The 72,089-nt window shown below is 39.8% G+C and overlaps 1 protein-coding gene across 1 annotated transcript; it reads left to right on the top strand.

Moving 5' to 3' along the window:
- Positions 1-37,118: 37,118 nt before the first annotated feature.
- Positions 37,119-70,158, top strand: LOC124555394 (protein anon-73B1). Its single transcript, XM_047129290.1, has 2 exons — positions 37,119-37,434; positions 69,512-70,158. Exons 1-2 carry the CDS (start codon positions 37,306-37,308, stop codon positions 69,623-69,625), a joined length of 243 nt encoding a protein of 80 aa, XP_046985246.1. The 5' UTR covers positions 37,119-37,305; the 3' UTR covers positions 69,626-70,158.
- The last annotated feature ends 1,931 nt before the right edge of the window (positions 70,159-72,089 follow it).

Here is a 72,089-nt window from a genome sequence, read left to right as displayed (position 1 = left end):
GAAGCTGTGCAGCAAACTGGCGTATATATCGAGGGAGCCGGCCGCTGTGACCGAGCAGGTCTAGGCGCTTCAGTCTGGAACCGCGCGACCGCTACCGTCGCAGGTTCGAGTCCTGCCTCGGGCATGAATGTGTGTGATGTCCTTAGGTTAGTTAGATTTCAGTAGTTCTAAGTTCTAGGGGACTGATGACCTCTGATGTTAAGTCCCATAGTGCTCAGAGCCATTTGAACCATATCGAGGGACAGTTGACAGCCTAAGTGCGACACATTCTGTTTCGGCATTCCTGTCTGCGACAGCAGCAGTGTTAGTGACGCAATTACTCACTGTGCTTGGTATTGCTGCGTTAAAAGTAACGACTCGAGAGGTATGACACGACGTATTTCTAAAGCAACAAAGTGCAGTGAAGGCACGTCGTCTGCAGGAGTGGTACACACAGCAGTGGAGCGAGAGTAGACCTGTGATATTGTTTTGCTTAAGATAGTGGGAGCAATGCGTTACAGATGTGCTGTTCTTGATTTCGGTTACACAATCATTCTAAGATCAACGAAAGTCAGTTGCAAGTTGTTGCATGCTATACATGCGGAATTCAAAGCACACAAAGAAAGTTATTACCGATATACTGTTGGATAGTTTACAAACGTCAGTCAGTGCTATTTAAGTCTGTTGATGCTATGTGTGGTATTCCCTCCAACCAGTAACAAATGTTCCGTTAAAACTAGTCTTCCATGCCATATAAGTGCATACTGGCTCCATGCTGATTTCGAAATGTAATCTGCTTACGATGAAAATACAGCCCATCCAGTGAAGCAATGGAATCATATGACTGTAACATAGTTACCAAACGTCTGCCAGGGCTATTTAAGTAAAATGATGCTGTGTGTGATATTCCCTCCCATCATTAACAAATGCACCATTGTAACTACAGTCCTCCATGCCATACACATGCACAGGAAATGTAATTTGCTTAGGAAGAAGAAAGGTATCCAGTAACCCAGGGCTGCACTGGAATGAGATGCTTGTAACTTAATCTCCAAACGTCTCTTAGAGCTGTTTAAGTACAGTGATGATATGTGTGGTACTCCCTTCCGCCATTAACAAATGTTCCTTTAAAACTAGAGTCTTCCACGTCATATACATGCATACCGACTCCATTCTAATTTCGAAATGTAATTTGCCTACAAAGAAAAAGTACCCAGTAATCCTATGGTACTTGTGAATCAGTTGCGTGTAACATAGGTAACAAACAACTGTGAGGGCTATTTAAGTAATGTGACGCTGTATATTGTACGCCCCTCCATAATTAATAAATGTTTCATTAAAGCTACAGTCTTTCACACCATATATACCCTATATTGCTTTCTGAAATGTGCATTTAGACAGAATCAGACTTGAACAATCCATTTCCATAGTATTAAATCAGATTCTTTTTAACGAAGAGATCTTCCTATCACATTCCTACAGAAACAGGAAGAAATCGCGACACAGTCATTGCCAGGTAGGTAGATTTCCGATGAGATAATGACTAGATGTTTGAAATTCTAGGAAAATAAGAATAAGCTATAGAAAAAAGAATTGCAAGAACTGGTAGCTACTGTAGTATTCCAGGCAGCTGTTCCATCAGAATAGCAATTTTAAAGTCAGCCATTTCCAACCCGTATGGTTTTGATCACGGGGCTTTAGATGCTTTCCTGCTATCACATTTTACATGAAATGGAATTTAACAATTTAGCTATTATTACTGCAGAAAGAGATATAATTTTTTCTAGCATTCTATTCGCATGCGACATTCCAACCACTTAGAGGAAGCCTGCTATTTCTTATCTACATCCACCCCTACACCGCCACCCCTGGTAGGTCTAAGAGTTATACTTTCTGATACAGCTCCTCACAGCTTCTTCTAAGATACGGCCATTCTCTACGAGCTTCCTATCGTATTGCTACAAAGTGGGAAAAGTCTGTGATACAGTCACTCCAATTCCGTCAATTTTTTCGAAAGCGTTATTGTGAACATCTCTCGTGTGATGTTAAATCCAATGATCGCCAGACCATAAAAGCTTCCAGCAGAGACAGGTATGAAGGTATCACCAGTGAGACTGTGATCAGCGACAACACCCTTCTCTGTCAGGGCTGTAGTGAGACAGCCTGTTATAAGTTCTCACTCTCCATCTGGCAGGTTGGCGACTTCCAGAAGACTCTTGCACGACTGTGAGGTATACTACTATTCTACACATTTTTCGACTTCATTTGGTTGACGGAATATCGATTGTGATGTTTCGTTTGCATCGAGATGGTGAAACATCGGTGTAAGAGACATTTGCTGGTTCTCCAGACATCAGAAACACGTATGATTATGAGTATTAAAACCTGTGTTGACTTTGTAAAGTACAAATATTATCTGGAACATGTTATATCATTGACATCGATATTCGTCAAAAATGCGAGTGGAACTACCAGTTTCTTCTATTTTCCAGTATTCATGCAGAAGTCTTCGCAGATGAGATAAGTTTCTAGCTACTCAATGATTTGTAACTCATCACACGCTAAAGTTTCGGAATTACACTGTACAGGAGATCGGTAGCATATAGCTATGCGGTTGATATCAACAACAGTCGTGTAAATAGTATGATATTCCGGCAAACCATGTGGAAATACAAGAAATTCTGGAAATCTTCATACGCACAAAAGCGTCGCAAATGTCATCGTTTCTTGGCGTGTAAAATCGGACACTGCAGCTGATATCGGATTCAAGATCGGTGACTTAATTCATGACTGATGAAGCATTCCTCATCGACAGAGCTCAAAAAGTAAATATTCTTATAATCCAAGAGACTGGAGATGGTCGCAACTCGTTGCAGAAACCATGGCAGCGAGCAGGCGTGGAAGGAAACATTAGTGTCAGTGGACACCTTTGTGCTGGAGGAACCAGCCCAGCCTTTGTACACCAGTCCGCAGAGGGTGCCCCAATCACGCATCGTGCCAGTGCGTGCGGTGGCAATTGCCTCCTGACCGTAGGAAGCATGGATGGCAGACAAACCTCGCGGGGAATATCTATCACTGCGACCATATACGCCACATGTGTTTCTATTTTTGGGATCTGTGTGTCTTCGTGGTATTTGTGGGAACGCTGGCGGTCGATAGCTTTGTGCATGTTGTGGAAGTGATGAATCTGTATGGTGCAGAATATGAGCTGTGTTTGCTACAGCGACGTAGCGATATGGCATGGTAGTATAATCGTTTTTAGTGACATAGCCTAGTTAGTGATCGTCTTCACGCTGAAAAATTCAAGTGTTCTTCGACAGTAGCAGAGCAGTGTAATTGACTACGTATCTTTCGCAATAGTTTCCATATTTCATGATATGTAGACCACTGTTGCAGGCTTTAATGTCGGTGCAATATGACTGCTACATGTTTTTTTTTCGGTCTGTACAAAACTAATTTTCCGCCGATATTCTCGTGATTTGTCCATCTGTAGAAAGTGGCGAACAGTGCTCCCACACCAGCTGCAACATTTTGACAGGTAAATACATTAAGAACCAATCAAATAAGAACCAATGAGAACGGGAAGCACCATGACGTGAAGAGTCAAAAGATGTCCTTTTTGCGGGGCATAGGAGTCTCTAAGGATTAGTTCGAACAAGACATGGGCAGAACAAAGCATCTATGGAAAGTTATGTAACACCAGAGAATCACATAATGTCTTATTTGTACTAGTTTTCAGAGACAAGTCCAAGCAGACCTGCCTCCTTTGGTTTGGACAGGTGGGATGCTGCCCACAGTCGCCATTATGGCTTTAGAGGGTCTCTAGACCAGCAGTTGTAGGACGTCGAAAATTCACCAAATATTCCAGCCATTTTTCTCGTCTGTAGGACAGTGCTTCGAATTCTAGGGGAATCTATTAGACATCTAATCTGCTGTGTGTCTGTGTGTGTGTGTGTGTGTGTGTGTGTTTTTTTCATCATCTCTTGGTTGGTTGATTTGTGGGAGGGGACCAAACAGCTAGGTCAATCGGATTAGGGAAGGATGGGGAAGGAAATCAGGCATGCCCTTTCAAAAGAACCACCCCGGCATTTGACTGAAGCGACTTAGGGAAACCAAGGGAAACCTAAATCATGATGGCTGGATATGGGTTTGAACCATCCTCCTCCCGAATGTAAGTCCAGTGTGCTAACCACTGCACCACCTCATTCGGTCTACGATTGTTGTGGGGTTCGAAATGTGTCATGAACTTTTAGATACGTAATTGTTCTGACTTTCCCGTGTGTGCTCAGACACCAGTGTGGGATTCTCATTGTAGAACTTTGCGTCGAAAAGTGAGGAACATAAAAAATGAGTGCCTTAACATCACTGACTCCAGCAGCAAATATACACTAAGCCCACTCAGCGTTTCAGAAAAGTGATGATCGCCACAGTATCACGTATGCATGTAATCCGATATTTTTGTAACATTACTGCAGTTCTCGTTTTCTAACACTCCATAATTTAAATGCATATATCAGTTTACTGGGTTGTTTCAGTTATCGTTTTAGACTGAGGCTTTTTCCCATCAATTCACAAGTGGAGCAGAGAGATTTATTTCGACTTGTAGCTGAAGCAAGCGTCAAATATGTTGAGTTACTACTTATTTTGAGTCTGCCTAATGTGATATTTTATTAAAACTGTGTAAACGTAAACACGAGAAAGTTGTGTAATAGGGGAATTTATGACGTATGTCCGAGTGAGCTTGATTTTGTAAAAGGCAGCCAGATGGGGCTTTGCATATTAAGTTCATTAGTAATTTATTTTATGGGAAGGAATTGTATTTTGTTTTCATTAAATTTTATTTAATTTCGGAATTACGAAATTTGTAGTCTTAATTACTTGTGGTAATCTGACTGAATGACATTAGAAATTTCGCGAGTATAGAAGTTCTCGAGGTGATATAATTGGCTGCTTAACATGCAAGTCAATAGGAATTCAGTACTTCCCGCGCGTCTGAGAGGGCTTTGCACCTTAGATTCGTGAGTCTAGAAAGTCGCTAATATCTATGTTAACTCTCACTGATCAAATTTGCACCTAAACGAACAAATCGGCGCGTTTGACAGGTTCTCGTATAGTTGATGACAAGCGAATACAGTGTTGAATATTTTGAGAAAGTTTGAGCTTTGTGAGTGATTTATTTCAGGAGATTTCGCGTGTAAACATTTCAAGCCGTGAATAAACTCCACGTGGTTTGTTTCGTTAAATAACGAGACATTATGGCGAGCACTTCTGCACAAGAAGACTACTAAACGACCGACTGTGTTAACTCGCTAATAGTTAAGGGTCAGTGACTGTTCAGGACGTTTAAAATCCCGGGTCCGACTAAATATCTTCTGGCCGCTTTTAGGTGTGAACTTGTTTCAGAGACAGTCAGTAACATTGCATAATTAGTGTAGGGATATTAAATAAGGACTTCATAGCCATTTTCTGTGTTTTAGAGACAATAAACCAGCTTACAGGAAATTTTAGACGTTTTTCAAACGAGTCATGCAAGAATACCGAACGCCCGATAGTTTAATTTTCAGATGCTGCCCAGGGATGGAGTTACGTGGCCTTTGCGTAGTAGATATTTAGCTGACTTTCCGTCAATGCTGCTTTTATCGGTTAAACCAGTATCTACCATCGCATAGTGAAGGGGCAGACAATCTGAAGCCTATCCAGGTGTGTGGACAGATTGTTTAAAGGATAGTGAGGACTGTTGGTCAAAGCATGATCGCTTGTATCCTTTAAAAGCTGCTACTTCACGTGCTCTATCCAGGTGTAGAAAGAGACTACTTGGTAAATTGTCGAATGCCGAGAACTATTTTACCATTTAATGCCAGTCAGTCTGTAACCATGGTATGTAAACAATTCTTAGAAAACCATGACATAAAGCGCTGTAGAATATCGAAATTTAACCTGAAAGAGAACCCTTCGGCAAGAGTGATGAAACAGCTTAGGCGACTTTGTAGATGTTAGTGTGAGAACTGTCATAATGCATGGATCGAAAACTTAAGAGAATTTTAAATAATACTGAATGAATTGCCACATTTGAGTATGGGGTCAATTTCCGTGCAAGTAATAGGGAAAACATTTGTGGTGGAGCCACAGTTGTCTGTGTCGAAGTGGCCACCTACCTGTGCTGAGGGAGAAATCCCAACTACGAAACTAGTGAGGGAAAAGTTAAAAGCTAGTGCTCAAAAAAGGTTACATAAGCATAATCGCAGAACACAAAAACCCCAGTTAAACACTAGAGTGAACACATCATCAGTGCCCAAAATTAAATAAAAAGTTAGATTAGTTCTATTATTTCTATTATAAGAACGAGGAACCATGGGAGGTTCTGGAAATACTTCACCCCAAAGATATGGTATTAAGGGACTCAAATATGGGAAAAATCAAAGACCTGTATAGCTTTTACCACATGTAACCTGACAGAGTAATGATCACCAAAAAGGTAGACAAAAGGGCGACATGGGTTCGAATATTCCATGTAAGCTTGATTTAAATACATATTATTAAACCAGCAAAACTTGATTGGAATCTCCAACTTAGACATTAAGTATTTAGACATTAAGTACTAACTAAGACTAATGAATACAAGAAGTGACAGTAAAAAAAAATTTAGGTAGGCTCAGTCAATAGCTGGCGTGGTTGCTATACCTGGAGATAAAATTGTCACACCAGACAAAATAACACTCGTTGGTACAGGGGTGGGCTCTTAGCTTTATTCCTGGAATGGCCAATATGATATTACACTATTTAAAATATTATATCACTTTATCATAACTTTAACAAGATGAAATAGTTAACTTTGTTACAATCTATGTCCACAAGAATGTCATGAGTATTTGTAATGTCACTGTACGTTAACGTATCAATTGGCACAGAACAAGATACCAGTCTCTTCTCATAGAGTGCAGTTTATCATAAACTTTTATGCAGGGTTCTGTCTAATACAATTGTCATAGGTAGAGACATGATGCTGTCGTCTATGGTGATGATTGCTGGCTCGCTCAGTGGCACTCTGCTCTAATGTAAGCAAGCAAGCTGAAAAGGTGGCGTATGGAAACTCTTCTGAGCATGTTTACGCCACCGTTTCTCACTCGTCATTGCTTCTGGCAGTGACTATGTCTACTCGTCGTTCCATCACGTGGTACCAACCTTGTCTTGTCACCTGAGAAAACGCCACATTCCTCTCCCACAAACCACTTGTCGTCTTGTAGTGCTGTGTCACGCGGCGACGGCAAGGGTGAGGTATGAACGTCGAAGGAATTTCCCTGTCTGCACCCCAGTAGCTATCTCGTGGCTGAACGTGAAAATTGGCCGAAATAGTGTCCACGGTTTGCAAGCCTGCATCCAGTGACGCAGACGCTACAGTCAGGCAGGGTGACGTGATGCCAGTCCAGGGGTGGTGCCTCCACTAAAGTTGGCGCTGGCTGTAGAACAGGAGCCGACATCAGCAATGGTAGTGGTGGCAGCAGTGGTAGCGCCAAGTCGACTTCCATTGGCTCCGGTCTGGATAGTGCTCTCCGTGGCTGGCGGAAGAGAGAGGAGAAAACTGCTGCCGTGCACCTCAGTAGCGCGCTGGGTCTGTGGCCAAATATTTCATAGCAGAATGGCTGACTTACTTGTAAGAGCGCTGCAATTGGTTCTGGCGATGGCTGATGTACAATGTAAGAAGAAGCTCCTAAGGCTTTCGATATAATACCATGCTCGCAATACTGTTTCTTGCCAAACACGTTAAAGAAGACTTCATCCTGTGGCTGAAATTTTGTCCATCCTAGCGGACAGAATTGTTTTCTTGGCAGCTGCAGAAGATGCAACATGGTACAGTAGTGACAAAAGTAAAATAATTCTGCTAGTGACTTCCCATCATGTGACGAGGAGTGGTAGGAAGAAAGAAAAATCTTTAATTGATTGGCGACTCCATAGTGTCCTGTGCACTACGACCAGATAATGGGTATACTTGGAAGGAGAGACAGCATTGGTCGTATATTTTTGTTTATTATCGCAAAATCGATTTTCGGTCACTTAGTGACCATCTTCAGTGCTGTAATTATAACTTAAATTAGCAAGCACTGGTGTCAATAAGCTTACGGCGATCACATAGAGTCTATGTGATCGCCGTAAGCTTATTGACACCAGTGCTTAATAATTTAAGTTAAGAATGAATTTTTCCCATGTGACTTTTGAAATTTTGAACGAAACGTTCAGCTTCACCATTGGAGTGAGGATGAAAAGGAGCAGTAGTCACGTGGTGTATGCTATTCGTGGCACAAAATTTTTGAAAACTGGCTGGCATGAATTGCAGTCCATTGTTCGAGACAGGGGACTCAGGAAAAACATCGAGACAAAAAAAGGCAAAGCCGATACCGTACTTACTTGGGATCACACAAAGGGAACACCTCTTAGGCGCAGCCTGTTTAGCAGAACAGCAATTTGCACAGCATTCACAATAAACTTAACGTAATATGTTGATTTCCCCAGGACGGCTTCTATCTCCTTGATGTTAATGGAGCACTGTCAAATTTTTAATCGCAGACAAGCTCATGGGGGCGACAAAAGTAAATTTACTGTATCCATCTACCACCAACAACCATTGCATGTTCCAGAATGGAACCACGAAATCAATATGGATGCATTACCATGACCTGGACGGATGTGGCCACTCAAAAAAGCGTTGCAGCGACGCTGATTGATGTTACACACAAACATTGCAAAGAGAGGTCATTCGCTCTAGCTGTGCATCAACAGAAGGACATGTGAGCGCATGAAGAGCACGCGACATTGTGAGAGGAATTTCTTTCAAACTACATGGCCAACCTTGGCTCACATACTGCAAAACAACCTGCAAAGTTAGGTCAGAAGCAGTTGCTGCGGCATATACCAAAAACTGAGAGTAAAATTTTGAACACTTTCCAAATCCTGATTATCGACTTGATAACATGTTACTTCAGATAAATCAAACAATGTGTTGGAACAGACCAGTGCCCAAGGCAGTAAGTCAGCATTCAAATGTTGGGCAGTGGGCCTATACAACAATTCATATGGGTAATTAGACAATATCAGAGCCCGATGTTGCAATTTTAGTGGCGTCCGTGGAGCAACAAGCTTGGAAGCATTGAAAAAGGCCGTTAAAGAGCGATTATCTCTAAGAAAATTGAACTTACTATCATACATGTATTGGTGGAGCTTGGTAACATCAGAGATAACGGCCAGCGCCTCATTTCAAACTGACTATAATTGCACTGCATTTTGTTGGGAGTTTTTAAGGCAAAAGCAATAGGTCTATCAGGAGAATCAATTATATGGGAGAGCACAGCTTCAGTCCCATAACGAAATGCATTCACAGCTAATACAACAGGCTAACAAGGACCAAAATGAATTACACGACGACGACTTAACAATGAGTCCGTTAACTGCTGAAATGCGTTGACACTCTTGGGATCACACAGAGGAAACACCTCTTAGGCGCAGCCTGTTCAGCAGAACAGCAATTTGCACAGCATTCACAATAAACTTAACGTAATATATTGATTTCCCCATGACGGCCTCTATCTCCTTGATGTTAATGGAGCACTGTCAAATTTTTTATCGCAGACAAGCTAAATTAATAATAATAATAATAAATGTGCATTTATGGTATGTCTAAATATTCACGTAATTCATGGAAGAAGAAGTATTTTTTCCCTGTTACATTTTAAGCCAACCTCAGCGAGCACTTTAAATAAACACTCTACATTTGCCAAACGTTCAGCAAGTGTGTGACCCATGATGACGATATCATGTAGATTGTTTGTATAGGAAGGGACATTGGTTGTCAACTATTCTAGGAAACGTCGAAAAATAGCAGCAGTTGAAGCAATTCCGAATGGTAGCCTTTGAAACTGGAACAATACCAGGTGAGTATTTATCATAAAATATTGCCTTAACTGCTCATCCAGTGGCAGCTGTAAGTATGCTGCATGTAAGGCAATCTTGAAAAAGAATCTCCCCTGTTCCAGTCTGTCCATCTCTTCCTCTCGTTGTAAGAGAGAAAATGTATCCACAACAGATTGTGGGTTTACTGTTGCTTTAAAATCAGTACACAGACGTAAACTTCCTGATGGCTTTTGAGAATGGCCGAATGAGATACACACTGACTTGTAGAAATGGGTTGCACAACCCCTCTGTCTTGCCGTCACTGCATTTCCTGAGCAACTTTCTTGTACTGCACAGACGCTTCAAAATCATTGTCTCTTCCTGAACCTGGCTCAGACAGTTAATGATACTTATTACAAAAGTTAGAAACATTAATGTGAGGCTCTGAAACACTGATTTGTAATATAATGCCTTGAATGCACAGGTTAAACAAATCAGACAAGTCTAAACCAAAACTGTTTCCACTGTTCCTAGAACTAAGTACATGAAACCAAACACATGTGACTTCACGAAAAGTTACTGGCAAATTACGAACGCCAAGTATTGATATTTCATGCCTGTTACAGGCAGGCAAAAAAGAAGTAGGCTTCTGCAGCTCGAGACTACCGATCTTTTCATATGTGCCTTTATTCATAAGGGAAACAGAAGCACCTGTGTTTAACGGAAATTGAATTGTCTTTTTAGCCAATCTTAATTCGACAACAAGTTTGTTCTGCTGCCTGTGTACTACAGCAGTAGATTTCTGCAGCATGCAAATATGAGCCTCCACTTCATCCCTCTCTAGTGGTAATGCTGACATAACATGCACTTGTTGATTGTTTCGTTGAAGCCAAGTGTCAGATTGGCACTGGACCTAGCCCAAGCCTCGGTTGCGTTACAAACACATTGTTTAAATATGACCTTATCTGCCACCCTCCAAACACTCTGCGACATGGAAAAGCTTCTCTGTCGTGATCTGAAAAGCACTGACAAGATTTCCTCACCGTATTCTGCAGCACACTGCGTGAACCACGAGACTGAAAGTTTTTACCTCTACATTTATTTTTAGTAGGAGTCCTGTTTTTATTCTCTTTAATATTAGCATGGCCTTTAGACTGAGTGTCCTTTGCATTTTTAATAACACAAATCCACAGTCTCAAAATCAATTTCAGTTGGGTCCACAACAGTTTGTGGTGTCACACTACACAAAACTTTTTTCACATCTGGGTTTGGAAATTTGAAAATAGCTGAGTGAATACGTGCGTCTCACACGTATTAAGTGATTGCATCACATAACTTGACATAACTATAACTAAGACCACAAGAAAACTTGAACCCGCTAAGTCTTGTTAGCCCCGTAAGTTCAGCAAACCACTGTTTTAAAGTCTGCTCAGGCTTCTTCTTCATATGCAAAATTTTAAACTTTGCTGCGGTGACGTGCAGCTGAGTGTCAAAATGTTCACTGAGCAGCCTAACAAGTTATTCGTAGGCCACAGTTTCTGGACGAGAACTGGGTCACAGTTTTAAACATAGACGGTTCCCTTCGGCTCCTATGGTTGAAGGAAAAAAAACGTCAGACCCGTAATGAAGTAGCTCGTATGCTGCAAAATGGGCCCCCACCTGTGCCCGATATTCTCACCAATACTCTTCGTTACTACTGAACGGACGAAACTTGTGTGCACCAATCGGTAGTGCTGCTGCTTGCTGAGTCATCTGTTGAACACTGAGCAGCAGTCGTTCAATTTCCCGCCCCTGAAACTGAACAGGTTTGCTTAGACACATTTCCTGTGGCGGCTCAGACAGGGTTTAAACATTTTAAATGACAGAGAGAAAAATTAAATTACACTGGGCAAACGCAAGGCTGACCACACACCATCGCCGACTATGTACTGAAACGAGTAAAGTCTATATAATCACCACACTCGTCGTCATTTGTTGCAATGGATGAAATAATGCTCGTCAGTACAGTGGTGGGTTCTTAGCTTTAATTCTGGAGGGGCCAAGATAATATAACAACACTTAAAATATTAAATCACTTTATTACAACTTGAATAAGATGAAATGCTTAACTTTTTTACAATCCATGTCCACAGGAACGACATGAGTATTTGTACTGTCACTGAACTTAAATGTATAACTTGATACAGAATAAGATACTAGTCTCTTCTCACAGAGTACAATCTACTATAGACTTTTACGCAGAGTTCCGCCTAATACTGTTGTCGTACAGCTGGGTCGATAGAGAGACGATGCTGGCTTCGTCGGCGCTGATTGCTGACTGGCTGAGTGACACTCCGCGCAGGCGTGAGCTGATGCGGTTGCGTATGGAAACTCCCTACAGCGACAGCCCCCCTTTGGCAACCTTGCACCTATTTATCGTTGGCAACGGGTACATGACATTTGGCTCCTTGGCCCATAATGCTTAAGGAATCGCATCGTAACGCCTGGCATCAAGTATTGCCGAATCTACAACGCCACATCGTTTTTTAGTTCCCTTTTCGCCTATTTTTTTATCGCTTTCTGTTCATTTTTGTTTCCGCTTTTACCATTCGTGCTTGTAGATCTTTCTGTTTCAGATGTCGGGTGGATGAAGAAGAATAGTAGAAAGAAGTTTTGTGAGCTCCTCTCAGATGCACAGGCTTGTGTGAGGCCCTGCATCCAGTTGAGGAGCGAGATGTTTGATTGTGATCCGTCGAAAGTGTCCGCACTTTCCAAAATTGCGGGAGTCACAGCTGTGTGCGTTCGGTCGGCACGCGGGCGATTAGACAGATTTGTGCGACCTAGTCGTGATAATGACAGATGCAGCTCAATAACTCACGTTTCTTTTGTTCACTGTCAGGTCTCCGTAGACATTCTGCAGTGACTGTGAGTATCTGTGATGCTCTGGTTTCCCCCCAAAAGAAACTCAATGAAAGGTCTCTGCTTGGAACGCACCTCTGTTGCAGACACCATTTTGATGGTTATGTATAATGCCGACACCTCTCAGAACTTCACGAAACCGTAGGGGCTGAAGCGGTAATATTCGTCTATGTCCCATAACAAATTCCGCATTTTTTCAACCGAAACTGGCCAAGAAAAAACTATGTGTTGCATTTATTGTTCGCCCCAATATACTTTTATCCCAGATTACTGCAATGAAGTATTTAACAAACAAATACGCTGTTACAGAGACTTTGACAGTCAACAAATACCACGGAGCAGTTTATAAACAAATTACATAATATTTAACAAGTCGTTCCTGAAAAGACTCTGAATGTTTAACAAATAAAACAGCGCAATATACACTTTTGCAGCAACATCCCTGCATTACATGTGTGTGTATGCGATAAAACGAGCTTGTTCTCCAGTTGGTAAAAATAATGACTTCCCTGGTTTACCAGTTTCCAAGTACATAAAAATGCTGCACATATAACATATACTACTGTGCTACGAAGACACACTTAGATTACGAGGAACTCGCTGGATGAATGAAGGTTGAATATGACTAGCGTGCTGCCAGTAGGGTAGGCAACACTTGGAGCGCAGACGCGTTGAGGCTGGTGGTGAATCCACTGTGCCAGCCTACCTCCTCCAAAAATTTGCAATATTTTAACAATGTACGCATGATCGTCCCCGTCACGACCGATCTGGCTGCTGGAGGCAAAGACACTGGTACAACAGCAGATACCCAAGCAGAGCCGTCCCACCCAAGTAAATATCGACAAAGAGGCACTGACATGCTGGTGGAAATACGTGGGTGGCTTCGCAGACAAGCATCATCCCCTCCCCCCTTTCTCTTTGGACCAATAAAAAACAAGCTCCCCGAACCATCCTGCTGTTAATAATACATTAACTGTGTGGGCGACATCGGTCTTGGAGAGATAGCGTTCCTATGTGGAATAAAAGGCAGTGAGAAGATGATTAACCTAAAGTAACACAATATTTTAAACAAATATGAGGGTTATCCCAAAAGTGAGGTCTCCTATTTTTTATAAGTACATAGACCTGTTTATTTCTACAATGGTTTACATCAGTTTACAGCTTGAACACTTAGCTATTTTTCGACATAATCACCATTTCTGTCGATGCATTTTTGTAGACGCTGTGGCAGTTTTTGTACGCCCATGCTGTACTACCTAGCCGCCACGCTGTTCAAAAAGTTATGAACGTCTTCTTTCACCTCGTCGTCGGAGCTGAATCGCTTTCCGGCCAAATGTTCTTTAACCTAGGGAACAGGTGATAATTACTGGGCGCCAAGTCAGGACTATAGGGTGGGTGGGTGATTATGTTCCACTAAAACTGTTGCAGGAGAGCAACGGTTTGCCGAGTGATGGGTGGGCGAGCGTTGTCATGGAGAATGTGTACGCCCTTGCTCAACAATCCTCTTCTCCGGTTCTGAATTGCCCGTTTGAGATTTTTCAGAGTCTCACAGTGTCTGTCAGCGTTAATTGTGGTCCTAGCGATTCAGCTCCGCGACGAGGTGAAAGAAGAGGTTCATAACTTTCTGAACAGCATGGCGGCGAGCTGGTAAGACATGGGCATACAAAAACTGCTTCAGCGTCTACAAAAATGCATCGACAGAAATGGTGATTACGTCGAAAAATACCTAAATGTTCAAGCTGTAAACTGATGTAAACCATCGCAGAAAAAACAGGTCTATGTACTTATAAAAAAATAGGAGACCTTACTTTTGGGATTACCCTCATATTTGTTTAAAATATTGTGTTACTTTACACTAATAAAATCGACAAATTGCAGGGACGGATTCCTGATTGGAAATGGAAGGAAAAAAGTCCTAGTAACTTGCGCCTGGAAACACATCGTTGCCACGGTAGATAACTCTGACGAATGAAAGTTCTTCTAACAACATGCCGTGCGTTCCTTGTGTGTTGCAGGCTGTGATTGACGCAGCGTACTGTAAGCTGCAGAATGGTCTGGTACCCATGTCGGAAACAAGCCGAGATGGTGTTTGTGCATAGCCAAGCAGGTGGAAATGACAGAGGCTATACCAAAACAAGTAATCGTACAGACACCAAGCACATCACACAAAATTTCAAGTCCTTTTTGGGCATTTTTGCAATAATGGGTCCTTCCAGACATGAACATGCAGGGAGGCGGCGAACTGTGCGTACACCAGGTTTGGAGGACCGGGTTGTAGAGGATATTGCGACGAACACTAGTACAATATCCAGGCAAGTAATCTGCCAACACTGTGTAAGTCAAAGTGCGATTATATATATCCGGCATCGCAGCCCCTACTATCCCTATCACCTGCAATCTCATGGAGGCCAGTTTGAACATGTGTTGGGACGTGGATGCGATGCAGCTCTGTACTGTCTTCCCGGGCGATCTGTTGCACTCACAACGTCCATTTCCGGACATATAATCACAGGACTTTTTTTCCTCCAATTCCAGTCAAAAATCAATCTCTGCAGTTTGTCGGTTTCATTAATGATCAACCTTATACACGTACCAACCATCCAAATGAGACTGAGTAATGGCCATAGTGCAGCATAAATAAACTGTTTCTACATGTTAATGTTGGAGATAACATCTTGGACCTACTGATAACAAACAGACCCGAACTTTTCGACTCTGTAAGGGAATCAGTGGCCATAACCTTGTTGCAGCATCCCTGAATATGTAAGTAAATAGGAATATTAAAAAAAGGGAGGAAGGTTTATCTGTTTAGCAAGAGTAATAGGAGGCAGATTTCAGACTACCTAACAGATCAAAACGAAAATTTCTGTTCCGACACTGACAATGTTGAGTGGTTATGGAAAAAGTTCAAGGCAATCGTAAAATACGTTTTAGACAGGTACGTGCCGAGTAAAACTGTGAGGGACGGGAAAAACCCACCGTGGTTTAACAACAAAGTTAGGAAACAACTGCGAAAGCAAAGAGAGCTTCACTGCAAATTTAAACGCAGCCAAAACCTCTCAGACAAGCAGAAGCTAAACGACGTCAAAGTTAGCGTAAGGAGGCCTATGCGTGAAGCGTTCAGTGAATTCGGAAGTAAAATTCTATGTACCGACTTTACAGAAAATCCTAGGAAGTTCTGGTCTTACGTTAAATCAGTAAGTGGATCGAAACAGCATATCTAGACGCTCTGGGATGATAATGGCATTGAAACAGAGGATGACACGCGTAGGGTGACCATACGTCCCGATTAATCGGGATTGTCCCGTTTTTTGAGACTAAAAAATTTGTCCCGACTTTTTTTTAAAAACAAGCAATAGTCCCGATTTTCAAGGATTATTTTCAGACATTTACAAAGTGGTTAAAATATTTTCTGAGTGTCAATTTTATAAACTATTAATTGAAACTGACATTTCGTACGTTGGTACCCCCTGATAATGTACAGCTTAAGCACTAATATTGTTGCGTACTCTTACTTTTCTTTGCTTTTGCTTGCCATTGTTGTCAGAACTCAGTATAAGAGATGGGCAAACTGAAACACGTAAATGTTTCGAAACAAATGAAACAGTACAATGCAATGTTTCGATACGCTGTTTCGAAACAGTGAAACAGTTTGTGTTTTGTAATCTAATATCCCTACACATTTTATCATCTTGAATGTCTACTGTATAGCTATGTCCATATAAACACAAATGAGGTGCGAGAGCGCTAATCATATCGCAGAAAGTATGAAACTATCACTTACGTGTCTAGGCAGTTTCGTATTTCCTGCAGCAAATGCGCTGCTTTCGTGGCGTGTGACTTTCATACTTTTCAATTGGCTGAGGACAGCCGTAGCTGAAGATAGAAGAACCACCACGAACGTAACTGGAGGTGGGAGCAAACTGCAGAAACAATGGATATGCTACTGGGATTCCCACATTCCGTTAGTATGGATAATATACCCATCCTGCTAATTTCCACGCACACAAAGGGAATCATTGTGGATAATAGGCACAGTGACTATAGACTCACAAGTAACGCCAAATAATTAGAATAAATAACAAAATATACAGAAAAAAATTTTGTCTTTCAACGTGTTTCGAACCGTTACTATAAATTCACGATGCTTCCCAGCCGTTCCTGTTCACCATTACACTATCAGTGATATGTCAAACAAATTGCTTGCAAGTATATCTACATCAAATTTATGTATGTGTCTAATAACTGTCAATCTACGCCTTTTTTTATTCAAAATGTTGTAGGCTTACTTGCGTTTCTTAATATGATTATTGCAGATGAACAGAGAAGCGTATGTTATAAAAAAAGTGTAATTTAACTAAATGATTTTCACATATTTATTATTTTGCATGTGAATACTATGAGTTGTTTTACTGTTTTGTTAGTGTTTAAAAAGTAGATGTTAGGCCATTTCGGAATAGGACAGTCAGCTAGAAACGAAGCTTTATTTTCGGATATCTTAAGCACCATGCTATTTCCTGTCAAAAAGATTTCGACACTCTTGAAAGTGTTTCATGAAGTGGTATGTTGTGTTTCAGTACCTGTGCCGAGCCCTAATCTCGTCCGACTGTGACACAGAGCGGAATGAAACCTCCCTGTTTCGATACAATTAGTCCGTTCCAAGCACAGGTGGACTGAAACAGCCTTATTTTGAAACAACGATACAGTTTCTGTGTCTGGCTCGAGATCGAATCTGGTCCGGTTATCCGAGACAGGGGCGAAATGAAACACCACTGTTCCGAAACAGTGAACCACAGCCGTTCCGAAATACTGAAACAGTTCCACGTATCGATACACTGTATCGAAACATAGAAACAGTGGCAAAGTCTACTCAGTATCATTTTCGTGAAGTGCTACCACGTAGTGGCGATGCCGAAACGAAAATCAAAGTTTTCGGAAGAGCTTCAGAGGAAATTTCCTTGCTTCACTGCTGCAGACAATGACTGTTCAGCAAAATGTAACGTATGTAACTGTGCTGTATCCGTGTCTCATGGTGGTGCTGCAGATCTTAAGCATCATATGGAATCAGAGAAACACAGGAAGAATCTTCGATTGGCAGGTTCCTCGCAAAAATGACGAGATATTTTGCAACTTCAAATACACATGAACAGAAAAACGCAGCAGAAGGAACCCTGTCATTCCATGTTGTTAAACACCACCAAAGCTATCGTTCTAATGGCTGCAGTGTTCAACTAAACAAAAAAAATTTTCCTGATTCTAAGATTGCAGAAAATGTTTTGTGTGGAAGAACAAAGTGTGAAGCAATTATCAACAATGTTATAGCTCCGATTCCCAGAAACAGGTAATAGCTGCTGTAAACAGTGCAAAATACTTTTCAATAGCAACTGAAAGAAAAATTAAAAAACTCTAACATTGTTGGCATAGGTTGTCCAGCACATGTTGCTCATAACACACTTCAAAGTGCTTGTGATGTTTTACCTGTTGACATTGACTGCATTGTCATGAAGCTGTACAACAATTTTCATATTTTTTCTATTCGTGTTGCAGAACTCACTGAATTCTGTGAATTTGTTGGTGTCACAAAAATTTACTTTCCTTTTCCAAAACAAGGTGACTTTCATTGTTGCCAGCCATAGAAAGGATCTTGAAAATGTATGAACCTTTGAAATCTTGCTTTTTGTCACAGTCTAACTCAAAGTGCCCTGCAATCTTAGAGTTTTTTCAGTGGTCCTGTAAAGGAATGTTATTTACTTTTTGTACATTCACACACGAGTGTTTTCCAACAATCCATTCTGAGCATTGAGAAACAGAATAATTCTATATGTGAAGTATTAGCAGTCTTAAATAAAGCTTTGACAAGTCTAAATTCAAGGAAACATGAACATTTTGTACCACTAAGTGTAAAAAAACTGCTGAACGATTGTGATGACCAGTCTGCTAAGAAATTTGACATAGCAGTATCAACGTTGTATGATGCTTCAGTAGACCATTTATCCTCATGGTTACAGGGAATAGCTGAGTTTACTGTATTCTCATGGATGATGCTCACAGAACCACCAGAATGGTCAGTTGTTGAAAATACTTTAATGTGGCTAAATGAAAAGGGCATTCTAGTGAATGACAGCCTCTTATTTGATGAAATAGTTCATATACAGTCATTTGTAAAACAACAAGTGGAAACAGACAGTGAACAATGGAATCAGTTGATGGCACATGAAAAATGATGTAGGTTTTTCAGATCTTGCCAGTGTAATTAACAGTTCAGAGAATCGCTTAATATAGCGCAGTACTTCTTTTCACTCCCTGCTCACAATGCAAATGTTGAAAGAGTTTTCAGCTTACTATCGTCACGGTGGACAGATGAAAGGAATCGATTTACGGTGAGGAGCGTTAAGTGTATTTTACTGACCTGTTTAAACTTCAGTAAATACAGTTGCACTGACTTCTATTCATACCTTTTAGGCATACCTGAGTTGCTGAATGAAATTTCATCTTCGAAGAAATATGATCGCAGTGTGGAATCCACAAAACCATGAATTCCTTGTGTTCACTAAGAACTTTTTTTTGTAGTGATTGTTACTGTATGTCTTTCTACATTCTGTGCTATAAATGTTACATTTTTTAATAAGTAAATTTCTGAAAACTTGAAATGTACTCCTTTCCAGTCTTTGTTTGGTTTTGTACACACACATACACACACACACACACACACACACACACACACACACACACACACACACACACACACACACACACAAAAATCAGTGAAGGCTATATTTGCAGAGGAAGAAGAAATGTTAGCATTAAAAGTGATATTTAACGAGAAATAAAAATTGTCCCACTTTTTGGCCAAGAAAATGTATGAAAGTCCCACTTTTGTCTGATGAAAATATGGTCACCCGAGGTAAGTGACACCAACCAAAGTGTATTGCAGCAGTACATTATTAAAGACACTCTAATATTCTATAAGACATATCTCTCAGATAACTACGCAAAGGAGGCTGGAATCGCTTATCTCCCCGTTACTTATTTCCTTAGCTGTAAACTTTGTTTTACATTGCTTGTTTCTAAGATTTCTGGCTGCACTTTGGTAGCAGTAAAAATTTTTTGCTGCCTGTGGAAATCTGTGACACACTCCTTACTAACGTTGTACAAGGCTTTCTCTAAATCACTTACATAGTACTAGATTTGTTACTGATATTATGGAGGTGCTTCATAATTTCATTTCGCAAAAAATTATGGAACTGACAATCACAGCTGACTACATACATTTCTCATAAGATAATAGGAATCAGGGCTCGTACAGAGGCATATAGACAGGGGTTTTGATCCATCGTTATATTTTTGTGAGTGACATCATCCTTACTAACGTTTGGTTTGCGAAATATGTGTGTTCTAAAAATTTAGAGATAGACTTCATAATCACATGACCAACTTATATGCATTACATGTATTAACAGAGACATTTAAAAACACGAAAAAATTTGCGACATGTTAGTAGAATGAACGGGTGTTTCAGGTTGATACTTGTTTGGATGCATATAAATAACGCTGAAATTTGGGATACAAGAAGAAAGAAAGGTATCCAGTGTAACTTAGATGTGCAGAAGAAACAGAGAATTAAAGGGAAGGCATACAAAACATCTACGAACGAGCAAAGCCACCAGTTCCACAAGTGAGATACATAACCTGGAATCAGAATGCATTTATTGCTCTTGCATAATGTTTCACTTAAATTCATGGTGTGAAGCAGTTATTATTTTTACATTATGTTATGCTTTTAAAGATCTGTGTAACCTCTGTTCTTCTCTCCGTATGGTTGCATGTACTTGTCGATACAAATGCAGTACTTTGTTATCTACAATGTTCGAACAACACAGGCACTGCATTATCGTACTTATCCGCCAACACCATGCAAGCGTGTAGCGTCGCAAGTTGTTCCGAGCGAACTTTCGTTTTAGGATAGCTTGCTGTATGCAACTTCGGGGGCTGACATCTAACTGCCTACCCGGGAGGCACAGGTGCATCTGTCACTGCCTGCCGTTGGAAAACTATTCAATCTCTCTTACTGAACACGTACATTCACCACTTATAAGAATCCAAATGAAGGATAGTAGTTTGTGTGTAATCGATTTCAAAATTTGTATACTGCACTTTGATATTAATAGAAAGGTAGTGTGAAAATTTCAGCTTTTTAGCGTGCACACTTTCGGAAAAAAAATTTACTTTAAAGTTAGAAAAACTACACTTGAGAAAGGAAATACACCTGGGAACATTCATGACTTGTTTTTGGTTGTCGATTGAAATACTCACCTGAAGTATCAGGGTATAGAATTATTTAATTGAAATTTAATTTAAAAATTTCAAATACGTTACAATTTTTGTAGTATAAAATCTAGAATAACTTCAAAAAGAACTACTAAAATCAATATTTATTTTATTATGTGTTATGTGAGCCTGTGAGTAGATGAGAGTGTGTATGTGGGACATTCGTCAAATTTCAATATTGCATTATATACCGTCTTGAGTAACGTGCAAGAGTTATACAAGTCTGTCGTGGGAAAATGATCCCAGGTGATTTACTCACTATGCTGATGATGTACATCTAGGTGTGATTGATATTGTAACAGAGCAGCCAGAAAATCAACTGGAGTAAAATCTGTATCTAAAGAATATTTCCAGAATTATTGTGTTTGCTTTTTCGTTTATTAAACATTACTATAATATTTTTATGTCAGATTGAGGCACATGCTTCTGTGTATAAGGATTGGTGCAAACCAGTTTTGACACGAGTATGATCACGAGCGAGTATTCTGATTGGCAGTCAGTATGGTCAGCTAATAAGAATTGAGATGGTTCCCGCTCGTTATCTAATAGTTATACTGGGAGTGAGGCTGGAAGAAGGAAGTCGCTCGCTAGCTTTGAACGTAGACGGTCATGTTACTAGTGCCAGTAAAAATAATGTGTAAGATGAAGAACTGCTTATGTTTGAGTTATTGGTGAGATAAGTCGATAGCAGTTGTTGTTTAGGACTGCTTGGCGAAATTTCAGAGGTTTTGACTAAATCTGTTGGACAGATATTCACGTGTGAAATATTGACTTTCACATCCAAGTGGCATGCTTCAGTATTCAACTACCGAGCATTTTTGGCGGGCAGTTTCTTTTTCAGAAATCCACAAGAAGGATCGAATGTAATAGCTCATATTACTGGTGAAATCAATGACTGTGAAAACATTGTTTAATTTGGGTCAGGTTTGGACAGATTTCTGGGTGCTGTGCATGTGAAATGTGTGTATGAATCGTGAACTGAAGGGAAATAGCCAATAGTTTAAATGTGGACTGAATAGTACCTTTTCTTTGGTTATCAAGGACAAAATAAATATTATTGTGTGGAAATTTCGGACATTATTTTTCAGAAGCCAATCCATTTTCTTACTGCCCAATAAAATTGGCTGACAGTGTTTCTACAGAACTTTCTTTCATAACTAGAGTTGCGCGGGACTCAGCAATTGTAGATATTAGGTGGTATTTTTTATCAACGCTGCTTTTACATCATCTTTTAAGTATCTACGTTGCCGAGTGAAAGGTCATAGAGCAGACGCCGTTCTGAGGTAGGTGAATTTTAATTTGCAGTCTGCACAGTGGTTCAAATGGTTCAAATGGCTCTGAGCACTATGGGACTTAACATCTATGGTCATCAGTCCCCTAGAACTTAGAACTACTTAAACCTAACTAACCTAAGGACATCACAAAACACCCCAGTCATCACGAGGCAGAGATAATCCCTGACCCCGCCGGGAATCGAACCCGGGAACCCGGGCGCGGGAAGCTAGAACGCTACCGCACGACAACGAGCTGCGGACCCTGCACAGTGACAACGACGAATAGACACGAGAAATTAAACCCCGACACGCCGCAAGCGACTTCCAATTATAACGCCTTCTCTGTGCAGGAGTATACGTAACAGACATACGAGTGCAGGTTATAGACACCTGGTTGAGGACGAATGGGAGTTTGGGTCTCATCTTGAAATGCGCTCAGATAATCTAATAATTACGCGACTGCCCTAGATAAGACGATATCCGGGTTCGAGTCCCAGTCCAGCACAAATTTTCATTGTTGTCATTCCATTATATAGATAATGGTTGGCCATATTCGCAACTGCAAATACATTTCACGTATATCGAAAAGCCATCACAAGTTTTACACAGTATGTCAAAAGGACATGCCATGAACGTCATAGAAGAATTAGAAATTTATACCCACACAAAAATCATCCGGACAATATACAGTACTTAATTAACAAATCGATTTCAACCACAAATATTAGCTAGAAAATTTTATTGACATGTTGGAAAACGAGAACACACAAAAAACAGAGTGAACAGAAAATAAAAGATAACAATAAATACAACAGCAATGAAACCCATCTAACATCACTGACTAGCAGAAATTATTCTCCAAACATAAAGTGTCAATGAGAATAAACTGTCAATCCTGTCAAAAGTATTACACGAAAATATTTTATACCAACAGAACTTATATATTATGTAACTGGGTAACCTCTTTTGATGCTAGTCAATTGTTAGGATGAGCATTACTGCAAAGGGAATTTGACTCTAAAGCATTATGTCAAAGTGAAAAACACTAAATAAATTACTTTTTCTCTCTTAACAATATGTGGGCAGGGTGGGTTCTTCCTTGGCTCGGGTATGAGGTAGAATGAAACAGCATTTTTAGATAAGATAACTTTTATTGAAAGATTTGTACAATGGTTTCCTTACTGGATTGTTCTGGCTGGGAGAGCGGCAGCTGTGTCGTTTGCGAAGTCTTCTGCTGCGTGAGCGGCGGCGTCTGATTACGCCTGGCGGTGTATATCTCGTGTCGCTGTTTCGCGCACTTGATTGGAGACGTGCATCGTGAGGTGGCCCATTTAATTATTGAGAACGAAGTCGTGAATCGGATGGTGATACCTTGGATGTGGCGTCCTAGTGTTTCTCTTCTCTATGCGGCCACGTGTGTCAGTGATGTGCGTCGGCCAGCGGAGCTGCGCGGCGGGAGAAGGCCAGTGTCCCGGACTCGAACAACGGACTCCAGCTTCCCAGTCTTTGGCTGTCAGATCTTCATCACCAGCTCACATTTGAGTGCTGATGTGAGGCCTCACGAGTCACCCGGGTACATAAAAATCAGTCTTCAAATACCTTCTAACTTCTGTCTTCTGGCGGCAAGGCTGCTCCTTGCTATTCCATTACAGCGGCGGACTTGGTGCTTCTGTGTACGATGTAGTCTCTTCCTGCATGACGGTCTTGAGCACCGACTGAACTGTATTGGAACTGAACTCGAACCGAAACTGAACTAAAAACTAATTTCGAGCACACTGCGTCTCACGTATTTATTTACTTCAGTTCACTGGAGGTGAACGACTTCACGGTCATTGCCTCTTCTGTCACATTGAAAAGCTTCTCGAGGAATCTTCTTAACGTCGGTCTCTGGCTCTTGGAATGTAGGCGAGGGTCTTTGATCACAAGTGACAATTGAGAAACACGTGAACCGGTTGGGCGATGCCCTGACGGCTGAATCGACAGCTTCCGCTTATGTGGGGAGGGCGATGGCTTCTCCTAAACGTGCTGACTTGCAAGCACCAGTCGTTGCCACTGCTGCTCTGCTCGCTGTTTTACTTAGTAGAAATTAGAAAATAAATGAGAAACTTAGTTTAGTTTAGAAGAGTTTTATTTACTTCAGTTCGCTGGAGGTGAACGACTTCACGATCATTGCCTCTTCTGTCACATTGAAAAACTTCTCGAGGAACTCTTCTAAACTAAACTAAGTTTCTCATCTATTTTCTAATTTCTACTTCACATTGATTTCACTAATTTATTTACCTGTCTTAAGTACCACTCAACAATTATAACGATCTAGCAAGTAATAGAAAGTCGACAGTTTACTCCCTGATGCAATATGGGCATCTATTCCAAATAGATGTAAGTATGTACGCAAATTGACCTCCTTGTACAACTTTTATAAACTGAAGTAGCCTCACCAAATACAACATCTACAGGTTTACTTGAGAATGGCACTGCAGCTGGAACAAGCTTGTAGTAAAGAAGAAGCATTACTAATTGAACTATTTGCAGCTTACCTGGAATTATTCATTACAAAATGTCATATTATGATTATTCTGTCATGCAGGCCTGGCGGAAAAAAAGATAGTGACTAACATCGTATGAAGCTATGGGAAACATTCTATGTTACATTTGAAAATTAAATTGACTAACATAATAGAAAGTGTGTGCTGCAACATACAATGAAGTAAGTACGAAATTATACCCTCATATATATGTATCAAAATAAGAGTAACATCCAATTTAGTGACACACATCAGAAATATCAGAGCTAAAATATGGATGAAACAAGAAATCAACAACAAATTGCATCATAAAGTAGAATTGAATGAAGAGCTGCATGTTGCACACTTACACCAACAATAATACAACACCACTAATACACAGTTATGTTGGTGCATCTGTAGACAGATATTGTACAACACAGGAAAAGAAATTTAATAAGCTAATGCAAAGATGACATCACAAAGAGGACCAACCTCAAGAAATTATGTCACCTTTCCAGTTTTATACATATATAAAAATCTATCAAATATCGGATTTACAGATGAAGAAATAAACCCGCTTAACAAAGTTCTTAAGTACAACAAGGAACCAAAACTTCACATCACAACCACTAAACAACTTAGAGCTACGAGGTTGCTTTGGATATGTCAAAACTTCCATCAAGAAAACAAAATGAACTGACATTAATAGATGCAGAAATTACTGAAATGAAATTACAAAACAGAAAAACATAAAATAAACACAAGAAGAATGCAATACACTTAACAGCATTAATCATAAATTACGAACACAAAATGCAATAGCAGTAAAATCTGATGAAGGTAGCAGTGTAATTACTATAAATCAAAATGAATATATTAATGAGGAAACAACTTTTTTTTTCAAATTACATAACAGTAGTGCCACAAAACCCCAGAAATAAGTATACCATACAAATAAGGAAATGCATTAAAATTGTAATGTAGTGCTAAAAGACCAAGAAAAGAAAGCTTGCATCATCATAAACACATGTACACCAGCTTTACATGTCCAACTAAAGACACGTAAATAATTACTTCCAGTTCCTCTGATTATATACTGTACTGACTGACCACCATATCTTACAAGTAAAAAATTTAAAACATTTCTATGCAAGCTATATACCTGCAACCAGAGATACACAATAAAGAACTCATGAACGTTAGCAGCAGCCATCAAAGATACACAAATACCAGAAAATAGCAAGTTTATCTCCTTTGAGATTACAAATTGTACACAAGCATACCAGCACAGGAATCAAACAAAATTATAAAACAGCTTCTAAAACATAGAAACATTCATGTCACAGGAACCTATGAAGTCATAGATCTCCTAAAACTAACTCTAAATCAAAAGTATTTTGAGTTCAACAAAAAAATTTACACACATGCCAATGGAATGGCGATGGGACCTTCTTTCTGGCACAGTTCCATATATATACACACTGGAAGAGAAAAGTTTCAGCTCCAGATGGCCACTATGTAAAAAAAATTATATGTGCATATTACCATAAATATGCAGAAAATGAGAAAGATGAAGACATCCAGACAAGTCAACAAGAACTCAACAATTTGCATGAAAAGAATTGCAATGGAAACAGAAACAAACAAACCCATAAGCTTGTTTGACCTTAAAATCAGCAACAATAACAATCATTATGCATTTGAAATTTACAGAAAACCAACTACTACAGACAGCATAATCAGTGGAGGCTCCAGTCGCCCAACATCACAAAAATATGGCTATTTCAACTCAGTGATCAACAGAATAATCAATTTATCACTCAGACGCAAAGAAATACAAAATGAACTTACAATACTCCAGTACATAGGATAACAAAATAAATTCAACCCAAATACAGTTCACAAATTGTATGAAAAACACACAAAATACAAAAAACAAATCATACACAAAGAAATAAAATTAATAAGCTAAAACACAAACAAACAAGAAGCAACATACATAGTGATGGAGTACTTGGGAAAACTATCGAATAAAAGAAACCAAATCTTAAACGAAACACTATAAAACTAGCTTTCCAAATAAACAACAGTCTAAAACCGGAAATTCTATATGTATAAACCAAAATCCCTATTTTAACCAACACAAGCATATCCAAAATTTCGTGTAAGAACTGCACAAAATTGAATATTGGTCAAACAGGGCGAGCCGGCCGCTGTGGCCGAGTGGTTCTAGGCCCTTCAGTCCGGAACCGCACTGCTGCTATGGTCGCTGGTTCGAATCCGGCCTCGGGCATGGATGTGTGTGATGTCCTTAGCTTCGTTAGGTTTAAGTACTTCTAAGTCTAGGGAACTGATGACCTCAGGTGTTAAGTCCTATAGTGCTTAGAGCCATTAGAACCATCAAACAGGGCGAAATATTGGAATTAGTGTCAAAGAACACACAAGAAATTGCGACAGTAATCAATCAATCAATCTACATGTGTCTCAAATACCAAAATCACAAAGCAGAACATATCGAAAATGCATTACAGCTTCTACACAGAATATCAAAAGGACATACCATGAAAGTCTTGGAAAAATGAGAAATATATACACATAAAAAATCGTCCAAACAATATGCTTATGGGAAAAAATAGATCTCAAACATAAAAATGACACTAGACTTGCATTTGGGAGAATGACGGATCAAACCCACATCCAGCCATCCCAATGTAGGTTTTCCGTGATTTCCCTAAATCACTTCAGGCAAATGCTGGGATGGTTTCTTTGAAAGGGCACAGCCAATTTCCTCCCCCATCCTTTCCTAATCTGATGGGACAAATGACCTCACTGTTTGTACCAACTAACATGAAATTATCCAGAAAATGTTACTGACATTTTGAAAAGAAGAAGAGATAAAAAAGCTGAATAAACAGAAAACAAAAGATAACCATCGACTCAAATCATAACAAAATTATAATAGCAATGAAACACAACTAATATCACTAACTAGCAAAGTTTATTGTAAACATAAAGCATCACTGAGGCTAAACAAGGAATCCAGCTGTCAAAAGTATTTTGCAGAAATGTTTTATACACACAGAACTTGCATGATAATAACGATCTAGCATGAAATGGACAGTCCATTGTTTACTCACTGATGCAATATAGGTAACCATTATAACAAGATGTAAGTATGTGCACAAATTGCCTTTATGTACAATTTTTACAAACTTAAGTAGACTCACAATATTAATGTCTACAGGTTTGCTTGGTAACAGTGCTTTTGCTGAAACAAGCTTGTAGTAAAGAAGAAGTTTACCTGGAGGTATTCATTACAAAACGTCATATTAAGACATAGTCTATGCAGTGGGCCTGGGCCGAACAGAAGAAATGCTGACATCTTATATTATCTACTTGTGTCCAGATTTTTCCATACTTTCTGTTTAAAGTAATATGTAAGCTATACCAGTTCATCTGAAGTGTATTCTACTTTTTCCAGTAAAAGTTTATATTCCTCCTTTTTTCAAAATTTTTCGCTCTATGCTCCAGATATTTTTGTTGCAACTTCTTCCATTTCCAGTATTCTTTCCCGTACACATAGCACATTATTGTATTTACAGGAGTAGTTTCTATAATGGGCAATGGTTTAAGTCTGTTAGATAAATTGCTTCATTTCTTACGACTTGTGGAATAACATTATTTGGGGGAATCTGGCCCAGTTCAGAAATATCTATACATAACATTATTGTGGTGAATGATATCCTGGATTGCGAGAAATATGTTTCACCTTTTTCAATGTAGCACTTCTGTATAATACTTATATCATCTTTGTTGGAGTCTTTGTTAAGATGCTCTGCATATTTAAGGACAGATAATTAAAACTCTATACAGACAGAACATAGTTCTTGATCATGATTGTCTTGAAGGTTTAACTGCTCACCATCCAATTTTCAGGTACTTTTTGTTGCCCCAGGAGACAAACTACAAAACACCGCACAACACCACACAGCAAATGGTCTGTATGTTATCGGTTAATCTACACCACACAGACGCGATTGGTATGAAGTACAGGGGAGCACACTGAAAATACTGTTCCTTAGCATAAACAGTACTGCACAGGATCAATCACACAATTCATTCTTTAGTTGTATATTGTAGTCTCCAAATTGGTAATATCATGTTCTTTAGCCAAGGAGGATGTAAAATCTTTAGGGTGGTTATCAATAACTTTGTTCACTCCTTGACTTGTGGTTTGCCATATAACTTTGATATATATCTTTACAATTGGAGGTCATCCACATTAAGCAGTCTATTCCAAGGATCTTGTCGTTGTTTACAGTTACATTGATTTTTTTCCCTAGCAGTCTCCTTCCATACATAGGGTGAGGTTTGATATTAGGTAGTCGCACACCTCCTAAATATTCCAACAAGATCTTGCGTTATATCCTGATCCAAAAGATAATAGCCACCTACACGAAGATGCTGGAATATGCCAAGCAGCTCTTCCATTAGCACATTCATTTCAGCGTAAGCCAATTTCACTTTGTACAGTATAGACACGTGATTTTTGAATTTCATCGAAATGGTTTCCATTGCTACCTTACCATACGGATTTTTCGAGTATTCCTCTTGCTGTAATCTGCCATTCCCACATAGGATAAATGGTAACCTCAATTTGAGACTGTATCTCACAGAGATGAATTTGGGAAATTTACTATGTTGATAATAGTTAAATGACCTACACAACTCCTTCTTTAACATTACAGACTGTACCTTGTCTATCTGCTCCTGGCAGTCCACTTGATCGTAGATTTTATGCACCATAATGTTGTCACAAAATGGTTCTGAGATCATTGCGAGCTAACATCCACAGATGTTCAGGCTCACATGCGGTTCCCCTTCATCGAAATGTTTTGGCTCAAACTCGTCTAGGGGTTGAACCACACGCGTCGCATTACATGCCCTAAATTAGACACTTGTGACGCTATGGTTAAATTTTCTGGCTGATGGCAAGTTTGTGAAATACAAAGTTAAAATAACATATAAAAACAGTAATAATAATATCGGGAACTAAATTAATGACCCATAAATGATGTAGGCCATACAGTTGCGATTTGGTTAGAATAATGTTTATTCAGAGAGCAAACGAATAGTGAAAGTGGTCGTATTTCGATTTGCTGTTACTCTCGAGCGCATATCCATTTGGCACAGTTCGATCATTCACAATCTCATCACGCAATACAAGTTATCTACGCAAGAAGTTAGAGTTTACGCCAGGTGCGCGGCTGCTCACTGCTCATAGACTAAGGTGCTCAATACCACACAACGCGAAATTTTCTAAGTCGTTTCACTTCCTAGCTGCCTAAAGACCGACCGTCTGCTTTGGTGTCTCCAGCCGAACTGTCCGCTTTCGCATCTCCACCAGCACTGTCTCTCTGCCCGTCACCGGCCGCGTTTCCCGTGTGCCGAACATACTTGCTCAACTGACTAGTGCAGTTCCCTTTCCTGAAGCCGTCCATCTGATTGGCTACAGCTTATTCTACATTATTTTACATTTCAACACATTTAAATAATCAAAGCTTGACCACTTTCACGTTCTAAATTAAGTAACAATAATATCCATTACATAATAAACGTTAAATTCTTCTAATTAAACCAATACAATTTCCTTCTTAGCTTTGGACGTCACGGTCTGTAGCCTTGCACCAACGTGCTTTCTAATAAATAAAGAACAAAAATAACTACTATTCACTAAACTTTACAACAAATATTCTATTACCTCATGCTGTCATCGTTCAATGTGTTTTGTGTGGAGGAAATGATGATCTGATGCTTAACTGAAAATACTGATAATTTAAATTTACTATATTTGTAAACAAATAAAGTTAGAGTTGATATTTACAACATTGGTCATTTTAATGATGTGCTTCTAAATGAAATGTCGATCATTAAGATCGACCAAATCGTTCAGATTTAAGCATTAGGTCTTTGTTACAAAACTTGTTAACTTTAACAGTAAATCCTAAACTATTATAGATGCGATAAATATTCAAGTTTTATTGGGGTCACCATGAAATTTTATGAAGGATGGTAGATTAAAATTACTGTGGCTTCATTCCCTGCACTACTACAGAATTAAATAGTTTTCATAAGTGTTTCCCTTTATGGCCGATCTTAGGTCCGCCATATTTAACACTGCTACGCCTCCCTCGCCAACAAACGCCTTCTACTGGGTTTCCCTATGACGTAGGTTCTCGTCTGTCTCACTCGCACACTGCAGCACTTAGGCCTCAATAGACAATAGACGCCTGTGAGTTTCCCCATCGTGTGGTGAATCTGCACTCTTTGTGGCACCTGGTCCTGGAAGACAGGGTTCGTTTCACAATTCCTGAAGGCTGACTCTTCGGCCATACTTAAATGAGATCGAAATGCTGGTTAACTCACAATGTGAGCACTTTTAAATTCTTCTTGATAAGGAGCATAATCTATGTTACCAATATGAGTAGCAACATTGTCCAGGTTCTCATATAATAACAGCAAACGAAAGCGTTCGTCGGTTGGTCTTAGCTTCCTCCCTAATGGCTCAGGGATGTCAAGTGTTTTGAACGAATCCATGCTGACATTTTCCACTACCACAAAAGACTGATTGATATGTTTCGGTTATCAGACCTCATTTTACACTCTACAGTTCCATGATGGCAGCACTACTAGTCACCTGATCTTCTGTTCATGGCTTCTAAATCTGGTTGTACTTACAGTCCATGGATTGCAGTTACGCTGATTTTTGTCTCAATTTCTTGTAGCGGTTGTCACTGTATGGAGCAGGTTCAGATTATGATTCAGAAGTTGTCCGAAAGTAGATCTACCAGTATCATGCCCAGAATATTGTTCTGGGTGTATCCATCCTTGTTAAGTCCGGGTTAACGTCCAAAAGTGAATACACCCCAAACAATATTGCAAGCATTATAGTGATGGACCCACTATCGAACATCTTCTGAACCCTATCCGAAACTACTCCTGACAGTAGCCCCCCCCCCCCCACCCCAATGAGAAACTGTAACACAAAATGGTGTAACTGCAATCCGTAACTACAATTACAATTAAATTTAGAAGACCTGTCCAGAATATCACATAACTGGAAGTTCAGTCTTGGATCTTTGAACTATAACAAGAGGCCTGATTGTCGCAAGTGATCGGTCTCCTGCAGTAGTGCAAGGCCTCAACATGGATTCCTCGAAAGTGCCAAACGTCCTTCAGCTGTTAGGGGGGAAGGCAAGACCGCCAACGAATGCTTTGGTTTGTTATTACTATGGGAGACCCTGGACAATGTTGCTACAGAAATGGTAAGAGCATATGGTATATTTTCGCTGGGAGTCCTCTTTCAGGGCTTTTGGCTCCCTGGTGCAAGTCTTTTTATTTGCAGTCACTTTGGTGACTTGCTTGTCAATGACAATGAAATGATGATACCAACAACAGCCATCTCTGTCTTTAACATTGAATGACATGGTGGCATGTGTGTATGATGGACAGTGGTGGCTTGCAGAGCTTGAAAGAATAAGTTAGGAAAACAATGATGTTTCTGTGCATTTTTACCACCCTGCTAGCCCGAGAACATCATTCAAGAAATCTACTACTGACAAAGTTTGGATACCAATGAAAAATGTTTTAAGGAAACTTTCAGTGCTTGTACTTACCACAGCAACTGGGAGGTCTTATTCTATATCACAGAAGCTGTCTGAAGAAATAAAGTGTTCTTAACATTCACCACCAGGTTTAAGAACAGTCACATATCAAAGGTTGTTAATTGAAAATGTTTATTTTAAGTATGTCAAAATAATATAAATGTTAATTTCAGTGATATTTCCACTTTTTGTATATAATTCGGTACCTTACTTCAATAATAGCTGATTATATCTCGCCAATATCACACAAGAATAGGCAACGCCATAAGATCAGTTGTAGTGTAATGTGAATTATCGCCTCATTTTCAAAAATTCATATCTTTGTTCACAGTTAGATATCGATGTTGAAATTTTTACAGTACGTTGCTATCATATAGATGTACAAACTGTGCAAAAATAATATTTTTATATTCAGTACCACCTGGAATAACTAACCCCAAACCTTACAAAAAATGAAAATTTTCAAATTTCATATACATAAAAAATTAAGGAAACATTACTGAGTGTTCTTGCTCTATATGAGGCTAGTAGTATATGATATATAACTACAGGAAAAAATATACTTTCATAAATCACTCCTTGTTTGTTATTTTTGGGCCTAAAAAGTGGATTTTTGAAAATTTAGATACCAAACTTTGGAGGTAATTTTGAATGATTATTTTTGAGTTTAGGGTATTTTGTGTAAAGACTCTACTAAAACCAATCATGTCAATTGCAATGTTGTAACTTAACCCAGTGCAGAGATATTCAAATTTTCACTAATGTCTCCAGACTGAAAAATCGTCCCCCACCTACAAATAAAAATGACCGCCATTCAGTAAAGGTGGAAGATAAATTATTTTAAAAAAGTGTTTTGAAATTCTCAAATATAGAGCAATCACAAATTATAATATTTAAAAATGGTCAAGCAACCATCACTGGACCACTTCGTATGGATTTACTGATCGTGCAGAACATGCCTCAAATTCTGCAGCCAGTGCTGGAACGACTGTTTGTCCTCTGGTCAACAGCTCAAAAGATTTTGGGCTGCATTTTACACTGGTATTCCTACAAGGTTCAGAATGTGCACCAAATGAAGCCCCTAAGATATGCCTTTGCCCTTCGTTTCTTGGCATGCATGGAAATGGATAACATGTGGCCAGGAAACATTATTTGGAGGGATGAGTCACATTTTCCTCTGCACAGTGCCATGAATACACAGAACTGTTGCATATGGGATTCTACTCCACCACTTGCTGCGCAGGAACATCCACTGTATTCAGCTTACAGGACTGTCTACTGTGGTTTCACAAGATCCGTTGATCTCAGTCCATTTTTCTTCGAGAAGATGGCACCTCACTGTCCTGTTAGATGGACATTATACGGACTGACTGGCGCAACAAATGATTCCAATTGAGCAAGAACACCACACCACTATTTTCATGCAAGATGGAGCGACGCCACATGTACATTAAAAGGTGAAGAATTTGCTTTAAGAAATTTTCAGTAACGACCACATCATCTCCAGAAAATTTCAAAATTTTTGCTGTCCAGATCCCCTGACCTAAATCCATGTGACTTCTTGTTGTGGGACATCTGAAAGTTAATGTCTATTAGGGATGTATGTGGATCTGAAGGATAGCATACAAAGATAAATCACTGGATATGCTGTGAGCAACTGTGACCATTCCGTATTACGGATGCATCATGTTGCTGAATAGTGGGACCATATTGAACACATGTTTTAGCTTGTGACCATATCCTACACAACGTGTTTCATCGTTCTTCTCCTTTTCCTGCACTCACACCACTTTCTGATTGTTTACAGTACCATATTTTCACCTGGTGTCAGAAAGTGGAGCAATTTTTTTTCAGTATAGTCCATGAGCACACTGATTAATGAACATGCCCATGATATTTCATTATCCTGTGATGTATACAGCCCACACTGTAGCACTTGAAACACTATCAGTTTAATTATAATCATCCATTACATTTCTGGTATTTTGGTTCAGTCTTGTTGACATCCGCGATACAGTATTGGATGGGGTAAATTATTCAGTTTTTGTTTTTGTTTACAGGCGTTGATTTTGGTATTCTGTGGACTCTTGATACTGCTTACAAATCTGTGAGTGAACAGCTTGATTTAAAAGCATTGTGGGTATATTTTTTGTTTTGTACACTATTTTCTTTCACATCCGTTTTTCATACTTTCTGATATTTAATGGAGGCCTTCAAAAATTTCATTGAAATAAGAGGATGGTAATAAAGCACACTTGTGTACCTACTGTTGCATTTTTAGTATTTGCAAAGAAGAGTGCTCTAGTCGCTAAGCAGACTCATCTACATCTCCATTCGTGCTTTGAATATCACTGTGAAATGCAAGGCACTCAGTAGTGAGAAGCAATACCATTCACAGCCAAAATACTCATTCATGACAAGATGTAATATAGTTGAATATTAGTTCTGTCAAAAGCTGCTTATATGAAGCTGTCCATTAAACTCGAGGATTGTATTGAAAATGGATGCAAAAAAAGAAAAGAATAAAAGCAATACACTTAAGTAGTAACAAATATTAAGCCCACACAAACCTCTGCGACGAAGCCAACTTCTGTTTCATATTAAGCAAAAACAAATATACACTCATTTACTACGCCCAGTATCAAAAACAAGATGATTATGGATCGATAAACTTGCAGCACCGCAAGTGGCCTGTCAGCGAAACAAGGTCGTGTTGCTGGCAGTCCCTATAAAGGTGCGTCCATATAATGCCTATTTTGTCTTCAACTTCGCGCATGAGCATAACTTTCCAGTACCGCAACTATGCACGCACATTTGTGCATGCGTAATTTCCTGGAAATAGAGACCATGCATTAGACGCATTGCTACCCCCTTCGTCGGAAATCTTTGCACTTTTTAGCAGACAGTGGTGTAGTATATAGTGTGTTGAGGTTATGCTGTAAGGCGATTTATGTGCAATAATATCTGTTGACACGGTAAGCACGCACAAGTTTATAGATGATTACAGACAAAGAAAAAGCCATGTCTCATGCAGCTTCTGAAGATTATTTGAATAAAAATTCGAGTTGTGTTGCCCTGAGTGTCACGTATTAGATTGTCTTCGATCATATTTCTGCAAACAATAAGATTCCGTAAGTTTCGAAGTAGGAAAACTGAGAAGAATAACCTAAAATTTATGAAAATAGCATATGAAAGCTGCAGACGAATATTCGCGATATGGCACAACAACTGAAGAGCCTGGCATCTGAACAAAAGAAGTGATGAGGAATGTGTAGCTCCTCAACAAACTACTAAAAATGCAAATGGAGCGCACTGATGATGCAAAAAAATACGAAATGTGAAACACAACCACCGTTCTAGTGAATTCGGGCATCTACAAAATTCCAAAATTTGTCGAATCCTTTTTAGCTAATCTATATATCATATTTCATGATTAAATATAAATGACACATTGAAACAAAATTAACCTTCACATAACGTTAAGAACCTTCCTATTTCTCAGTTTCAGGAATGATCACTTTTATTTATTAATGTTCCATTAATCCAGTATTCGAGAGAACTGTTACGATAAGTCGTAATTGTACATGAGAGCAGTACTTACAGATGCTAACAGGTACAAATTGTAACGTTGTATAGGAACAAAATATGCTAATAATTTCAAGCTTAGGCATTTCATACAGTGAAAAGAGCTGTGATACAATCAAATAATAAACTACAATTATTCCACATTGCGAGTTACAAATTTGGTAGAACTGAAATGTTTTGTCTTAGAATAAGGACTAAATAATTCAAACGAGTACGTAAACCGCCAGTTACCAGGTAACAAAATTTGATTGTCAGCCTTATCGCTGCATCTTCCCAAGCAGAAACTCCAAAATTACGTCGTGACCTCTCTCTGAAATTTGCAGACAAAACGTTGTCATCAATTTGTAGTTCTCATTCATCTGTTGTTTATACGTTTATGTACTTACAGGCGCTTTTGCGTTTTCTTTTTTTTTTTTTTTTTTTGTCGTGTTACACCACAATAAACACAGCACACGCTCCCAAGCAAAGAAGAAGATTCGTAGCAGACTGCTTACGCAATGAGGCAGCGTGTGGATACGAGAACGCCCGTGCGTACACACTTTCCTTTCGCAAGTTTTTGTGCATGCCCTTTTATTCCCATGCTTCCGCGATTTTGTACGAAGAAAGGGGCATCGTGTAGATATACGTTAAGTATTTCATCCCCGTGGGTTAAGTTATCTTGAGTTTATACTCCGATAAAGAGTTATTCTGATTCGGTACAGTGTATTTTCCGTGCTATTCCAAGAATATATGTTTGTATTTACACAAAATTATATCATTAACTGCTCTTATGGGCCAGAAGATGGGTATTAAATAAATAACAAATAAAAATGTGTGGTAAAATCTAAGATTGATGATGGTAAATTAGTGCCAGTGTCGTGCGTAAGCGGAGACTCTTCTGTCATGAAAACAGAATTCGTTCCTTAGTTTGTGCAAAGATGTAAAGAATACTAGAATACTGCCTCTTTGAGTTTACGCAGTACCTTCGACCAAAGCCACTAAGTGGTATGTCCTGTATCTAGTGTCTTTGAGTTGTTAGTAACTTGCCGATTGTGTTTGACAGAAGTGACGCGCGTTTGTTTTTCTTTAAATCGGCAGTTGCAGTGTTAAGTTGCTCGTCGTAGTACGGTGCGTTCCTAGAGTATTTCGCCAATACGAATAACCCGTTGCGCATTACGTAAGTAGCGTAAACGAAGGAAACAGAGCGTCATGACAGAAGATATTGTAGATTCTGTGATTAGATATGGGCTATATTTCGGTGCAGTGTTTCAGTTAGTATGCATTGCTGCTGCTGTTATTATGCCTGACAGTACGGGGGATACAAATTCGGTATTGAAGGTAAGATCATAATGATAAGTTATGAAATTAATGATTTTTCGGGAGTAGGATCTCTTCATCGCCGAATAATCACAAGCTTCTGTTGTCTTCTTGTCCGAACTGTTTATCGTCCACATTTCACTTCGACAGAGCGCTCCACTCCATACATATACGTTCAGAAAAGTCTTTGTAACTCTTAAATACGTACTAAATGTTAACATGTTTATCATTTCAGTATATCTTCTTCTGCCCATTGTCAGTCTGCATTTTATATCATATCCCCTTCGGCTATCATCAGTTATTTTGCTGCCCAAATAACAAAACTCTCGCGCTACGTTTAGTGCACGGTTACTGTTATCCTCCTTTCAAGACGCTGACCGTCGGGAATTGTGTAAAACACTCACTCCCTTCTCATCTATTGCTTCCCTTCAACTCTTGTAACTGCTGCAAGGTTTCTGTACACGTTTATAAATAGCCTTTCGCACCTTTTATTTTAATCCTGCGACCTTTGTAATTTCACAAAGTATTCCAGTCAACATTGCCAAAAGCTTACTCTGTCTACGAATGCTGTAAAATTAGGTTTGCCTGTCCTTAATGTATCACCTCATGTGTTCCTGCATTTATGAGGAATCCAAACTGATCTTCCCCAAGGTCAGTCTCTACCAGTTTTTTCCATTCTTCTGTAAAGAATTCATAGTTCTATAATATTCACACCTGTCAGCACCTTCATTGTTTGGAATTGTAATTATTATATTTTTCTTGAAGTTTGAAGGTATTTCACCTCCCTCATACATCCTGCGCGTCACCTAGAATAGTATTGTCATGGCTGCCTCTCCCAGAGATATCAGTAGTTCTGTGGGAATATCATCTACTCCAGGGACCCAGTTTCAACGTAGGTCTTTCAATGCTCTGTCCAATTTTTCTTGCAGTACCATATCTGTGGAAGGCTCTTCACTCCTACATAATAGTTGGAACCTACATCAGCCTTAACGCCTGCTTAGTGTAGTCAAGTATTAGTCACCATCTAAAATTTTACTCCCCCCCCCCCCCCTCTCCAAGGAGAAGAAAGAAGAAAGAAAAAAATTCCTCCTGTCCTCAGGAAGTATCATATATCATACCAATCAGTTCTTTTAGTCAAGTTGTTTTCCCCCCTCTGTTTCTATTGTGTACTTACTATTTGTCCAATCCACCCATATGCTCTTCGGTAGTTTTGTGCAGCACCTCATTTCAGTTCTCCTTTTGTCTGAACTGTGTATTGTCCACATGTTAGTTTTATATGAACCTACACACCAGATAAATACTTCCAGAAGAGCCTTCCTAACACATTTAACGTGAAGAAAATATTTTTTTTTCATTGGAATGATTTTCATGCTATTGTCAGTCTGCACTTCATATTCCCTCTATTTTGGTCAAAGTCAGTTTTTTTTTTCCCCTGTTCAAACAACAAAACTTGTCTACTGCTTTTAGTGCATCATATCCGAACTGTATTCCATCACTCTTTTTGTTTGGTCTTCTTCTTAATCTGTTTCCATGGCACTAACCATTCAACTGATCTTCAGTCCTTTACCGCCTGTGAAAGAGTTACATAGTGTCATTGGCAAACATCAGAGATTTAATAACAGTGATAATAAGCTACAACCCTATCGCCCAGTTTTCTACTCCCATTCATATCCTTCAATTCATATAACTGAATTATGGTGTATGAGCATGTGGATGCAGATCACCTTTCACTCCTTATACTTTCTCTCTGCTGCAGTCATAATGTCAAATGGTGTATTCCAGTTGCCATGTGTCCAGGACAAATCATCCAGTCAACAATGACAAAAGTATCTCTACATCTATAAATATGAGTTTTCCTTTTAATATAATCCATTATGGAGTCGATGTAGCAGTTGTCGTTATACTGGTTATCACTGTTAGCATTCAACCGCGATTCTTATACATATATTTTAACAACGCGTTTCAAGAGACAATGCTCTCATCATCAGGTTGTAAAGTCTATGTCATGAAATTAAACAGACTAAAAAGACAAAATACCAACACAAATAGTCAGTGGCCGTCCCATAGCTACCAGATATGCTGTCGCACTGCGCCGGCTTGGGAGCTGTTTTGGACTGACGTGCCTAGGTGTTGTGGCATGGTTACAGCCGTGTCCTTGACGGTAACGCTATGCTATTGGGCGCCTGATTTCCTTATTGCATTGGTCTGCCATCGTTAGCCTCTCGCAACTCCGTCAGTGACATTCTACAAGTTTAAAGTTGCATACCTGCCCTAAAATAATTCTAAAAACCCGCTAAAAAATCTCATTTTTTAAAAATTATCTTGTGCATTTAGAATATTGCTTTGTTTCTTTTCATGGATAGCTATCTCGAATTCCTCTCGTAAATAAAGTTTCCTCCCTTTCTTTTCTACATGCAATATTTCTACGTTGTCTTCTATGCTATTAAGGGGATGGCCTGTTTCATATGTATGGTTCGCAACAGCTGATTTGTCATAATTTCCTAACCTGAACGCATCTTTATGTTCTTTATACCGGATCGTGAATGATCTTCCTGTCTGCCCTATATATTTTGCGTCACAAGTTCTGCACTGAATCTGTTAAACTCCCGATCTTTCAGACTTATTTTTCTTCTCGCCAATATCATGCTTAAGGTTATACCTCACTAGGTTATTAGTCTGAAAAGCTATTTTGATATCGTATGGATTAAAAATATTTGCTATCTTTTGTGAGAATTTTCCGTAGTATGGCATCGTGATAATTTTCACTTTCTCTCCATCAGGTTTATTCTTTTTGTGCTTATTACTTTTCCGTAACAGTTTTTTAACCATATTTATTCTGTAACCATTATTCATTGCTATTCTCTTAACGGTATTAATTTCAGTTTCCCTATCTCTTTCACTCATAGGTATATTGACTGCCCTATGCACGAGACTACGGAAAGCAAACGACACCACCTACAACTCTGAAAATTGGAACTAAAACTCCGAAAATTCAAAAAATCCAAGTACCCCGTATTCACAGCATGAATTAAGACACTGTCGACCTGCCATAAATATACAGCAGACAAAACATCGCTATTACTATAGGATAAAATCGAAACAAAAATTACTTACCAATAAAAGCCAGCTACCTTAATTCAAAACCATGTTAGCTTGAGGACAACCAAAACTCAAGTGAACCAATACCACACGTCAGACTCAGCACGTCCACATCCATCACCATAGGGCACTATCAAATATGACATGACATCTAAAAACACAACCAATCCAAAAACACCACACCATAGTGGCGTCTCACACCACAAAACCATTATGTCATGGGTCAAAGCAGACAGGTGGAATGGAATGCTTCTGTTGACCCAGAGCCACGAACAGGGTTGCCCAAGGTTCAATCTTAGCTCTACTATTGTTCCTCGTATATTTAAATTATCTTCTGCCTAGCGTACAACAAGCAGAGTTAGTTCTTTTTGCACATGGCAGTAGTACTGCAATTAATTGAAGCCCGCACGTGCAACCCCCCCCCCCCAAATCCCTCCCACACACACACACACACACACACACACACACACACACACACACACACACACACACACATATACATTCATTTTGGAACCCCTAAAACAACTTAATTCAGTCACATTTGCACTTGGAATCTTGCAAATTGTGGAGAGACAAATCAGTATGTTGGCTTATTTTGCACATTTTCATGTACGGGAGTAACTCATCTTTAAAAAAGTAATTCTTCGTTGCTTAAAAATGTGCAGTATGGATAATAAGTGGTGCTCACCCATGATCATCTTGTAGACATCTGTTTAAGGGCATTATGACTACTAATTCACAGTATATTTATGCCATCATGAAGTTTGTTGCAAATAATCCACTATAGTTCAAAAGGAACAATGATGTATGTGGTTACAGTACCAGGTAGAGAAAGACTTTCATTATTCCATGTCAAGTTTGTCTTTAGCACAAATAGGGGTGCACAATGCTGCAACAAAAAATTTTGATAACGTACCTGGTGGCATAAAATGTCTGCAGATAGCAAAGTAAAATTTGAACACAAACTAAAAGAGTTTCTCCTTGACAACCCTTCCTATTCTGTAATTTCTATTACTGTAATGTGTGAAAGGTGGGTGGGCAGGAATTAGTAACTCACGTCTTTATATTAAAAAGTAGTTGGCAGGAATTTGTTGTTTGAACATAAAATGACTCCTTCCACATCGTCATTTGTTATGCAAATGATCCAGGGAACATGAAACTAACCAACTGCAAAGCTACACTCAAGACAAATACCTTCAGAAAAAAACTACCTAACACTTAAATTATTTGATGTTAACAAACTTGTCTTCTTTAGGAAGGCTTCTCTTGCTGCTGCCAGTCTATATTTTATATACTCCCTTCATTGGCCATCATCAGTTATTTTACTGCCCAAATAGCCAAACCCATGTATTTCTTTTGGTGTCTTGTTTCCTTATCTAATGCCCTCAGCATCATTCCATTACTCATTTTATTTTTGCTGATGTTCATCTTATATCCTCTTTCCAGGACACTGTCCATTCCATTCAGCTGCTCTTCAAAGTCATTTGCTCTCTCTGACAGAAATACAATGTCACTGGCAAACCTCAAAGTTTTTGTTTCTTTTCCCTGATCTTTAATTCCTACTCCAGTTTTCTGTAGCTTCCTATACTGCTTACTCAGTATAGAGATTGAATATCATCAGGAATGGGCTAAAGCTGTCTCACTCCCTTCTTGACTACTGCTTGCCTTTAACTTGACAAAACCAAAAGCTGTGAGTCTACTCATTTGCTTTGGCCTGTGATTTCTTCAATATGGCAGACACCCTATTTTAGGCATACACAATATGGTGACCATTACGGCACTCATGACATCCTTGAACAGCGATAAATAACACATGAAATATTTAATTCCAGCAATAGAATGAAACTAATGGGACAACCATGGAAAGTAGGGGGTTTTGGATTGGGGCAAACTAAATGTATAATAATTAGACCACTCAAATCCAAAGGTATTGTAAATTTCACTGGGCACATATGGAGGTAAAACAAACCCCGCAGTACCTAAAACCAACATTCAGATCATAAAATCAATGATTGATCGAAGCCTTTGCTTACCATGTCTGTCTAAAACAGTCCATGGTACAACAAACCAAAACCCACTCATATAGCTAATAAGACACATAACATAACCAATTATGGTGAACCAGTAGCTGTCATACCTACCAACACAGTTACCAAATGTTAACAAGAAAAATGCTGAAATTCATGAAAACTTGCATCATCGCTAATTTTGATGTACAAAAATAACTATAAACAAAACACACATACTGCATATATTACAATAAAAAAAAAAAACTACAAAACATACTTATGCCCTATCCATGAGTACCAGAAAAATAGAATTTCAAATACAAACGGTGTCCATCAGTCACATTATGCAAAATCACTCACTGACACAAACTCTTCCAGTAACAACCTGACACACTCAGCTCACAATGTCAAATGACTCACTAACATAACTAGGAAACAACTTCAAAACATAAATGTTGAACACAAGAGTCCAACAAATACAACAGCACACAATATGTGAACATGAGCTGACTCGAAAACACCCCACTACCATGTTGTCACACAACACAGTTACGTCACAGGTCAGAGAAAATGGCTGGAATTGCAACTTATTGGATGAAAATTTATCTCTTACAACTGCAATAAGTTTTTTTTTTTTTTTTTTTTTTTTTTACAGTTTGGAGATAACCTTCGGTTTCCTGTATTTTGTCTCTGGTACTTCGTCACCCCTATTTGATTTTCTGTTTATAATCCTGTACGCTCCTTGCCAGAAGTCCTGTTCATCCTGCCATGAGACTGCAGTAATTCCCACAATACCTGACTTCCACATATCCATTTCCTTTTTGAAATTTTCTTATCTACCTACCTGTTAAGGGGCCGGCAGCTCTTGTGTTGTGTGCGAATGTTGGCAATTCATTGATGTGGGCCGTAGCCAATTGAGTGATCTAATGATTTCTTTTGGCAGAAGATTCTGACATGTCTTCCGTCCAATACAATCAGATGACCTGTAAAATATGTTACAATAATAATAAATACAGTACATTATGTTATACTGATTACTTTTTTTTGTATTGATAGGGGCAGAATACTTTTTACTAATCTGGTTACTATGAATTTTAAGGTTTCTTACTGATTTTTGTATTTCCTTTGTGCCAAGTAAGACTGACCTGTGACAAACCCTTAAGCCTAGGATCCACTGGAATGTGACAGTTTGGTTGTGACTTAGGGAAGCTCAAAAATAAGATTGCCATAATAGATTGATGTTCAGTGTAGCGTGAGGCGTGTGTTCATCATTGCAGTAGGGTAACCTACTTATGTCTTTCTGATTTTACCAATAATTCCATCAACCTTAGCTAACAAAATAACAGCTATCTTTATTTAGGAAATAATAAACGAGAATCTCATTTGCTAGCTGCATCTCACTCAAGATTCTTCATGTTAATTTCTCATGATTCATTGTGTGAACTGTTACCAACAACAATGTGCAACAGAAAAGCCCTTGATGCCATTAGTGTTCTTATACAATTAAGGGATCTAACAATCAGTAGCATAATAATTTATTTGTCCAATGATCATTTTATTAGATTTCTCAGTTTAATACAAGGAAAAACATGTCATATATATACAGACACACAAATGTAAATGCATGTTTGTGATGAGGTAGGACAGGCAGTCTGCCATGGCCTTGGTGAATGAACCATCCCAACATTTATCTGAAGTGATTTAGGAAAACCTAAATCAGTGGCCAGATGGAGCATGAGGTCCCTGGAGGCCATTGCCTTGTATACTTCTCGAAATACTTACATCAGTGAAGAATAATTATATCTCCATACACACCGAACACACTTGCAGATGTTGGAAAAATGGCCATACCGTACCTCTATTAAATCTCCCTCAGGGTGGGTGAGATGTGCAACTGTTAGATGGTGAAGATCTGGGGTGATTGTTTTGTAAAAACAGCATAGAAGGTGACACGGGTGTTTTAATTATTACTTTATTTATGCATAATTTTTTATTTAGCCCTGCTCTGAGTTCTCTAAGTGATCTTTGAATAGTATGTATTATTTGACTGCATTTTAACATAAATGTATGTTAGTCGCTCTTTCATCTCATTGAGAAAATTACTAAGTTTTAGACCATCATAGAAAATACTTTTTAAAGTTTTCATTTGTTTTTCCTTGTTAAGTATGATTACAAACTGGCCTTTATTCTCTGATCATGTATATAACAAATTGATGCACATATTATGTTTCTCTTCATGTATTAGTGAGGTTCAGTAAGGATACCCACACTATTTTTAGCTATTACTGTTATGGCCCAATTTTATAGTTACAAAATTATGTTTGTTACATACATCTGATCCTCAGAAAAAATTGCTATAGATAATAATTTAATATACATAGGAGTAGTATATCATCATAAGGCGCAATAGCTGTTACACACTGATTAGTGGACTTCTAAGGGCATGACATTTTCTTTGCTTGTGTCTTTGCTTGTTCCTTGTCAATAGACAATAAATATTCATCTGTAAGAACTGTGTTTTTTGGGTATTGTGACAACGGATTTTCATCTTTAAGCTGAAGTTCATGCTATATGTTGTTATGTTAATTGTCAATTTAATACATACTGCCCAATTGTAAACATTCCTTGTCTCCTCAGCTAGAAGTTCCCAAGTTCTACCAAGGATGTTAATGTTGCTAATTAAGTTTGTATGACAGCCACAAGTTGTGATGAATACTCTTTGCCTGGAAGTCACTCAGTTTAACAAGAACAGTGACAGAAACTGTGGAATTTACAGTTCAAAGTAGTTGACTGATTTCATTGCCAATGTCATATTAATCAGCCAACTACTTCGAGCTGTAAATTCCACTTTATGACAATACACTTGTTAAATTGAATGAAATCAGTCAATAAAGAATATTAATTGTGACTTGTGGCTGTTCTACAAACAATTTCAAGAGCCACTGTTCTCCCTGCAAGAAATGCCTATTTTTGTATAATTTTGCTCTCACCAACAAATATCTCCATGCCACACATTGCCAAAAAAAAAAAAAAAAAAAAAAAGAGAGAGAGAGAGAGAGAGAGAGAGAGAGAGAGAGAGAGAGAGAGAGAGAGAGAGAGAAAGAAAAGGTAGGGTGATAGTAGCATACCTTTTGCACCCTAATTTCTAGGCATGACTGAACCGTTCATTTCCTTACATACCTTGGACTTTGCCATGGTGGGATGGCTTGTGTACCTCAATGATAGCTATAAGATAGGAGCAACTGCGACAGAGTAGTAGCTGCTGAGAGGACAGACAAATGTGTGATCCCTGAAGAGGTAGTCGCCTTATCAGTAGCTTCAGAGCCAACAGTTTGGCTGACAGACTGATCTGGCTATATAAATTCAACCAACATGGCCTAGCTATGCTGATACTGTGAACAGCTGAAAGCAAGGGGAAAATATAGCTGGAATCTTTCCTGGAGACATGTAGCGTTGCTGTATGGTTAAATCCTCTTCGGTAAAATATTCTGGATGTAAAATAGTCCCCTGTTCCTATCTCTGGCAAGGGACTACCCGGAAGGATGTCATCAGGACAAGCAAAACTGACAATCTATGGGATGGAGTGTGGAATGCTGTCTTAACCAGACAATCAGTGTGCAAAATACAAAAAAGGAAGTGGATAGTTTGAAGTAGGGTAAAATAGGGATTAGTGAAGGTGGATGGCAGGATGAACAGGACTTGTGGTCAGGTGAGTACTGGCTGGCCAATTGTTTAACTCCTCATACAGAAATGGAACATTCATGTGACAAAGAGGGACTTAAGTCGTTGTTGTTGTTGTTATTGTGGTCTTCAGTCCTGAGACTGGTTTGATGCAGCTCTCCATGCTACTCTATCCTGTGCAAGCTTCTTCATCTCCCAGTACCTACTGCAACCTACATCCTTCTGAATCTGCTTAGTGTATTCATCTCTTGGTCTTCCTCTATGATTTTTACCCTCCACGCTGCCCTCCAATGCTAAATTTGTGATCCCTTGATGCCTCAAAACATGTCCTACCGACCAATCCCTTCTTCTAGTCAAGTTGTGCCACAAACTTCTCTTCTCCCCAATCCTATTCAATACCTCCTCATTAGTTACGTGATCTAGCCACCTTATCTTCAGCACTCTTCTGTAGCACCACATTTCGAAAGCTTCTATTCTCTTCTTGTCCAAACTAGTTATCGTCCATGTTTCACTTCCATACATGGCTACACTCCATACAAATACTTTCAGAAACGACTTCCTGACACTTAAGTCTATACTCGATGTTAACAAATTTCTCTTCTTCAGAAACGATTTCCTTGCCATTGCCAGTCTACATTTTATATCCTCTCTACTTCGACCATCATCTGTTATTTTACTCCCTAAATAGCAAAACTCCTTCACTACTTTAAGTGTCTCATTCCCTAATCTAATTCCCTCAGCATCACCCGATTTAATTTGACTACATTCCATTATTCTCGTTTTGCTTTTGTTGATGTTCATCTTATATCCTTCTTTCAAGACACTGTCCATTCCGTTCAACTGCTCTTCCAAGTCCTTTGCTGTCTCTGACAGAATTACAATGTCATCGGCGAACCTCAAAGTTTTTACTTCTTCTCCATGAATTTTAATACCTACTCCGAATTTTTCTTTTGTTTCCTTTACTGCTTGCTCGATATACAGATTGAATAACATCGGGGAGAGGCTACAACCCTGTCTCACTCCTTTCCCAACCACTGCTTCCCTTTCATGCCCCTCGACTCTTATAACTGCCATCTGGTTTCTGTACAAATTGTAAATAGCCTTTCGCTTCCTGTATTTTACCCCTGCCACCTTCAGAATTTGAAAGAGAGTATTCCAGTTAACATTATCAAAAGCTTTCTCTAAGTCTACAAATGCTAGAAACGTAGGTTTGCCTTTTCTTAATCTTTCTTCTAAGATAAGTCGTAAGGTTAGTATTGCCTCACGTGTTCCACCATTTCTACGGAATCCAAACTGATCTTCCCCGAGGTCCGCTTCTACCAGTTTTTCCATTCGTCTGTAAATAATTCGCGTTAGTATTTTGCAGCTGTGACTTATTAAACTGATAGTTCGGTAATTTTCACATCTGTCAACACCTGCTTTCTTTGGGATTGGAATTATTATATTCTTCTTGAAGTCTGAGGGTATTTCGCCTGTCTCATACATCTGGCTCACCAGATGGTAGAGTTTTGTCATGACTGGCTCTCCCAAGGCCGCCAGTAGTTCTAATGGAATGTTGTCTACTCCCGGGGCCTTGTTTCGACTCAGGTCTTTCAGTGCTCTGTCAAACTCTTCACGCAGTATCTTATCTCCCATTTCGTCTTCATCTACATCCTCTTCCATTTCCATAATATTGTCCTCAAGTACATCGCCCTTGTATAAACCCTCTATATACTCCTTCCACCTTTCTGCCTTCCCTTCTTTGCTTAGAACAGGGTTGCCATCTGAGTTCTTGATATTCATACAAGTGGTTCTCTTCTCTCCAAAGGTCTCTTTAATTTTCCTGTAGGCAGTATCTATCTTACCCCTAGTGAGACAAGCCTCTACATCCTTACATTTGTCCTTGGTATAACAATATGTTAAACAGAGTTCACTGAAAAATCCATTTGAAAGTGCTGTCTTGGTGAGGACTGGTATCAGGTCTTTACAAAATGAAATCTCTGTCTTCCTTTGAAGAAAGCTGAGCACCTTCAGAAGTTCACAAAGAATGGTACATCAATTTGTACTTTATACATTCATTCAGTGAACTGAATGATTTGCACTAAATATGCGAGCTAAAAGATAATGGGAAAACATGCTTTGTCTAAAATTCTGATGAGCCTGGGTTTGACAGTAGCCTAACTACATTAAGAGGTCAAGCCAGTGAATGGCATCTCTGCTGGATCAGGTTGGGAATCGACAACTGTTTTGGTCTGCGTTGCTGCAGATGACACTTATTTGGCACCATTGATCATATACAAGAGAGGTGCAATTCAAAGTTTGTGGACTTTGAGTAATAACTAACCAGGGACACTTCATACTGCTTCTACAAATTAGTAAAAGGAGGAGCCTAAGTTTTATCAGTAGTTCACTACATGTTTTATCTTTCACATTCAGAAATATCATATAAATCACCCATTACTCAGTAAGTATCGTTTATATATTTGATGGGAATGATAGCCATGTCAGTCTAAAATTAATGTAAATGGCTGTATAAAGCAACATTCATTTAGTGTGCTTGCTGAGTCATTACCTGACATACTACAACCTTCTGACAAATTTATGTTTGGCCCTGTTAAAACCGAAAAGAAAAAAAAATCTTAGACACACATTTTTGTGTTTGTGTACTGACAAGGAGTATGTTAAGTACCACCTCATTTTTAATGTTATTTGATAAATTCCTTTCAAAAATTGCTTATTTTGGAATTTTTGTTACATGTTGGTTGGGGAATTGTAAAAACTGGTATCAGTCAGGAAAGGAACAGTGTTGGTTTACAGTTACCTCTACTGGCAAATTCATACCCAGTCCACACTTTGAGATTGCAGTTTTTATTTATGAGGTAAATTTGAACACATGGAGTAAATATAAACTTACTATGTCAGACTCAATGGATTAATGAATCCAAGAGCAGAGTTCATATTTCAAACCTCTTATACATTAAAATTGCAAAAATACTCATTTAAATTTAGAAAATTATTAATTACTTGAAATCATAGTCGAAACTTAGTAAATCGTTTCCAGTTACCCCACCTGACCCTATCTGAGCTATCTTGGTCCTGAAGCTACCAACCAATACACACAATTTTGTTTTTTGTTTTTGTGTAATTCTTGATTAGCAAGTTGGATACATGCAGATGTACAGCTTGTGATCATTAAACTATGTGCGAGTGGAAACTTCATTACAAATTAAAACTGTGTGCTGTACCACAACTTGAACCCAGGATCTTTGCCCTTCATGGGCTCAAGTGCAACTCGCATTCCATCCTCACAACTTTACTTCAAGTACCTCAACACCTACCTTCAAAACTTCACAGAAGTTCTCCTGCAAAACTTACAGGACTAGCACTAGTGGAATAAAGGCTTTTGTAGAGACATGTTTTATCCAGAACCTGACATTGATTCCAGGCTGAACTTTCACTTTGCAGAGGAATGTGCACTGGTTAGAGTGCCGGTCCAGCATACTGTTTTAATCAGCAAGTAAGTTTCAAATCGCCATATACTCTGCTGCAGAGTGGAAATTCATTCTGGAACCGAGTGAGGTGGTGCAGTGGTTAGACACTGGACTCGCATTCGGGACGACGGTTCAATCCCGCTTCCGGCCATCCTGATTTAGGTTTTCTGTGATTTCCCTAAATCGCTCCAGGCAAATGCCAGGATGGTTCCTTTCAAAGGGCACGGCCGAGTTCCTTCCCTGTCCTTCCCTAATCCGATGAGACCGATGACCTCGCTGTCTGGTCTCCTTCCCCGAAACAACCAACCACCCATTCTGGAAATAATTCCTTCTGTGGCTGTGCCAGGTCTCTGCAATATCCTTCCTTCCAGGAGTACTAGTCCTCCAAGTTTCGCTAAAGTCCTGTGAAGTCTGGAAGGTAGGAGATGAGGTACTGGTGAAAGTAAAACTGTGAGGATAGGTAGTGAGTTGTCCGTGGGTTGCTCAATCAATGGAGTGCTTGCTTGCGAAAGGTAATAGTCTTGAATTAGTCCTGGTCTGGCACACAGTTCCAATCTTCCAGAAGTTTCATGTCAGTGCACACTTGGCTGGAGAATGAAAATTCATTCTATGTGCAAGTTTCCTTAGATTTCAAATGTTTCCACAGTGGCCTATGCTGTTAGGGCACACCCATCAACGATGACAGTCCATTCCTGAGAAAAGAGTATTTAGTTAGCATTTCAGCTACCTTCGGTACTGTTTGAGATTAATGATTTGCATGCTGACATCCTGTTTCACTCTGGTTAATTCCTCCTTCAGAATCAGCACACATCTTGTGCCAGCTATACTCAGTACATACTCAACAGACATGTAAACAGAACACTTACTCTTTGAACAGAACAGTAGTATTATATAGGACAGCTGCCAACAGCAAAAGTGAAAAATAGCTTTACAATTCGCTCTCGAAGTCTCTGTCAGCAGTGTCATATGGTTTTTATTTTTCAGTTAAGTTTTATAATTTTTCTTTATTATTGCTGAGGAATTTTCACTAAATTACTTGTGTTCTTGGACATAAATTATGAAATATAAATGTGAGGTCCAACAACTGAAGTTAACATTTATAGCATATCAGTACTATAGAAAATAATTGTACGTCATATTGTGTTAATGGCTAACTTACATAGCTTATCAGTAATACAGAAAATAATTGTACAGATGTCCTGGAACAGCACCTAACTTTATTATTTTTCTTTTTATCTTCTTGAGTACATAGGTACAAAGAGATATTCAATGGGACTTCAGAAAATAAGCTTCACATTATTATTTCAGGCTTTCAAGAGAGACAGAAGACACTATTTTTAAATGTAACAACTGGGTGGCTGCTTAAAAGTTTAACGGGATAGTAATTTGTGATACTCTTTCAGGTCTCCAACTGTAACATATTGTCATCTGGACACACTATTTCGGCAGTCCATCTGGCCGCCATCTTCAGGTGAGAAGGCTGTCGCACTAACTAGCCGGAACTGAAATGAAACATGCCGCAGCAACTCCTTTATACACCAACCATAGTTCCACTGCATGTGTGCAGACGTAACTGCCCCCTAGAGCAAGACACAACAGTGCTACGGTGGCGAAAGCAATACATCAATATCGAACACTATTGACAGCTTTTGATGACTGAAACAAAGACAGTTGTTTCTTAATGTCAAACAAAACAGGGTCCTAAATCTTACTTAAAGGATACCCCTTATCTCTGTTTATAATATTGACAGATCTGACAGTGTTCTTAAAAAACTTCAACCTGGTGCTGCAGTCCTGCAGAGATTGTACGGTGTGCCTAAGGTACACAAGCAAGAAGTTCCTCTTTGGCCTATTGTTAGCAATTTGGGCACTCCCACTTATAACTTAGCCAAGTATTAAGCGTCCATTCGCAGTCCCCATGTTGGAAAATGCGAACGCCATATTTCCAATTCTGTGGTTTTTATTCAGCATTTGAAGTCTTTTTGTCTCACTCTTATAGATTTGCTCGTTAGTTTTGATGTTGTGTCTCTGTTTACCAGAGTTCCTCTTGAAGATTCTTTGCAGTTAATTGGTGAAAAATTGGATGAAGAAACAACTAAGCTTTGTCACCATGTGTTGATGTCGACATACTTTTTATTTAATGACAAATACTTTGAACAAACTGAGGAAGTGGCTATGGCGAGTCCGTTACCCCCCATAGTTGCCAATTTGTTTATGGAAGATTTTGAGGACGTGGCATTGAAAACGGCGTTCTTAAAACAACCTGTTTCTGGAGATACATTGACGGTACGTTTATGGTATGACCACATGGGAGGGATGGCTTTGATCATTTTCTAGATCATTTTAATTGTCTGCATCCCAGTATTAAGTTCATGATGGAAGTTGAAAAGCATGGAAAACTTCCATTTTGACATGTCTTGGTGTACAGGAGGGATTATGGGACATTAGCACATAGTGTTTATTGTAAGCCCAGGTAGATGGACCGATACCTTCATGCATCAAGTTGTCATCCATCATACCAACGCAATGGGGCCCTACATACATTGGTAAACAGAGCTTACACCATCTCAGATGTAGATAGTCTGACACAAGAACTGGATCATCTAAAAGCTTTCTTCAAGCACAATGGCTATACTGACAATCAGATCCGTCGTGCTCTACAGATTGGACCTTCGTGGGAACCAACAGAAGACCCAAGCAAATTTGTGGCATTCCTACCTTTTGCAGCAAGCATATCTTCAAAAATAGGAAGATATTTAAAGCAATTTGATATTACATGTATTCTGTCAGCCAGCTAACACCAGAACTCTGGTGGGCTCAGTGAAGGATGATTTGGGTTTGAGAAAGCCCAGGGTCTACAAGATTTCCTGCCATTGCGGGAAAGCCTATATTGGACAAATGATTCGTACAGTCCAGGATCTCTGCATGGAGCATCATCACCACACGTGTTTATTTCATCCAGAGAAATCTGTAGTGATGGAACATTGTCTTACTGAAGGACATGAGATGATGTACAATGAGACACATGTGGTTGCCCCTGCGTCGCAGTATTGGAACTGTGTAGTGAAAGAAGCCATTGAAATCCAGCTATCTGACAGTATTATAAACAGAGATAAGGGGTATCCTTCACGTAAGAGTTGAGACCCTGGTTTGTTTGACATTAAGAAACAACGGTCTTTGTTTCAGTCATCAAAAGCTGTCAATAGTGTTTGATATCGATTTATTGTTTCCGCGCGCTTTCACCATTAGTGCGCTGTTGTGCCTTGCGCTAGAGGGCAGTTATGTTTGCGCAAGTGCGTAGGACTCATAGTCAGTGTATGAAGAAGCTGCTGCGGCATGTTTGATTTCAGTTCCGGCGAGTTAGTGCAATGGCCTTCTCACCTGAAGATGGTGGCCAGGTGGACTGCCGAAATAGTGTGTCTGGATGACAATATGTTCCCGCTGGAGTCCTGACAAATCACATAATCACTGGTTCTTTGTAAACAATGATTGGAAATGCTCTACTAATTGTTCAATTCCTCTAGAATAGAAATCCATTTCTTGGTCATGGAGCCAATCAAGAACTGCTGTGTGAATTCATTGTTGGAAAATTGTCCTAAATGGTAGATGACACTCCTTCCTGATGAGCGTCACCCACATCTGTGTAGCCTTGGTTAAATAGAGGTAGTTGGTACTATTTCACTATGGCTGGACGTGACATTGCATTTGATCCATATATTGCCAGAATTTCACATCCAGTCTGTGTACAGTTTAGGTTTCTGCCCATAAGAATTTTACAGTCCCAAGTACTTCACCTCTGGAGGATATTTCCAGTTGCTATGCCATTCAGCTCCATGTTGTGATGCAGCAGTTATCCATGCCACAGCAGAACTGTCTCTGCAATAAACCTAGAACATGTACCCACTTCTGACAATGTGCTACGCTTCTGGGAAGTTTCATGTCAGTGCACACTTTGCTGGAGAATGAAAATTCATTCTATGTGCAAGTTTCCTTAGATTTCAAATGTTTCCACAGTGGCCTATGCTGTTGGGGCACACCCATCAACGATGACAGTCCATTCCTGAGAAAAGAGTATTTAGTTAGCATTTCAGCTACCTTCGGTACTGTTTGAGATTAATGATTTGCATGCTGACATCCTGTTTCACTCTGGTCAATTCCTCCTTCAGTGGGATGATGTTGATGTGTAAGTTACTTTCGTAAGTCCTTATGTGTACCAAGTCAAATTATGCATGAAATTATGTTACAGGGATAAAAGGTTATCTACAACTTGTAAAAAGACCAAACTGCAATTATTAGAGTTGAATGACCTGAAAGGGAAGCAGTAATTACGAAGGGAGTGATGCAGACTTTTATCCTTTCCATAGTGTTATTCAATCTGTATATTGAACGAGCTGTAAAGGAAACCAAAAAGAAATTTTGAAAAAGGAATTAAACTTTGAGGTTTGTTGAAGATGGCCTAATTCAATCAGAGTTGCCAAAATATTTATAAGATCAGTGAAATGGACTTGGAGACTCTTGAAAAGAGATTGAGATGAACATTTGTGAGACGGAAAGCATGAGGACCCTTGTCAAAAATTTTGCGTTCTCAGTTACTGAGATTACTATGTTCAGCATTAAACCAATTAAGTTAGCCCAAAACTGAGAGAAATTAGTGAAACCTGTGCTGTTTCCATTTAGGAAAATATTGGTATTGTTATTCTATGTTGTGGCCAGCTGCAAACTAGCAACATCTGTAGGCATTTATAACTGTAATACAAAAAGTGAGCCTCTGTCTTGTTTGGAATTAGTGTATTCACAAAATGTTCTTTTATACAAAACTACTCTGAGCTGCTTAAAATACCTCTAAAAACTAGAAAATGCTATTTTGTGAAGCATTGCATACACATCTGTGAGATTTTGAAAAAGGGTCCCCTTGTTGAGCCAATGTTACTTTCCAATTATGACAAGAGGTCCGTTTTCAGGAGACTGACAAATGTAAATGGAATGAGGCTAACAATTCAAAGCCCCTCCCAGCCGCACCTCATGGTTTCACGTACAGAAGATGGTCAGTCCTTTGCTACGGTTAATCAGTTTAGTATTCAGAAGGGTGTTGCTGCAGTTGCCGGCCTTGTGAAATCTTGCTATCGTTTATGCAATGGTACTTTGCTTTTGGAAGCTGATCGTGATTCTCAAGCACAACAACTGCTTGCAGCTTCAGTCCTCTGCGGCTATCCTGTTCATGTCGTGGCCCATTGAATGCTGAAATCTTTCATGATGTTATTTACACTAGGCTGCTCGATGGTCTAACCAAGGGAGAAATACAAACCTGCCTCTCTGATCAGGGTGTCACTGCAGTCCATTGGGTGATGAAAAAGGTTGATGCACCCTGTGAGTACCCACATGCACTCTTTTTTTCTCATGTTCGATAGAGTAGTGCTTCCATCGAAGATCAAAGCAAGCTATGAAGTCATCACAGTCTGGCTGTAAATGGTGAACCCAATGTGCTGCTACCAATGTCACTGCTACAACCACACTCGAATCTCTTGTCGAAACCCAGCCAAATGTGTTACTTGTGGTAGAAATGCTCAAGGGCTTCCTCCATCTTCCTGTTATATAAATTGAAATGGCAACCGTGCATCCTCCTCTAGAGAATGTCCTGTGCATCTTGATGAGTGGTCCATCCAGATCTGGGGGAAAGAAAAAGTGCCCTACCCTGTCACTCACAAGTTGTTGGTTAGTCACAAGCACTGCATTTTACCATCTGGCACTTACAGAACCAGTTTTGCTACATCTCGCTTCACAAAGGACATGGCCATGCACGCTCGCGACCTCAAATTCAGCACCGCGGCTGTAAAATCGCCCAGTGTCATGGTAGCATCCCCTTCTCCTTCTCCACCAGCTGTGCAACACGCCACCAAATTATCGCCTCTCACTGTGAAATTATCTGCTACACAACCAGCATGTCAGACAGGATGGAAAGAATACTCTTGCAAAGACTTTTACTTTCCTCCAGGCAACAAACATCTGAATCTTCATCTACCAACCACAAAGGCTCCAAGAAATCAAACAAAGGCAAACGGTCTTCTCCTTCACTGACTCGGAGATCCTCTTGAACAGTGTCGCTGTGTTATACCGTTACCCAGCCAACAGCTGTGTCAACGGGCCAACCATTTTTCTGCTCTCATATCTACAGATTGATGGAGAGAGAATGCCAACATCTCTGTAGATCTCATGGAGCTGGATCCTTCGGCCTCTGTGCCTTGTAGCACAGTCTTCGAAGGCTGACATTTGGCAGCTGCTGAGGTGACACCCCTTCATTTTTTCCCTCCTCCCCTTTCCTTGTCATGACTGTACTCCAGTGGAAGGTTCGCGGCATTACATCCAATGGCTGCTCTTGGAATTGAAGGACCCACTTGTTCTCTGCCTCTAGGAAACAAAATTGCGTCCTTACAACTGCTTTGACTTCTCGCATGTCTTTCTGATCCATTTTGACCTTCCCTCTGAGGACGGCATTCCATCTCATGGGGGAGTCATGCTACTCATCCTGGAGGCTTTACTCCCCTCTGGCGACCTTCAATGAACAACATTTCACCAGTTGTGATGACCACGTAGAATACCTTGCAAACATTATCCTTAATGCTGCACAATGTTCCATCACTTGCATTTCCAAGGCCCTTGGTGGACTGAGGTGTGCAGCAACGCAGTTCATGCACAAAGACATGCTTTCCGTGTTTTTAACTGTCGTCTTGTGATGGTGGACTGCATTTGTTATAAACAGTTGCATGGACAATGTCATCGCATTCTTTGGGATAGCAAAAAAGCTAGCTGGATTTCATTTATTAGTTCTTTGAACAGTTGCACTTCCTCTTCTGTTGTGTAGGCCAGCCTCAAACGGCTCTCTGGGACCAACGTCCATTCTCCATTTTCCAGCCTGACCATAGCAGATGATGTCATATTGGACCGTATTGCTGTCTTCAACACCTTGAGCCACTATTATGCGGAGATTTCGAGCTTCACCCTCTATTACCCTGCCTTCCTCCATCGGAAACAAGTGGAGGCGGCTCAGGTGATACCCTTCTCCTCTCAGAATCGTGAATGTTACAATGCCACCTTTACTATGCGGAAACTAGATCATGCTCTCACTTCCTTCCAATCTTCCGCCCAAGGCTCGGACGATATTCACATTCAGATATTGCAACACCTTTCTCTTGCGGGCAAGCACTTTCTCCTTCATATGTACAGTTGCATCTGGGCAGACGGCACATTTCCCAGACACTGGTGTGAAGCCACTGTCATATCCATACCTAAGCCCAGTAAGGGAAAACTGCTTCCTTCTATCTACCACCCCATTTCTCTCACCAGTTGTGTTTGCAATGTGATGGAACATATGATTAATGCCAGGCTGCTATGGTGGCTCAAGTCTCGCAATCTACTAACCACTGCATAGTGTAGATTTCTAGCACACCATTCTGCAGTTGACTATCTCATCACTTTGTCCTCCCATGTAATGAATGGTTTTATGTGGAAATACCAGATTGTGGCTGTGTTTTTTGATTCTGAGAAAGCCTACACCACCTGCTGGAGGACTAGTATCCTCTGTACTCTCCACGTGTGGCGTTTCTGAGGCCACCTCCTCCTTTCCTTTAGGAATTTTTAACTGTCTTGTTGGACACCTTTATCCAGAAAAAGGTTTACCTGACATATCCAACTCCCTTTTCATTGACGATTTTGCGATCTATTGCTATTGGACTTGTCTCCTTGAGCGGCGTCTTCAATGATATCTCGATCATTACTCGTGGAGCGTCAACAATGGCTTTCAATTTTCCACTGACAAAACCGTTTGTACAGATTTCTGGTGGTGCAGTGGGTTTCTTCCACTGTCTTCACATCTTGGGCCTGTTGCTCTTCCGTTCATTGAAATTGTGAAATTCCTGGGGCTCACGCTCAATAGGAAACTTTCTTGGTCCTCCCAAGTGTCTTACCTGGCCGCCCGCTGTACTCAGTCCATCAGTGTCCTGTGTTTCCTCAGTGGTACTTCCTGGGGAATGGATCGAACTACCCTCCTCCATTTGTACTGGTCCCTTGTGTGTTTGAAACTAGACTATGGGTGTTTTGTTGTGCATCTGCGCATCTTACACTGTCTAAATACAGTCCACCATCGTGGTATCCGTTCGGCCAGTGGTGCCTTTTACACTAGCCCGGTTGAGATTATGTATGCAGAAGCTGCCAAACTATCTCTGTCGTACCGATGTAATGTTCTACTCAGTATGCCAAGCAACCCACCCTATGCCGCCTCCTTTGATGACTCCCATGACCTCCAGTATGGGACGCATCCCTCTCCTGTTACCTCCTGGAGTTTGCTTTCGGCTATTGCTCCAGCAGCTTAAATTCATGCTACTTGCTACTTTCCCATTGGTTGTGGATCTTTCACCACCTTGGCTTCATGCAGCGATCCCTGATCGCCTGAGACTTGATTCGCTTCCTAAGGACACTCCAGACTCACTCTATTGCTGTAAGTTTCTCAACCTTTGCACAGAACTTCACAACAGTACCTTTGTATATACTGATGGCTCTTAGACTGGCCGTGATGTTGGACGTGCATTCATCATTGGCACTGACCATTTTCGGTATCAGCTTCCAGAACACTGCTTAGTATTTACAGCGGAGCTCTTAATCACGTATCAGGCCACACAGTACATCTGGCGATACAGGCTTTTCAATTGTCATTTGCTCTGACTCTGTCAGTGCCCTTCAGAGCCTCTGTGTGAGGTATACAGTCCATCCCTTAGTGCAACAGGTTAAAGAAAGCTTTCACTTACTCACTCTTGATGGTGCCACTGTGATGTTTGTGTGGGTCCCTGGTGACATTGGTCTGATGGGAAATGAAGCTGCTGACACTGTTGCCAAGGCTGCAATCCTCCTACCTTGGCCTGCTAGTTCTTCCATTCCTTCCGATTATCTCTGTGTGTGGTGTCCCTTTGGCATCACCACTGGTCTTCCCCCTCATGGGAACAAGCTCTGGGGAATTAAGCCTCTCTCAGTGCCTTGGCCACCCTCCTCACAGCTCCCTCAACATGAGATCATTTTAGCTGGGCTGCATATTGGGCACTGTTATTTCATCCATTGCTATCTGTTTAGTGGTTATCTCCAACCACTTTGTGCTGATTGTCATCAGCCTTTGACAGTTCGCCATTTGCTGACTGAATGCCCTTTTTTAATCACTTACTTTGTAATTCGTGTTCGCCATCTGAGTTATCTGCCTTTCAGTGTGGGCTGTCGACCGCATTTTACTTTTTATTCTTCCTAGCAATATGGCGAAGGACATTTAATCTTAAGTACAGGTCCTCCGTTGTCACTCTGGCATATTTTATGAACCTTCCTCGAAGAGGAAGTCTCAGTTTTTAGCTATCTTGCCTTCCATGGGTTGGGCATAATATGTAGTTGCTTTTAACTCCTTTTTTTGTCTTAGTGTTCTATAGTTCTGACCTTAGTTGTTTTTGCATCCTAAAACAAAACAAAACAAAACAAACAGAAGACCAACATCAATACCTTCAACAATATTATTAACTCAGATTAGAGTGAAAAAACTTTCAAATTTATACAAGCGTGTACAGAATGAGGAAAATTATTATAGTACACACAAAAAAATGAAAATCGATATTTTAGACATTATCAAATGGTTTTGCTTGTACTGAAAATTGTACTTCTCCAATAAGAGGTCCCTTTTTGCTTTGCCTCACATTTACTAAAGTAGAAAAAAAGGGTAATGGACTATAGTAGAGAGTAAATCTGTTGATGCTGGAGGAATTAAATTAGGAACTGAGACACTAGAAGTAGCAGATCAGTTTTGTTATTTGAGCAGCAAAATAAGTGATGATGGCTGAAGTAGAGAAGATATAAAGTGGTGCAGACTGGCAGTAGCAAGAGAAGTTTTTCTGAAGAAGAAACATTTGTTGGTGTCAAATATAAATTAAAATGTTGAGATGTATTTTCTGAAAGTATTTGTCTGAAGGTTGTTGGTTTATACGATAGAATACAACTGCTGAGCACTGCATCAGCTTCATGAATTTTAGTGAAAATGTTAGTAAACACTCTTGAATGTGGTCCTCTTAGGTCAGGAAAAGATCCACCATATTCTATACAAGCAGCACCATCTCCATTACAATACCCATATACAAAGAACATATCACCATAGTCAGTGTTTGTAAATGTGTGCAGTATGTTAAACAGTGCAGTAAAATTGGCCGAAACTGACAGTAAATAAATAAACCCATACAGATGGATTACCAACACACAAAATGAAAGTGTCTTGCACATTTCGTGCTCTGCAGCTTGTAGAAATTGTAAATATGTCAGACCATTAATAATGAACAGGACATATTTATAAAATAAAAACCTCTCTCTGTAACCAATAAAAATTTCTTTAATGTATACTACCATATCCTGAAATATTTACCGTTCCTTCTGAAATGACCTGTATGTGAACTTTTTAATTTTTTTTAGAATGCTGATCAAAGTGATTGAGTAGAAGTAAGATGTTATTAAGCTCAGAACAACAGTTTTTTTAATAAAATTATTCACGTGTTATTGTAACTAATAACAGTGTTTTGATTTTAAAGGTATCTGATAGTCATTGCATCAGAGAATGTAGTGTAAAATTTGTTACCTGTACAAAACCAGGTCTGCTTTGGGTATTTCAGAACAGCATTTACTGAACCTGACAGTCCCATCTTATCAGCTACCCATATAAAGTGTATGTTGAAGAAACTTAGACAAGACTGATGTCTGTTTCTAAAGTATCATCTTGTCTTAAAGCTAACTACTTTGTCATCTCTAGCTCTACCAGTTTCCTCCTTCAGTATATTCCATATTATCTGTATTTTGTTGGTTGATGGGGCTGTCCTTGCTTATGACGCATCTACTTGGGTGTGTGGAATACTTTCTTTAGCATTCTGCAGTATATCTTGTAATGAACTAATGTTGTAACATCAGAGCTTTTTCTGACTTTGATACTCTTATTGTGGTTTTATCTGAACTACTTTTAGGGGGGAACTGTCTTTGAATAAGAAGGGATGTTATTAATAAATGGTTCTCCCCCCCCCCCCCCCCCCTCTCCACCTCTGTATATATATCTGCAGTTTGCATCTGTTTGCAGTTTCCTAAAGGTCTCCCATCTGTGGCTTATTAACTACCTTCCTGATCTCAGATTTAGTAAATTTTTAAAGTAATGATTGGTGTCAATGCTTGTAAAATAAACTGCATGTTAAGATTTTAGAGACTAGTGCATACCAAGTTTTGAGTACAGTTTGGTTCATTAGATTTTTTTACATTATCAGTAGCTGTTTTTAAGCAGGTGTTTATCCTAGTTGGAAACTGTATAGTGACAATTAAATTGAATGATACTCTTACTGACTGCAGTACATTTTTATTAGAGGGATTTTTAAGAAAATCTGTATTGAAATCACCAGCAGCCACTAATTGTTTGTATCTTAATGTTAAGTAAGCCAGTACTTAGTCCTGCCACTGACATACCACCAAGTCTCCTTCACCCCAGTTTCCCCATTATATTGTGTAGTATGAAAATGTGTATACTAAACAGCTTGTGTTCTGTTGCCATGTTGATGATTTTGATGAAACTGGTCAGTTAGGGCACACATACCCCAGAAGAAACCTTGTATACTGGTTCAGATAGTCGCATGTCTTTTACATTGAGATAGTAAATCTTCAGCAAAACAAAACATGTTTGAGTGTTTCAGACATGCAAATGAGGAGGCCAGTTCTGATAGGTATTGTGGGTGAAGAAGGCACTTACGCACAGGCTGTCCTCCATCCCATTGTCACATTACATGGGATATTCCGCTTAACCAAATGAGTGCTTGAAAAATCCAAGAGCAGGTTTTCCAACATGATTTTGATGTATTCTCTGCTGTGCACTGTACTATGGTTAACAGATGATGGACGTAAAGTTATATGCTTCTTTGACAGTAGACAGGAAATGATTTTGTTGCTGAATTTGATGTATTAGGATACCAATATTTAAAAGTGCATAATGCTTAAAAATTGTACCTTCCGTGCTCCCAGAGAGTATTGTAAATCCCCAGGCAAATGTGATCAAAACTTTGTGGATTTGGTAAAAAGGATAATGCCATTTCCTGCTCACCTTTCTTTCTAACCAGCACTTGTGCGCCAAGGTTTAATGATTCTTCAGAAAAGTCATTGGCTTCTCATTAAAATTGTCACTATTGAGTTCGTGCCAAATGTCCACACATTATTCCCTCATTTCAGAAGGGAAGTGGTGTTGCTCTAGTCTTGCCGAAGCCATGCTAAATTGGAGCATATTAAGAATAACACAGTGATCTAATACTTGTATAATGTTGGAATCCACTGTTATTTGTCACTTTTGTCATTCTGCCATTAACTGCTCAAATGTTTTCTGTCATTGCTTGCCATTCTTGGTGCAGATGATCATCTGCAACAGCAGATGGATGCAGCTGGAGTAAGGTGTTCACTAGCTGCTCTGACAGGGATGTTTTATAATATCAGATTTCTCATTCTATTTGAATTTTCACTCATTTCACACATGTTCTTCTAAAATGCTGAGTTGGCTAATAATGTTTTGTGTCATTCAAAAATGGTGCAGCCATCTGAACACTAATACTGTTATAATCCTTACAGCATGAGTTACTACAATCCTTCTAATTCTATAACAATCGTGTTCATCAAAATAACTAATGATATTGGCACATGCGTATTCCATTGCCACCTAAAGGATCTTTGTTATGATTTCTAACAACTTGTAGGGCAATGACATCAATTAAAAATTGCCTTGCACTGGTATATGGTGGCAACAGTATTTTAAAAAAAAGATATTGTAATGAATCCAAATGGGGATTCACTTGAAGGTGCAGAGATATCTGTTAATTTTTTACACATGTGAGTGAATCTCACAGATGCTAAAATACAGTTTTTCCTTATTGAACTCTGTGAATTTGCACCATAATAAGACATTCATGAACATCACAATGATTTGAGGTATGGTCATAGCCTCGTGGTATGTCCTTCCTTCTTCCAACTTGTGAACTGAATAATCCAGTCTTTGGCTTATTTAAATTTTGTCTCCCTTTCCCAGGCAGAGTAATGAAAAAACATATTAATTGCTATGAAGAATCTTCCCAATCATTCCAGCCTCTCATTCCCAAAGAAATGAGACTGTGCCTCTATTTATATCAATTTTGACTATGACAGAGCTAATTTTCACATCATTTCACCTGCTAATTTTTTTGGCCCTATTATGTGGTTTTCACTTCCTGTTCTCATAATTTTAGATTTTACCCACTACTTGCAGCATGATTTTCAGCCTTAATCATCATTCTTATATAAAAATTGGAAATCCATAATGGAAAAATGACAAACTCATGAAAAGTATAAATTGCTACTCACCATGTAGTGGAAATGTTGAGTCACAGACAAGCACAACAAAATGACTGCTAAATAAATAAGCTTGGCCAAAAAGCATTCTTCTGGCACGCGCACACGCGCTCGCATGCACACGCGCTCACATGCGCACACACACACACAGTAACAAGCATTGTGTCTACATGGTGCTGGCTGGACCAACAGTGCTAGTGTTGCATTTCTGCAGGTAGACTAGGTTCTATTGGTGGTGTGCCAGGTGGGGTGGGTAGAGGGGTTGGGAAGTGGGAATGGGGTTGAGTAGCTGGGGCTCGGAGGGAGCAGAAGCTTTGCCAGCAAGGCATGTGGAAGGAAGGGGAGGCAGGTACACAGCCTAGGCATGTGATGCACAGTTGTCAAAGCCGGTGGGAGCAGCATGTACAGAAGGCAACAAGTGGATGTGGAATGGGATGGGGTGACAAGACGGGGGAAGGGGAAACAGTTGAATAGAGGATACGGGGACAGTTGGTTATCACAGATTCAGGCCAGATGTGTTGCAAGGATAACTCCCATCTCGTAGTTCAGAAAAACTGAGCATGGAAGAAAGGATCCAGATGGCCGGGTTATGAAGCAGCCATTGAAATTGAACGTTTTTTGTTCAGCTGCATGTTGTGCCACCGGGTGATCGACTTTGTTCCTGGTGACTGTTTACTGGTGACCATTCATCCTGATGGACTGCTAGTTGGTTGTCATACCAACATAAAAAGCTGTGCAGTGTTCGCATATGACATGGCTGCTTTCACAGGTAGCCCAGCTTCTGATTATGGGATAGGATAAGCCTGACAGTGCTCGTGTAGTAGGTGCTGGATGGGTGGATTGGGTGTTCGTGCACATTGGTCTACCACATAGACATGATTCCTGTGGCAAGGGGTTGGGAGTGAGGGTGACATAGGAATGGACTAGAATTTTGTGTTGGTTTCGTGGGTCATGGAACACTACTTTGGGAGGGGTGTGAAGGAACCTGGGTAGAATGTCTGTCATTTCAGGGCATGATGAGAGATAATCAAAGCCCTGATGAAGAATATGTTTCAATCCAGGGTAATAAAGGAGGCACTCTTATTGTTGATTCTTGAGGGTGGTGGGAGGATTGCAGTTGTGTGAAGATATGGCATGGGAAATCTATTTATTGATTATGTTTGGGGGTAGTGACTGTCCATGAAGGCCTTCATGAGACCTTCAAAATACTTGACAAGGGAGTTCTTGTAACTGTAGATACATCATCCGTGGATGGCTAGGCTATATGGGGGGGGGGGGGGGGGGGATTTTTTTTTTAGAAATGATAGCAGCAGTCGAAATACAGGTTCTGGTGGTGGTTGGTTAGGGCGTTTATTGTGGACAATGTTGTGAATGGAGCCATCAGGGAGGTGGAGGTCAATATCCAGAAAGGTGGTGCATTTGTGTCACCTACTCACGGTGACTCTCTCATCAACCCATCATAGCGCCTAAAACCTACCTAACTGACCTTTCCAGTTTCCCACATCCTACAAAACTCATTCCCAACACTCCATAAACACAGAACTCAAGCAAATTCAATACACTTTTGTCAACCTTTCCACCAGAAACATTGATCCCACAGAAGCTTCAGTCCTATCCAAAGGCCCAACCTTCGGCCCCACACCCTAGTCGAACCATGTTGCATGTGTCAAAGACCTACTCTCCTCCCAATCCCTACAAGTGAAACACTTTTTGCCACCAACCTCTCCAACTACAGCAAACCCAATCCCAATCCCAACATTGAACCTTGCTTCTCCTAGTTCATAACACCAGCCAAATATGACCCTCCCTCCCCCCTCACCAACCTCCCATCACCTTCCAGAAAATCCTTATCTCCAGCTGGGCCTGACCATCCTTCCCCATGTTGCTTCCTGAGAACACTAACCGTTCAGTAGAACAAAAGACAGCCATGCACAACCTGACCTGATCATCTTCCTTGCATACAAAGGCTCCACCAAGTGACAACCTGACAGAACGTATCTGACAGCTATCTAACTCCTCCTCCTACAATCTCTACCATGGTGATCCCACCCCAGAAGTTCAACATAACCTCCAATCCCTAATGAAAAACATAAGTCCTTTGCCATAACCTCTCCCCGAGTCCATCTTCATCCTCACCCCGACATCACCCTGCACATCTTTCTCCTGCATGCTCCCCAGAATCCACAAACACAAAAATCCTGGGTGCCCCATTGTAGCTCGCTGTTGTGCTCCCACTAAGAGAATTTTTGTTCTTCTCGACCAACACCTCCAACCAACTGCCCGAAACCTTGCCTCCCACTTCAGATGCTAACCATTCACTTCAGTCACTCTCCACCATCTTCACCTCCTTACTTGCTGGATCTCTACCCATCATTGTTCATGCCACCTCCCTATTCACCAACATCCCTCATGCCCATGGCCCTGCTGCTGTCAAACACTACCTCTTTCAATATCCTTCAGACTACAAACCCACCACCTCATTCCATATACACCTTACCAACTATATCCTGAAGAACAACTACTTTTCTTTTTATGGGAATTTGTACAAACAAATCTGTGGCACAGCCATGGGCACCTGCATGGCAATCTACAGGAAACCTTCTTAGCCTCTCCAAACCCCTAATCTTGTTCAGGTTCATTGACAATATCTTCATGATCTGGACTCATGGCCAAGATACCTTATTCTCATTTCTCCATAACCTCAACACCTCATCTGCTTCTACATCTACATAGATACTCAGCAAGCCACCACACAGTGTGTGGCAGAATGTACCCTGAACCGCTACCAGTCGTTTCCTTTCCTGTTCCCTTGCAGATAGAGCAGGGGGGGGGGGGGGGGGGGGGGGGAAATACTGCCTATATGCCTCCATATGAGCCCCAATTTCTCAAATCTTATCTTCATGATCCTTATGCGCAATGTATGTTGGCAGCAGTAGAATAATTCGGCAGTCAGCTTCAAATGCCGGTTCTCTAAATTTTCTCAATAATGTTTCTCAAAAATAACATTGCCTTCTCCCCAGGGATTTCCATTTGAGTTCCTGAAGCATCTCCGTAACACCTCAATGTTGTCCGAACCTACCAGTAACAAATCTAGCAGCCCTCCTCTGAATTGCTTTGATATCTTCCATCAATCCAACCCAGTACAGATCCCAAACACTCAAGCAGTACTCAAGAAAAGGTCACACCAGTGTCCTACATGCGGTCTCCTTTACAGGTGAACCAGTGTTTCCTAAAATTCAGTCAATAAACTCAGTCAATTTACCATACACCATGGCATCATCAGGAAATAACTGCAGATTGATGCCCACTCTCTCCACCAAATTATTTATGTATATAGAGAATTGCAGCAGCCCTCACACACTTCCCTGGGCCACTCTTGATAATACCCTTGTCTCTGATAAACACTCGGTGTCGAGGACAACATACTGGGTTCTATTATTTAACAAGCCTTCAAGCCACTCTCAAATCTGTGGACTTACTCCATATGCTCGTACCTCCGTTAACAGCCTGCAGTGGGGTGCTGGCAAATGCTTTCTGGAAATCTAGAAATATGGACTCTGCCTGTTGCCCTTCATCCAATGTTCACAGTGTATCATGTGAGAAAAGGACAAGCTGAGTTTCACAGGAGCAATGCTTTCCAAAACCACGCTGATTCGGTGCACCTAAACTTCTCAGTCTAAAGAAAGTTTATTATAATCAAACTGAAGTTATTGGTCTATAATTTGGTGGGTCCATTCTTTTACCCTTCTCATATACTGGAGTCCTGTGTGCTTTTTCCAGTTGCTTGGGACTGTGCTGGGTGAGAGATTCACAGTAAATGCAAGCTCGGTAATGGGCCAATACTGTAGAGTGCTCTTTGTAAAATCGAACTGGGATTCCATCCAGATCTGGTGCCAGGGAGGGTTATTACTATGTCATCCATAAGGGAGTCTGTCTGATGATCAAATGACTGTATGTTTGTACAATTCTCCTGTCTGAATGAATTCTGGAACAAGAAATTTAAAACTATGTCTTTCATTTTGCTATCTTCAGCTTCCACACCAGACTGGTCAACAAGGGACTGAATGGAAGCCTTAGACCCACTTGGAGATTTTACATAATACCAGAATTTCCTTGGGTTCTCAGCCAGCTCTTTTGTTCAGGTATGATGGTGGTAGCTGCGTGCTTCACGCATAGATCTTTTCACAGACCCCTGAATCCCTGCTAACCTTCGCTTATTGTCATTTGTACGTTCCCTTTTGAACCGAGAGTGTGACAGTCTCCCATCGAGTTCAACTGGTCCTCAGTCCTCCTTGGCAACCTCCTGGACATAGATCTCCACTTCTCTAGTGGCTCCATCCACACCTCTGTCCACGTTAAACCCACTAATCACCAACAGAACCTACATTTTCACAGACGCTATCCTTTCTACACCAAAAAATCCATCCCATGCAGTCTAGCCACCTGTGGACCATGTATCTGCAGTGACAAGAACTCCCTTCCCCATTATGCTGAAGGTCTCACGAAGGCCTTCAGACAGGCACTGCCTCGCAAACTTGTCTGCAAACAGATTTCACAAGCCATATCCTCCCACAACCTGAATCCTCCCCCACCCCCAAGAACTGGCTACAGAGGAATGCTACACCCCCTCCCTTTGTCACCCAATATCACCTTAGACTGGAACAACTGGACCATGCCAATCCTCAGTACTTTCTCTCATCATGCCCTGAAATGAGGAGCATCATACCAAAGATCTTTCCCATCCCTCTTAAAGTGGTGCTCAGTCACCCACCCAACCTACACAACATCCTGGTCCGTCTCTGTGCCACTTCCACTCCCAACGCTTTGCCACAGGGATGGTATCCCTGTGGTTGACAAAGATGCATAACCTGCCTAATCAATACTTCCTGTCACAGGCTTGTCCTTTCCCATCAGAGGCCGGATCACCAGTGAAATCAGTCATGTACCAACTGTGCTACGAACACTGTTCAGCTTTTTTTTTTACTACCAAGCAGCTATCCACCTGGATGAATGCCTGCTTCTGCCTGTCTCTCGCCACCCCACCTCACACAACCCCAACCACAACTTAGTCCACTTTCCAACAAAATGCCGCACTTTAACTGTTCGTTCAGCTGACATCATGTGGAGGTCTCAGGTGTGTGTACTTCTGCCTTTTGGCGAGTGGTCTCCTTCATTCCAAAAGTATTTACAGTCTACCAGAACTTCCCTACAGCAAATGAATAAATTTTTGAGACATGATTTCGATTGTAAAAGAAATGTTATCTTTCTTCAGAAAACTGTGCCTCCACACAAAGGCAGTGACAGGCAATGGCAGTGGTGAAACTGAGGGATTTGAAGTATGAATTGTTGGATTATTGACCTCTGATAAACTGTTCTCATATATGAAAAAAGTTTGTGGATAAAGTATATTCTGAGTGCAATGAACTGTTCATGGCAGATGTTGATATGTATTTTTGAAGGTCCTCCACAATTTTCCTTTAAAGATGGAATCTACTTATATTTTAGAAATGCTGAACACGATCATTGATAGAAAGGGGATATTGTGAAAAAATAAATTTATTTCTGACTGGCCAAGGACTAGTTGCTATTATACTAGGACAGTGAGCTTTGGAAGCATTGGTTTTATCTTGCATCACTATTACAGTGGAGGTCCGTGAGAAGGTGATTTACTATTGCTGTTTTCCCACCTGTTGTAAAGGGGGCTGAGAGAGAGAGAGAGAGAGAGAGAGAGAGAGAGAGAGAGAGAGAGAGAGGGGGGGGGGGGGGTGCACACATTCTGGCTGGAATCAAGGTTCATATATGCGCTGTGCATTGTATTGTTAATTATCAGTACGGAAAGGAGCAGATAAAATCCAGTGCTGCCACATAGCTTCCTACTTGGAAATAGTGCTAAATGGTAGTGTTACTTCATGTCCTTGTGTGATTGATGGATCATGGTATCACATGCTACCCTGTAAATGAATTTGAGCTTTAAGTTGGACTATAGATAAGAGTTCTGTCCACTTGGAACTTTACACCACAGCCTCTCTTCTCATTTCTGCCCAAGTCTTGGTGATGAATATTTATTCTGCCTATAAGATTTGGCACCTGTTACCTCCAGCTTGAGCACCACTGTACTGGCTTCCTTTGGCAACCATGTCTACAGAGACAGGTTTGAAGAGACAGGACCAGATATTTTGTATTTATAAGAATTAATTTAGTTTGATGAAGTTCCTAAGTAATCATGCAAATAGTTGGCAAATTTCGTACCTTTTTATTTGCCACCAGAATTCTTTTCATTTACTGATTCTACAAGAAAGCTTTAGCTTTTTTCTTTGTTTTCCAGCAAACTTATTTGTACTTTTGAAAGTCTGTTCTTACATTAGGCATTTCCATGCATGTGTTGTGTGGTATATACTATATGTATATTTTCTTTTTGCAAATATGTTGCAGGATTTAGAAATGAGTGATGATGAAGGCTCTGAGCACAGCACTCCACAGGCAACTCCACGGAGGCCACATATTCACCATCGACCACGAAAACAGGAGAAGAAGAAACGCCGATGAGCAAAATTTATGGGAGTTCCTTCTTAACAATTAATGAACAGTATTAAATAAAACTGAATCTCTTATGAATGATCTAGTAAAGAGTTCAGGGATAGGAGTGAATTACTTTCTAATTTTGTGCAAAGGGGAATGAGATCACCACGAAACCAAAAATCAGAGGTATACACCATTTACTATCATTTCATTTCTTCCTTTCTATACAAGTTGTAAGGCCACTTCTGCTTTGTTCATCTGTCATAAAATAAGTATGCAGCTTTTTATTAAATGTGTGTTCAGTACATATCATGTTATTCTAAGTGATAGTTGAAATCAACAAAAATGTAGAACTTCTCTTATCCATCTGTGTTTTTTCTTGTTAACTTAAATATCTGTTAATTTATATATCTGTGGCAAGACGGAAGCATGAATTTGTACTTTTTCTGACAATGTACATGACTTGAGATCATGATATTATTTTAAAATAAAATCAGGATGTTTTCTGAATCACAAAAAAAATCCAGAGGAAATAAAAAAAATGTGGAACATGACTGGAATTTCAGTTGCAGATATTCTATTAATTTATTTGGACAAAAAAGGAGATTGATTGCATTATTCCACATAAACTTAAATTTCAGTACAAATGTTACATGTTTTGAGCTATCTTAGTTTGATGAAGTAGTCATTGGCACATGGCCATTACTCTTGAGTTGTATTTATTTTCTCTAGAAACTTATTGTCATTCCTTGACAGATAATGTTAATATACATAAATAAGGTTAACAACATTAGTTACTAGATTTGTGAGAGATTTCATGGTTTATAACTTAAGGCTTTTTCCCCTAGTCTGCCCATCATGTGGTATTGTGACTATTTAAAAAAAACTATTTACACATTTGCTGTAACCTGGTCTTGTTAGAAGAAACTCAGCTTAGCTTCTGATATGCCCTACATATCAGCTTAGTTTCTGTTATGCCCTAGATAATATGTTCATTGCAGTAACATTCATTGGTTTTTCTTCCTCCACTGTGAAATTTAATGCAGTATACTTTCCAAAAATGGAGAATTAGTGTACATTTGACCAGCTAATGGTTTAAGTTAGAATGATCAACTCCATTGACATAAGAGGTTCCAAAAATCATTTATGCCAATCACAGACCTGCACAATGATGATACAGAAATACATAGCAATACCGTTGAACTGAACCTATGTCACGGCCCCCTCACTTTCCACATCATGTAACTAATGGTTTATACAGATGTTAAAAACATTTCAGTTGTAACTTCTGTTAGTTACTCACTTTTCAATGTGCAGAATGCTGTTGAAGGTACCTAGCTGTCTGGAAAGTAACTGGATGTTTATGTGGGTGCAAATTTTTGAAGAATATTGTTGGGCAAGAGGGTACTTATCAAGAGACAGGAAGTAAGATGTTCAAACGTGCAAAACATTGTTTTTATTGTGTAGTGAGAGAGGGAACTCTGTGGTTTTGCTAGGACCTGGAGTCTCTTGTATTTTGTTTCATGGAATTCACGAAATGATTTTAGTTTCTTGGCACATGGCTTATAAGTATGGAAATGGTACATCTTCCCAATCACCAGCTATGTCAGTGAGTAAGCAGTCTGCAGCTGTTTGGACATCATTGTGTGCAGTAAGAGTTTAACATTCTATACCTGTTAATTTATTTGCAATCTTTTCTTGCTGTCAATAATAAACATTATTTGTGCCTTCTTGTCTTCGCTGTACATTTAATTGTTCTGGAATTGCTTCCCTCTTTTTCTCAACAAGGAATTTTGCCTGCACATCTAAGCAGTAAGAAGTCAAATGCACTTGAGAACTAAAATTTCACAAGCAAAAACCCTGTCTTAAAATCTATGTGGCTGGAAGGTTCAATCATTATTGAAATAATCTGCACTACTTAGAGTTCATTGATTAGTTCTTCAGAATAAATGGTGTAAGTTTATTAGTGATCAATGGGTTTTTTAGTTTGAGCATGAAAACTCAAATTTGAATAGTGTTTTAATGGTATCAGTGGCATAGTTCAGTGACTGAAAACTCTTAATTGTGTATGATAATGTGATTGGCAAATGTAGCTTCTTTCACAGCAGATTGTTTTTCCATGTCTGTAACTGTTTTTGTAGATAGGTAATTATCAGTTTTAAGATCCAGATATTTCTTTTGAAGAGCAACTTAATTTCCAGAATGAACAGTAGGAAGGAGAGCAGTACTAGCTGGAGGTAAGTGTGTGTGTGTGTGTGTGTGTGTGTGTGTGTGTGTGTCATAAGTAATGCTTGGGAAATTGTCGGTGGGGCACTTCCCCACAAAAGGCAAAGGTCCCACATTTGAGTCCTGGCCCAGTGCACAGTTTTAATCTGCCAAGAAGTTTTCACTTAATATTTCTTTGATTTTACGCAAGTTATAATGTCTGTTACCTACATCCAGTTCTAAATTTTGCACCGTAAACTGTACAGTCAACATTTTCAAACTGTCC

Source organism: Schistocerca americana, chromosome X (assembly GCF_021461395.2).
Source record: "Schistocerca americana isolate TAMUIC-IGC-003095 chromosome X, iqSchAmer2.1, whole genome shotgun sequence".
In the NCBI taxonomy this organism is placed as follows: domain Eukaryota; kingdom Metazoa; phylum Arthropoda; class Insecta; order Orthoptera; family Acrididae; genus Schistocerca; species Schistocerca americana.
Note: the sequence above shows the minus strand (reverse complement) of the source record. Positions and strands in the feature narration are given on the sequence as shown.

What these genes read in the sequence shown, in the direction of transcription:
- LOC124555394 (XM_047129290.1), top strand. Translation starts at nt 37,306, where the DNA reads ATGACAGAAGATATTGTAGATTCTGTGATTAGATATGGGCTATATTTC. An exon ending in ATACAAATTCGGTATTGAAG is followed by an intron (nt 37,435 to 69,511) that starts GTAAGATCATAA and finishes AATATGTTGCAG; the next exon opens with GATTTAGAAATGAGTGATGA.